The sequence below is a fragment of the Lygodium microphyllum genome, chromosome 29 (genome assembly GCF_053477565.2).
Source record: "Lygodium microphyllum isolate KBCC chromosome 29, Lygodium_microphyllum_v1.1.10, whole genome shotgun sequence".
Classification (NCBI taxonomy): domain Eukaryota; kingdom Viridiplantae; phylum Streptophyta; class Polypodiopsida; order Schizaeales; family Lygodiaceae; genus Lygodium; species Lygodium microphyllum.
The window spans coordinates 107,885,473-107,957,561 of NC_141163.1; the positions used below are offsets into that span (position 1 = coordinate 107,885,473).

At 39.4% G+C, this 72,089-nt stretch overlaps 1 protein-coding gene across 1 annotated transcript; it reads left to right on the plus strand.

Moving 5' to 3' along the window:
• Positions 1–8,734: 8,734 nt before the first annotated feature.
• DCAF1 (DDB1-CUL4 associated factor 1) lies at positions 8,735–43,230 on the plus strand. Its single transcript, XM_087672176.1, has 15 exons — positions 8,735–9,260; positions 10,279–10,360; positions 12,181–12,297; positions 12,381–12,574; positions 12,693–13,560; positions 36,437–36,534; positions 36,615–37,050; positions 37,141–37,731; positions 37,833–38,012; positions 38,113–38,667; positions 38,774–38,905; positions 38,985–39,103; positions 39,194–40,883; positions 41,339–42,078; positions 42,944–43,230. Exons 1-14 carry the CDS (start codon positions 8,950–8,952, stop codon positions 42,053–42,055), a joined length of 6,090 nt encoding a protein of 2,029 aa, XP_087528302.1. The 5' UTR covers positions 8,735–8,949; the 3' UTR covers positions 42,056–42,078; positions 42,944–43,230.
• The last annotated feature ends 28,859 nt before the right edge of the window (positions 43,231–72,089 follow it).

Here is a 72,089-nt window from a genome sequence, read left to right on the forward strand (position 1 = left end):
TATGATATTTCAGTAACCTAAAAAAAATCATAAAACACATTGAAAAAGCACAAATGTTTTTAATGATAGTGCCGAAAAGAAATCAACGAAGCGTACGTACAAAGTACATAAACAACTCGGTCACACTCGCATCGCTCCACCCGTATTTTGCTTGCACTCTTAGAAGTGCAAGTAGTGTCTTCAGGCGAGATACTCGGCACCCATCATATAATGGTATGGATGCTTCCTCTCTAAGCGGATCAAAAGTCTCGACATCCATGGAAATCAATACATCGATCATTGCCTCCATCTCAGGCTCCAAGATTGTAAGTAGGTCTGGAAGGCTTTCTGTCTCCTCTGGTATTGACGGTATAGATTGGGTAGTACCTTCCAAGTGGTGGATTGGCTCAGGCACTCCATCCATCGCATACCCACAAACTCTTCTAATTGGCCGCAAAGGGTGCACTCCTCCTTGGGACAAGACGTTACCTCCCTGGATAGAAAATTTGCCAGCCACACCCAATCTTCTTGTATATGGTATTCAATTAGGTTGCAAGTACAATGCATGATTGATATTAACTTTTCTTACCATTTACTGAAAATCCAAGATCGTCTGATCAATGATCTCAGATTGAAACTCGCCAAAGCGTCGTATGTGTTCTATAGACAATCGACGTTTTCGTCTAATTGCCAGCTTGTATTGAGAGCAAGGACATGAGACACGCTGATTAAGATACGCCTCACGATCTTGAACAACAATACCTTCATCATTTTCCATTTTGTCTACGTTATGACAAACAATTTGTTTTTGTTATCATTCTTTTTTTCTTTCTTAAATTGTTTGAGAAAGAATTTCTTCTCTTGTAACTCAACAAAAATTAACGTATGTAAAGCCTCCACGCACCCACCCACAGATTAACATATATATGTCGGAGTGTTTTCCATCTCGTGGTGTTGCACCAGACCTCGCCACCACTCTCTTTGTTTTTTATCCATTCATTATCTCCTCTCCTTCCATCTCTCTCTCTTTTTTTCTTTCTTTATTATGTTGTATGTTTATTCCCTCTCTCTCATTCCTTCTTCTTTTTTCTCTTCCTCCCCCTCTCTCATTTTCTTTAACGATCATGGCTACGACTACGATGAAGACCGTGACCACGACCACGACTACGTACCACTACCACGACTACGACCACTACATCTACCACTACCACTACCACGACTACGACCACTATAATAAACAAGAAAATAATGAAAAAAAAAAACAATAACTACTACTACTACTACAATAAACAAGAAAAGAAGAAAAAACTACTACAAAAAAAAAAACTAAACAACAATAAACAATAAAGGAAAAAAAACTACTACTACTACTACAACAACAACAAACAACAACAATTAATTTCCTTTTCTCTCTTCCTCTCCCTCTCTCATTTCCTCTCCCTCCCTTACCCTCTCCCTCTCTTTCTCTCTTTCTCTATCAGGTTTAATGTTTTTTCTCTCTTTTTCTCTCTCCTCTTCCTCTCTCATTTATTTTTCTCTCTTTCTCTCCCTCTCTCATTTCCTCTCTCTCCCTCACCCTCTCCCTCTCTTTCCCTATTATGTTTAGTGTTTTTTCTCTCTCCTCTCCCTCTCTCATTTCCTTTTCTCTCTTCCTCTCCTTGCCTCACCCTCTCCCTCTTTCTCTCTTTTCCTATTAGGTTTAATGTTTTTTATCTCTTTTTCTCTCTCCTCTCCCTCTCTCATTTTTCTCTCTCTCCTCCCCCTCTCTCATTTCCTTTTCTCTTTCTCTCCCTCTCTCGTTTCCTCTCCCTCCCTCACCCTCACCCTCTCTTTCTCTCTTTCCCTATTAGGTATGTGGGTTTTTTCTCTTTTTCTCTCTCCTCTCCCTCTCTCATTTCCTTTTCTCTCTTTCTCTCCCTCTCTCGTATATGCTCCCTCCCTCACCCTCTCCCTCTCTTTCTCTTCCATATCAGGTTTAATGTTTTGTCTCTCTTTTTCTCTCTCCTCTCTCATTTTTTTGTCTTTCTCTCATTTTTTATCACTCTCTCATTTTTTTCTCTATTTCTCTCATTTTTTTCTCTTTCTCTCCCTCTCTCATTTCCTCTCCCCCCCTCACCCTCTCCCTCTCTTTTCTCTTTCACTATTATATTTAATGTTTTTTCTCTCTCCTCTCCCTCTCTCTTCCTCTCCCTCTCTCATTTCCTCTCCCTGCCTCACCCTCACCCTCTCTTTCTCTCTTTCCTTATTAGGTTTAATGTTTTTTCTCTCTTTTTCTCTCTCCTCTCCCTCTCATTTTTTCTCTCTCCTCCCCCTCTCTCATTTCCTTTTCTCTCTTTCTCTCCCCCTCTTATTTCCTCTCTCTCCCTCACCCTCTCCCTCTCTTTCTCTCTTTCCGTATTAGGTATATGGGTTTTTTCTCTCTTTTTCTCTCTCCTCTCTCACACACACATTTTTTCCTCTCTCCCCTCCCTCTCTCATTTTCTTTTCTCTCTTTCTCTCCCTCTCTCGTATACGCTCCCTTCCTCACCCTCTCCCTCTCTTTCTCTCTTTCCCTATTAGGTTTAATGTTTTTTCTCTATTTTTCTCTCTCCTCTCCCTCTCTCATTTTTTTTTCTCTCTCTCTCTCTCATTTTTTATCCCTCTTTCTCTCCCTCTCTCATTTCCTCTCCCTCCCTCACCCTCTCCCTCTCTTTCTCTCTTTTGCTATTATGTTTAATGTTTTTTCTCTCTCCTCTCCCTCTCTCATTTCGTTTTGTCTCTTGCTCTCCCTCTCCCATTTCCTCTCCCTCCCTCACCCTCACCCTCTTTTTCTCTCTTTCCCTATTGTGTTTAATGTTTTTTTCTCTCTCTCCCTCTCCCTTTTCCTCCCCCTCTTTTTCTTTCTTTCAATGTTTTCCTCTCTCTCCCTCTCCCTCTCCCTATCTCATTTCCCTATTATGTTTAATGTCTCCCTCCCTCTCCCTCTCCCTCCCTCTCCCATTTCCTCCCTCTCATTTCCTCTCCCTCTCTCAATACACACGAGTTATACCAAAAACAAGTAAAAGAGAGAGAGAAAACTCCCTCTCCCTCTCTAATTTTCTCTCCCTCCCCCTCCCCCTCTCTCTCCCTCCCTCTCCCTCTCCCTCCCTCTCCCTCTCTTTCTCTCTCATTCCTCTCTTTCTCTCTCATTTCCTCTCCCTCTCTCAATACACACGAATTATACCAAAAACAAATAAAAGAGAGAGAGAAAACACAAAAGCAAAGCAAGAATGGACAATGCACTCACCATAAAGGCTCGAAAAAGGGTTTGTTGGCTCCTATTCGCCCTCCGTACACCTCCTCCTCTTCTTCGCGAACGGCGGCGGCGGCGGCGATGAGAAGCCTTCTTTCTCCTTATTTCTCTCTTTCTCTCCCTCTCAGCAAGATGCTTGATCTCCCTTTCACTCTCTCTTTCGTGAATGCGCGAAAAATGATGCGCTCGGGTCTCGACCCGCGTTTTTTCCTCTAGGTACCGTTGCTATTTCTCGTTGCTAATGAGCACCGCTATACCCTCATATCCTTGTAGTGCCATTCCAACAATAGCATTGCGGACAGAACCCTACTGACGATGATGATGAGTAAGAAGTACATGAGACACCTTCATTAGCAAGTCAATGCCTTTATTGATGGCGGAGAGAGGTGACAACGCCAGCATCAATGTTCATTGCTTGCGTCAGTTGCGAAGGGGGAGAGAGAGACGTTCGCGCTGGCCATGCTATGCTCAATAGGTTAATGGAAGAGGGTGGGTGTCGTACAGCCTTACCGATGGAGTGAGATAGGTTAGCGTGTTGGCGACGCCATGTTTAGCAGGTTGACACGAGAGGGAGGGATGCCACGAAGCCTTGTCGATAGGAGTGGAAGGTCAACGTTGTGCTTAGCGGGAGGTCAGCATTGTGCTTAATGGGAGGTCAGCACTAGCTCACGAGAGCGTCGTGTTGCGGACATGACCACTAAATGTCAGTGCTAGTGATAGGTCAATGATGTGCTCAGTAGGAGGCAGTGTTGGCTAATGTCAAAGTCGTGCTAATATGTTGACGGGACATGGAGAGACATTGCTGTACTTTTGACAGCTAGTAGAGTTGCACACAAAATTGCTACCATTCGGTGTTGAAATAGGAGTCGACCTGGGAAGTTGTCATTGCTGTAATGAGAGAGGGAGAGAGAGAGAGGCGGGTACATCACAGGAGTCTCGGGCCATGACCAATAATGATGCAACATTCACGACTGAGAGAGTGTGTCTGTATATATGACTCAAATATGGCAGCTGTACAGTTGTTTAAAATTTAGATTGCTTAAGACTTATTCTTCTCAAATCTCAGTGCAACCTTATTCTTCTCAAATCTCCATGCAACCTTATTATCTCTCCATTTGAGTTTGGAAGCCATGTAAAGGTTCGCATCAAGACTGAAGATACAATGAAAATAAAGAAGTATAGGTTGAATTACAAAATTCTAAGAACTCATGAACTGCATAAATTGTCCAGTAATAGTAGAGAACTCTTTTGACAAGGGAAGCTATATATTTTCAAATGTGTATTGCATCTTTTTTATTCTCTTAAATCGATAGGTGAACATGGTTCAAAAGAATTGAATTTCAAAATGCAATGCTCACTCTTTTTTTGTGTAAACACATGTGCGCACACACATGCTCGTCTCTTTTCCCCCATGAGCTAAAATAAAAAAAACTAACATTCCATGCACAACGCTAGGCCGTTGCCACAAAGTAGTAAGCAAAGTGACAACTTCGCTCAACAATCTATTTTTCCTCATTCTCTCTCCTTTTCTCCCCCTCTATTTCCACTTTTTTTATTCTCTTTCTCTTTCTCTCTCTCTCTCTCTCTCTCTCTCTCTCAAAGTATGTAAAAAACTATCACAATAATTATTTAATTAAAAGAGGATTGAAAAAAGAAGAAAGTTTAAATTAAAAAGCTTAATCTAACTAAAAGAGAGTGAGATTAAAAAGCTTAATCTAACTAAAAGAGAGTGAGATTAAAAAGCTTAATCTAACTAAAAGAGAGTGAGAAGAGAGAAAAACTTTTGATTTAAAAAGGGAAAGAAAGAGATGTTTGTGAAAAGTTTGATTTAATTAAAAGAGAGAGAGAGAGAGAGAGAGAGAGAGAGAGAGAGAGAGAGAGAGAGAGAGAGAGAGAGAGATTAAATGTGAGAGAGATGGGGTTTTTATTAAAGAAGGGAGGTTTGGGAAAGGGGTAGGTTCGGGAAGCCCTCTGGAGGTTCTGGGCTTTCCAAACCTACAACCAAAATAATATAGTTGTAAGATTGTTTGGAACAATTGAGTTTCAAAGTGCAATGCTCGCTCTCTTTGTGTGTGCGTGTGTGTGTATGCGCGTGCGCACGCGCGTGTGTGCAAGGCCACACATGCTCACTCTTCTTAAGTGTGTGTGCACGAGCCCACACATGCTTGCTCTCATTGTGTGTGTGCACCACACATGCTTACTCTTGTGTGTGTGTGCTCACAACCCCACACATGCTCATCCTCTCCCCCTCGAGCTACAATAAAGAAAAAGGCCACAATCATGTTCAATGAATCCAACTTACAGATGTATCAAATGCTGCAATCTTAACAAAATATGGTTACCCTTTGTCTGTGGAGCTACATGATGGTTATGTTGTATGACTAGAATTGTGTCAATAGAGCAAATGCATGTCCATGGAAAGTCTCACTTTCATCATCGCTATATTGTTTTTGTGTCTATTTCTTCTATTTTTGCATGTTAAATGGCATTAGCATATGGATACATAGAGCTACAAAGTGTTTAATAGAAACATTTTCCTTGAGCGTGCTACTTTACATGCACTCTACAAGCCCAACACATAGAGATAATCCTAGTAGGCTACTTTTGACATCACACCAAGACTAATATCGTCAAATTTCCATCAAAATATAAATTTCACCACAACATCTAAAAGCTTCTCAAAAGCTTGATGTTAACACCTAGCCATATGAGTAAATGGTAGGTTTAATCTAGATAGGCATCCTCATGTATCTTCCAAAGCAAAATGGCTCCAAAAATGTCATTGTACAAGCCAAACAAGTAGAGTGACTGTAGCATGCCATTTTGTGACATCAAAGCCTATGTTGAGATAAATTAACTTGCAAAAGCTCATCTAACACTGGGTGTTGATGTTTTGCCATGTGATGATATCAATCCAAGGCGATTGTAACGAAGACTCGAATCATCACATGTCTATTCAAAATTGTCACAATCATGGTGACATATAAAAGGCTTGGTGTTAATATTTGGCCACACTATCAATTTGTAAAAACAATCCTACATGGGAATCTTCATATGTCTTACTTGACACATATGTATTAGATCACTTGAACAAGATACACCAAACCAAATAAGCAAATAGGATTTCTACAAGCACATTTAATACTACATCCAATCACCAAAATTATCACACGTACTTCAATATACATCTTAATGAAGGCATGCTAACTTGTTAGAAGCCCAAAATAGCTGAGCAATTTGCATGAAAAACATCTTACCTTGACTTCCTTGGAATTGTCTTAGGGTATCGATTGTCCTTTCAACATGTCCATGATGTAAACATGAATATGCAAATCATGCAATATTATTTCGCACATAGTAGCCCAAATATAATCCAAGACTTTCTATGAACCTAACTCCTATCTTAAGTAAGGATTTTGTTGTTGACAAAGCTTATGATCGCATTAGTTGGAATTTCATCCTACCCACTCTTAGACTGGTGGGATTTGTAGGTAAGTCGTAGCCACTCATTCTCAAATGCCAATGCTTGAGTCTTTGTAAATGGCATCACCATTCTACCTTCCCACTTTGAAGATCGATGGATTGAGGTGCCCTTACCCACCATTGAGAAAGTTTGTGAGGATTGATTAGGGGCCTCACCTCCACAACATCAATAGATTTTATTCACCTTTTGTCATTGTTTATCTTGGATGGTGGGACCAACCCAAGTGGCCACTACATTAGGTTCTCTCCTTAATTAATGATGGCTACGTTTTTTTCTATCTTGGATGTCCATTAGGGCAACTATAGCCACAAGCATCACTTTGAATGGTTGAAATCTAAAATTGAATCCAAGTTGATAATCCACTCATCAAAGCTAGCATGTGACTTTCCTAACTAATTGACGGTAGTTAAGACAATTCTGATTCTAGTGTGGCTTTTGTTATTGTGATGCTTGAATTTAGTAGCAATTATTGGGATACATTTTGGAAAAGCTTATTATAAACTAGTGAAGGGATGGAAATAAAATATGGCATTGCATTACCTCGGATATTGTCACCTTTGAGCACAAAGATGGTGGCTTAAACTTGGAAAAGCAAAAAGAAAAGTGCTGAGAGGCCTGTATCCCGCACGATTAAGAGAATGGGTAATTGTCAACCTTGGGCTTGGATTTTGTGAAACACTACTAAGTTAGATTGAGGTATTTGGCTTGGGAAGACATTCTTCTAAAAAAGGATAGAAATATTGCAATCAAAGAATTGATAACTACCAATTCTCTAGTTGGTGTCTAGAAGAGTATCTTTGATGGTAGCCAATGGGTTGGACCCTTTGATAGGCAAGGGGACTCATCATTGTATTGGAGCATTTGGATCTTTAAGGAAGGTTCAAGCCAAAACGCACCATTACCCTACAAAATTCCAAGGTAATCATCGCTATTGCATGTGGCAAGTTGTTAAATATTGGGGCGCTATTGTAATTGACTAATGCATTGGTAAGCTTAATGAGGATGACTTGAACAATGTTGAATGCTAATGGCCAAATATGGCATTTAGAGCATGATAATATAGTGGCCTACCTTGACTAGAAACATAGAGATCATGTTACTAATTTAGGTGTTATATAGGCATAGGGGAAAGGCAATGGTATTTGTCACAATCAATGCAAGAGATCTTAGAAGAAATGAAATCTCCTTTTTCAATCTTAAAGAAAAGTGGAAGAGGAAATCCCCTCTCATAGGGATTGCATTTTTGGAAGAGAAGAAAAAGACTGTGGAAGGTTGTGACCAAGAGCTTCCCCATTGGAAACAAGTTTGGGAAAAGCACGGATGTCCCCTTGGTTTGTCTTGTACGTCTAAAATTTCAAGGATTTTGGAACAAAGTTAGAAATAAGGTTAAAAGGTAGGATTCATAGGTAGAGAGTGAATCAAAAGCTTATTCCTTTTGGGGAAACCTCAAAGATAGAATACGTGAAGCCATGAATATGATTAGAGCAGCGGCCTCAAACATGTAGATTGTTTAGGAAGTACAAGGTCTTTATGAACATGCATGCCCGAAGGGAGATTGGTGAAACTTTTGATTTGTGTAGGAAGAATACCATAGCTATGTTTAAAGGCCCTAAATAGTATGCAAGGTGTATGTTTTTGTCAAATCCCTAGGGAAAACTTGTCTCTAAAGATGGTATAGCCCATCTTTGCATGTAAATATGTATTTACTAATTAATGTGCCTCTACATAATTAACAACAATCCAAGACTTTAGTGCAATACTTTGCCTAAGAAATAATACAATTTCTATACCAAAATACTCTACTAGGAATTACTATAAATATAATCTCCAACTTAGTGTGATCATCTCCCTAGGGAGTGCTATAATCTCCGACTTAGTGTCATAAACTCTCTAGAAAATGCTATTATCTTGTGTAAAACACTTGATTAGCTCCTAAAGGCCCTCGTTTAAATTTTGGCACTCTTTTCTTTGTTTCTCCATTTGTTTTCTTCTTTCAAATGCATTACCTGTGCCTCCATTCCTGTTTGCATTCCTTTTTTCCTTTCTATTGCTCGCATACGCTTGTTACCTCAATTTCTGCTCACCGAGGTCGCGGAGGCGGAGCCATTACCCGCGGCAATACGAGGAGGTGATCGAAGAACACAGACGCAGAAGCATCAGCAGGAGATTTAACAAAGAAATAGCACAAGCGGAGGTTACAATCGGCCCTTTTGCTATGGCGGATCCTGAGTCTGCACCGCCTCAAGGAAGCTCCTCCACCTTCTCTGCGGCTGCAGCCGCTGCCACTGCCATTGATGACGGTGCTGCCATTGCCACAGGTTCCGCTTCCCCTAGCACTCCTCCAGACGACAATGATGAGGAGAATAAGAGCCGTGACCGAGGCCAACCCTCGGGCACTAGCCCTGACAGCGAGGACCTGCTTCACAAGGTGCGCAACCTCATGCGGCGCATCACCGCTGCTCGGCCCTCCCCTCACCCTCGCTTTCTTCACAACCTTGCGTCCATCCTTGAGCAAGAGGAATCTAGGTATAGTATCAGCGCTCTCATTCTTTCTTCTGTGCTTCAGTGTTATGCATCTGTACTATCATATATTACTTCCTTGTGTTCTGAATTCGAGCGTCAAAGGAATGATATTTATATTACGAGAAATTGGAAAGACTTAGGGTTTCTCTGTCCTGGAAGCAGTATTCAAAAATAAATTATTAGACCTATTGGTCTGACTTTCCGCTCAACTGCGCTTCTAAAAAATCTAACATTCTTTCACCATATAAAAGTAATATTCAGGAGATAATTGCATTGAGTTTTATCTAGTTCAGATTGCATATCAGTAAGTTACAGATGAATTTGTTGCAACCAGTAGAATATTTCATGTTTAGCTCGTCACCTATTCAGTATCAAATTGCTAGGCCTTGCTATTCGGCAACCTTTCTCAACTCTTTCTCCACAGATACATCTAATCGCTTTTTTATCCGTTTAGTCTTGCCAGTTTTAGAATGTGAAAATGACCGGTGTAAAGCTAGGATGGGTTCTTAAGCTGCATCATGAACCTTAGTGGCACAAAAAGTCATTGTACTCTGTAAAATACAGTGGAGATTGTGTGGGAAGCCTTTTACCGGCAAAGGTTGGATAGCTTGGTTGTTGGTTAGGCTTGGAAAGAGGCTGTCAATAGCGAATTAGAGCATTAGGTCTTTTTGTGAAAAAAGGTGTGGCTAATTAAATTACTCAGAAGAAAATACAATGAAGTAGTACAAATGCTCAACAATCTAGCTGGAGCTGAAAACAAAGCAAATCACATATATACAAGGCCTCTCAGGGCAGTCCAACTGTAGTATTAATTCCTACTTCTACATGCTGTGTCATATGTATTTTTAAATGTCTTAAGTTTTGAAGGATGGCCGGAATTTGGAATTTGGATGAATTGGCAGTGAGTTGCTTTTTTTAAAGTCTTTTAACTCTAAAATATGAAGTTAACTTGGACTTATAAATGGATGTCTTGAAGGGATGCTTTTATCATGTGATTAACAATCAACTTTTCTTTGTACAGGTTTGAAAAGGAAGTGGGGCATCCGGCATCTAACAGTGCTCGGTCAGCTCACACAATTGGAAGGTTAATTACTCTGATCAGGGTAAGGTTAAGAAATTTCAAGTATTTTCTAATTTACTTGTGTCATATTGCTATTGTTGCTGTTGTTCCTTGTGATTATTATTACAATTCATCACGAGCTTCAGTTCTCAACATGTATTTACATGTCTTGTGGTGAGGTAGTCCAAAGAGATACTAGACTATGTTCCAAATAGGAGTTCATTTTGCTTTGCACGGATCTTGCTATACCAACAGTGTCTTATCAAATCCCATATAGCCTCAGACATTCCATCATGTGGCATACCTTGAAAGCTGTTTTATACTCCAAACAATCTTGGACGAGCCATCAATATGGCTGTTTGGATACATTTGAGTGTAGGGTACATGGATCAAGACTATCAACAGTTAGTCAATCATGGGTAGCATAGCTTGGGAGGAGCTCAAAGAAGTTGGAAGAGGAACACAATTAAGGGAGATTTAAAGGGACACAATGAAAAAGATTGATTGCATTATTATTCCTTGTGCATGTGAAGTACAATAGGCAAATGATGACTTTTCTGAGTGGCATTTGTGGGGTCACCCGTTTGAGGTGCTGTTTCTACAATAGGCAAATGATGACTTTTCTGTGTGGCATTTGTGGGGTCACCCATGTGAAGGTGCCTTTTCTACATCTATTCATCCAGGGTCATTCCTCCACTTTCTATCAGGTCATATAAAGACGTGACCATATGGAGGACTTGCTGAAGGCCTGAGTTTCAGCACTCTTCTTTCACAACAAGTATTGAATGATAAGAGTGATTGCATAGGTGGTTAAATAGGAAACATTACATAAATTCTTCCCATCTACATGGCAAAGATTCTTGATTGGACCCCAGTCCAACCTTGCACAAGCTTAGCTGAGCCTCACTGAATATTTTAGATCCTTAACATGCACCCAAAAATCAGATATCCATGTTATCTCAGCACACATAGGGCCATTACTGAGGAGCTGCTTGGAGGATATGAAGAGTTTGGAAGCACAAGAGCAACCATACATGAAAATTGAAATAGGAGGTTATATGATCAATGACGCCAGATATTTTTTCACTACAAATGGCCAACACTTCATATACTGTCATCGGCAGTGGTATCAAGTGGGGCTACTAGCATGGATCCGAGTGGCTCTAGGATAATGCTGTCTTGAGTATTGAGACACACAGCATGTCTGAAGCACATCCCACTGTGTATCCTGAAGAAAAATGCTTACAAATATCAGTTTAGAAAATAAAATGTTATTGGTATTCCTTGAAAGCAAGATGGGGAAGGAACTGTTAGATGCTTGCCTATAAGGAGGTGATGAGCAGTTTGAAAGTATGAGTGGGGGCAGGTTTGAGCAGCTTTTTTTGCCACTGGATTACCTTTAATTCTAGTATTGAGATGCTCGTTTTGAAATATAATATATTCTTTGGAAGAGCTCAACATTGCATATTGAGGCCTATAAGTAATGTGCCTTATATGTGATCAGAGGAGCTACATAGTAGATGAGCTGGATACATCCAATACACAGGGGAGGAGCTTGAACTTTATGAAAATGCATACAGCTCATTCTTGGCTGTGAATGGTCCCTTAGAATGGAATTGGAAATAGCTTGGATGATCACCATGCAATCTAGGCAGTAGTGCATTGGGTAGACCGGTTTGTCATTGAACAGAAACCGGAACTGCTAGAAAAATGATAAGAAACTAATACAAACATAGATGCTTGAAAGTACCTTGCTGCCTCAGATGCTCATTTTAGTTGACAAGGTTTCCTTTTCCTTGATTTTTATGGAGTTAGTTTTTGAGATCTGAAAGTTTATCAGATGTTTTTAAAAACGTTTTGCAGGAAAATGATGATTTTTTTGAGCTCCTGTCTTCAAAACTGTTGGTAGAATCCAGACACTCAACAGCTGTCCAAGCAGGCGCTGCAAGGCTGCTGCTTGCATGTTTATCTTGTGGAATGGTACTTGCATTTTTTAGATTTGTAGCATTCTTACACCTATTACACTTTTGATATCCGTTGCAGTCATAAACTGTTTTTTGCAGCATCCAGATGTGTTTGAAGAGGCCGTACTTGCCAACATAAAAAGGTGGGCGATTGAGGACCCTCCGAAGTCTGCTGCTGAAGTCTTAAGTCCCAAAAAGCCGGGGAGCTCTAGATTGAGAAAGGTCACTTCTTTTGAGTGGGAAATGCTGAGAACCTTTAATTTGGGACTTCTTGCTGTTGCTTTGACTACTGGGTATGTGATGTTGAGAATATATTTAACGATTCTTTTAGCTTTGACTACTGGGTACATGACATCGAGAATATATATTTGTTAATATGCTGTCTTTTAACAATTTGTGCTCTGCCTTCAGGGGAGGAATTGTGGAAGAGGTGCTAGCAAGTGGCGTGGCTGCAAAGCTTATGCATTACCTTCGGCTGCGTGTTTTGAAAGAAAGCAGCAACCAGAAAGATGCACAGTTTTGTGACAGTCGGCCTAGTGGTTCTAGTGTTTTGAAAACTCGAGAAGACACAAGGAATCGAGCAAGACTGTCCTTAGAAGCCCGGGATGGAGAAGAATGCAGGGAGAGGATCTTACCTGGTGGATCTATTCTAGAAGAGGGTTCCTTTGAAGAAAGAATCAGTTCGGAATCTTATATGGAAAGGAGCAATCGTGCTTATGATGCAGATGATGATACAGACTGGATTGGTGATGAAAAATGGAAAAGGAAAGATAAAAGAGATTCAAAAACTAAGTTGTCTGATTCTCACGGAGCTAGTCGTTCAGGGCGGGATGATGATATTGATGAGGCTGGTAGAGGAGAGGCTTCTAAACGGAAAGGTGATAATCGAGAAAGGGCTATCATGAAGGCCAGAGGGAAGGGAAGGGGAGGTGATGGATTTCTGGACGGTGAGAAGCTTCTTACTTCACCCAATGCAGGTGTTCGGATTAGGAACACAAAGGAAAAAGAAGTCCACAAGACTGAAATAGGAAGTGATTCTTCAAAACTCATGGATGGGAGCACTATGGTGGAAGATGTGGACTTTGGTACTGTGGAAGCTGAGAAAGAATTTGATGAACAAGATGGGAGCGCTATAGTTGGTGATGTTGACATTTCTGTTCATGTGAGGAGAGCAGCCAGGGCTGCAGAAGCTGAGGCAAAAGCTGCGAAAGCTTCCCATGAAGCTGTCAAAGCTGCAGGAGAGGCAGCTATGGAACTGGTTAAAGCAGCTGCAATGGAGGTATTTTGATCTCGTAGTACATATTTGCCTTTTACCTTGAGCTAGATTCCAGCTTGGAACATGATGGAGTGATGATTGGTGTTCTGTATGTTTTAACCATTCAATAGCAGTTTTAGAATCTGCATTTTATGTATGTATTTTCCAGTAAATGCACTTTTCTCTGTTCTTAATGTAGTATTGGTTAGTTTTAGCTTGACACTTATGTCTGTTAATGACAGGAAAAATAGAAGAGCATGAGAACAGCTCTGTGAGATTCTGCAAGTCTCATAAGCCCATTGGCATATATAGATGTAACATGTTTTTCTCTCTTCATGTGCCCCTTCTGCACAGCTGCATAATTAAGTGCAACAATACTTGGTGCTCAGTACTTGTGATAGTGAGGGTATTATTGGTGAGGGTATTATATGCTTGGCAGTCAGTGCTAGTGATATTGAGGGTATCATTAGAGGTACTATCCGTGATTTAAAGCTGCAACACAATTCTAGGTGCTAATGCAAGAACTGTCCATATTTCTGGTGCCCTGTTCAAGGTGATAGGAGTGGTGACATTTTTAGGTACTGATGCACTGTTGAAAGAACATTTGTAAGCACCTGATTTCGCTTACCTATTCCTGGTCTAAAGATTCCAACAGTAACTTGTTTAAGCTTTTTGTGGACTTAGGGACAGCAAGCTGCAAATCCAAGTTGGCTGCTTGTAATCTGGATAATTATGGGTTTGGGAAGCATTTAAATGCAAGTAGGCTGCAATGATCTGAATAAACTATGAGCAGTTTAGTCAGCTGATGAGTGAGTTTGGGCATGTACAGTTGTGGGCTGGGCATTGTAGACTATTTTACATATTTTTTATTGTCACCATTCTGGTGATTTGGGCCATTTATTGCTGGCCAACCTGTTGTTTTGTTGGTATTATTTTATGCCTATACATCAGCTCCCTTCTCCTCAGTTTGTATCATCATACACTTGCAAATTCCCAATGCAGGTCTTGTTGGAGAGATGGAGCTAGTGTCAGTGCCCACACAACTAGCGACTCACTATTGTATGCGACTGTCGTGTTTGGTATATGGATTCCATTTCCCAAGCATCTCTTTGAGGGTTCTCTTTTCTGTTGTGTTGTGCTTCCATCACTGCATCCACTTTTGACATGGTATTCGTCTGTGTTTGGGCTGTGGGTGCTGATTTCTGCTGTGGACAGTCTGCCCTCACCCTATTTTTCTGCTAATTAGCCTCTTGCTATTTGTTGCAGCCCAGGCGACCTGTCCTTGTTGCAACTCGGCCTGATTTTCTACCCTTGAAGCTTGTGTTTTATCTCAGCTGCCCACATTTTTGATCCTTAGCATTAATTTAATACTGGAAAATGTATTTAATGCCTTATTTGTTTGCGTTTTGATCTGCAGCTGCTGCGTTTTCCGCATTTAATACTTGTTTAGGTTGGAAGACAGGTTTTCTAGCCTTCGGATAGTGTTTTCTCTCTGTTTTCACCTTGATTCTCTCAGATCTTGCAGTTGTTTTTTGATCAGCTCCTCTTGCCACTACATATGACCTCGCCATCCATGTAGTTTGTGTTGTGTTTGTTTGTACTCGCTCTCTAGTCTTTATCTCCTCCTCCTATCCTCTCCAAATGGCTCCTTGTTCTTACAATGGGAGGTATGAAATGAGTTTCATAGGTTTCATACGAGTTTCGTAAAACGCTAGAGACGAGTTTCATTCGAGATGAAAAAAGTGTGAAAGTTTTATATACATATACTACATGACTCATGTGACAGAAAACAGAGATTGTCATTATTCAATATTTTATACAATGTAAATGAACATTCAACATAACATCAATATTTGCATGTATCATGGTCCGCTATTCATACTCAATATCAACTTTAGCTGTAAAAGGAGCCATTAATATATACAATCATCATAAATAACAATTTAAAAAAAAAAACTCCAATGTCAATGTGTTAAATGAATCCATGATAAACTATGATTACAAAAGTCCCAAGACATTTAGATTATGACATTTGTCAAAGTTTAAAATAGGTGTTTCATACGTTTATGAAATGCCTAGGTATGAAACGAGTTTCTTAACCTTATGAAATAGGTTTCTTGGTAACTATGCAAATTTCATGGCTTTGATTACTTAACATGGAGTGCTGTTATGAAAGTATGGTTTGTGCAAAAGTGATTATGGTACATGATTGCCAGAGCTATCGAGCAATCTCAACCTTCCACTTTTCTTCTAGATGATTGGGACCAGGACAAGCATGAGGAAGGAGTGCTTACATGGGATTTTGATTATGCTCGTGCATATTTTGCTATTCTTTGATGTATCTCTAAGGAGGTACTATCGATGGTCACCTCTTGCATGATAGCTTTTATAGTATGGGAGAAACTTTCGATGTTGTATAAGACGCCCTCGGGCCTTGACTATATATATAGTGACCCTCTATGGCTAGCTCCAGCAAATGAAGCTTGAGCCTAATGATACTATTCAGTCATTTTTACTTTGTGTTACACAGTTATAAGAACTGCTTTAGCATATGCGGTCCGTGCTTCTAGAGGCTCATCTTATTGGGGTTGTGCTTTACAAGCTCTCATCGAAGTTTGACGGAGTAGCCAATGCTTTGTGGGCCTAGACATCATTGATGCCGGTGAGCTTTACACATATGTCCTTGATGCTGATTGAGCATGACACGCCATTGTCACGAGGGCGTGAAATTTTATTACTTTGCTTAGCATTTGATTAAAAGTTAATTAGATGTGCTAACGTCAGTTGCATATGTGAGGTGTATGATAACTATTTCATAGTGTGGGATCCATGACCTCAAGGTGTTAGTAGGTGTCAAAGGCAAAAGTTATAATAAGTTATGCTTGACAGGTACTATGTAATACTCGATATCAGATTTGGGCTTAGACCAATTTATTGGCCACTAATGTCTACGGTGACATTAGAGGTTAGATATTAATTAATTAATTAATGCCATTTTAAGGGTCAATAACTGCTCAAGGATACTTGGAAGACAAATTGGCTTGGCCAATTTAATTATTGACTGGTGAAATGAATTTTTTGAGCATTGGAATAATTATTAAATTAATTTTTATAATTATTTTTTAAAAATTCATTTAATAAGTTGGATAATGCTGAAAAATGGGATAAGAAGGTTGCCACTTGGCAAAACTTGTCCATGCAAGTGGAAAAAACGTTTTTAGGGACTGGTGGATGTTTATTCTAGTCATTGTGAGAGAGGAGGAGGTTGTTAGAGAGTAAGGAGAGGCTGTTGATGTGAGTTGCAACAACTAGGGATTAGTCCTACAGCATGAGACAGCATTTTGAAGCCCTCCAAGAGCAGGTGACATTAGCCCAAGTTCTTTCTAGTGCAGATGATAGCATATAGGAGGGAACAACTATCTTTTTGGTGATCCTAAGATATAGATGACAGCTTTCATGGCTGTTTGAGTAAGGCAAAAGTAGCTTTTTAGCATTTTTGAAATTTCTCTGTAGCATTGTCTCTCATTCCCTAGCCATCTCTCAAGTTATCTTAGTATTTTCTAGCAGTTTGAGCCATCAGATGAAGAGATTTTAGTCAATCTTTGCTGTAAACCCTGATTTGTTGTAGAAGTTAGGATTTGACAACCACCTCAAGATGCATGCTCAGATTTGAGGGTCTAGGATTTGAATTACAATAGTTGAAATTAAGGTATTTCAAAGAGATTCAAGAGGCCAGCCAGCCAATATCAGATTCGGGATTGAATTTGTCTTTTAAGGAGTAGGGTGAAGGCCAATCCCCAAGCAAACCAAGGGGCAAATTGGTTTGGAGATTTGCTGGTCAGTTTTGACAGCAAGTGGCACTTAGATTAGCGGAGGAGGGCAGAGGATCTTAGTTGTACTCCATCCGTTTGCAATAAAAGTTAAAGAAATATTGCAAGGGGCATCAGTTTTAGGGCCAACAGACTATTCAATGTTCAAGATTAAGTGATAACATTTGCATTTTTAATTTATGTGAATTTTATGCTTGCTGCAATTAGTGTTAAATCGGGTTATTTACTATCCTTTCCAAGGAGGAAGGCTGGTTATATGTCATTGCGTTTACATGGGAGACTTCATGATGGCCAAAATGAGGCCTTTGCAGCTTCAGAGAGGTGTGATCCTAAGAAGAGGTTGAAGGCCCAGTCTTATCAGTGTGGTAAAAAGGGGCATTTGTGCAAGGACTGTAAGATGTTAGTGGCTTTGAGAAAAAAGAAGGAGAAGAAGACGTCATAGGGATATGTACTTCTCCGTTGAGTCATCCTTCACCTTTTACTTTGACTTTGATTTTTCGGCCAAGGCATGGAAGGGGTCATTTTCTTTAGATCAAGGGAAGGGCCTAGCTGCCCCGTCTTTTGTTGCTTTTTAGTACAGGTGATGTGGTCATCTCTCGATTCACGACTCTTTAGTGTAAGAGGGGGATTGTGAGAGGGTGGTTAGGTGGGGTAGGTGAGCAACATCTATATAGATATATAGGTGTACAAGTTTTAGAGAGGGGCGACTGAAGTTTGCTAGGTTTTGAAATCTTGGAGTTGGGATGGACTTCCAAGCTTACAATGGGTTGTTACTTCACAGAGAATGGGATTGGCTTGTAGTTCGAGCTCAGACGAGGAAACACTTAGGTAGTTTGGCCAAAGATGGAGAATCCATGGTCACATATGCTCAGAGGCATTGTTGATAGGATGGTCATGTATGCTACCGTGAGGCATTGTTTGACAAATTTTCTTCTCTATTATTAGGTTGTGGTATGATTGACATTGACTTTAGGTTATCTCCAAGGCACCTTGGTGGTTGCTTGACCATCCATTGCTTAGGTATCCATGGTTCTATTCTAGGTGGCCTTTGTTGTGTGGGCTATGATGAGTCATTATCATTATATTGTACATGATTGGAGAGTGTGTTAGCAGTTTAGTTTGCTCATGAGTGAGTTTGGGCATGTGCACCTATGGGCTAGGCTTTGTAGACTATTTGAGGGATTTTTTATTGTTATCTTTCTAGTTATTTGGGCCATTTATTGTTGGTTGATTGCATAATTATGTTGATTGACTTGTTATTTTGTTGGCATTATTTTATACTTATATACTCGATTCCTTCTTCTCAGTCTATATCATCATCCATTTTCAGATTTTTAATGGAGGTCTTGTTGAAGAGAGGAAGCTAGTGCCAGTATCCACATAGCCAATGACTCACTATTATATGTATGTCTTGCATTTGGTATATGGGTTCCATTTCCCAAGAATATCTTTGAGTTTCCCGTTTGTAGTATTCTTTTGTTTTCTCTTTTCTCTTATGTTGTGCAATCTATTACAATGGTCTTTTACACTAGGGTTGGGCATATACAATCCTTTGCACATTAGAGAGGACATGACTTGTTGGTTACTTGCTAAACATGTGAATTTCTCGCCCACTTTTGGACGGGGAGTCTCCCTCCCCTAGTTTGTAAAGTGACGGACAAGGGTGTGCTTTTTACATTTGCAACCAATTAAAAAAATTATAAACATATTATTTTTTATTTTTTTGCAAAATGTGTCCTTTTGGTGTGTAAAGGCTTTGTGCCTATGTTTGTGTCCAATTTCAAAAATTACATGCCCACACTTAGGGGAGGGGTTAGGTGTACATTTTTTCTGTAACCAGTTTGAGTTTGGGAAGCATTGAACGAAACACAAGCTGAATAGTGTGTGAAAACTTGCCAGGTTCGACTTATTTATGTCTAGGTTTGTTGGACATTTGCTCAAAGTTCTCTCTCATTTGTTGAACCTGTGAAGTATATAGTGTTTCATTTTTAAGGTTAAATTTAGGAGAAAGTAGGAAAAAACTAGATAATCCTCAAATTGCAAAAATTGCTAAAATACCCCTCAGATTTGGTAAAATTCTCATTGTACTCTTTTATTTTGTTCAAAATTTATTAAATGTGCCTTGAATTTTGATGGGTTCTCATTATGACCAACATAATCTTACAGAGATTGTCAATATTGAGGAAACACAAAATGTATGACCACGATTAAAACATAGAGACCTAGACAGTGATGTGCAAAGTTCAAATTCTAAATGCAAAACCCATAAGCTTAAAATGCAAAATGCAAAAGATAAAAACACAAACACAAAGAAAGAAGAGAACTTGAAGTGAATGAATCAATGCAGTAAATGAATGTAAGAGTGTACAGAATGCTTAAGGGTAGAGCAATGAGTGTCAAAGTGTGATGTCTATTGAAGATGGATCTCGAGTGTTGTAACCACCAGTTGGAGGAATTGTCAAAGTGTGGAAGATAAAAATGTTGATCACTAGAGGTTATGGAGCACCAAGCGATATGCAAAGGTGATGGAAGATGATGTAGGCGGTTGTTATGATGATATGGAAGTTTAGTGCATTGCTTAGCATTTGATTAAAAGTTAATCAAATGTGCTAATGTGGCTTTGCACATGTGAGGTGCAAGTTAATTATTTCACAATGTGAGATTGAGAACCTTGATATATTAGTTGGTGGTAAAAGTCATAATAAGTTATGCTTGATAGGTGCTAGGTAGTACTCAGTATTAGATTTGGGCCTAGACCAATTTATTAGCTACTAATGTTAGTGATGACATTAGAGATTAGGCATTAATTAGTTAATTAATTCTAGTCCGAGGGTCAATAACCAATCAAGGATACTTGGAAGACAAATTGGCCTAGCCAGTTTAATTATTGGTTGATGGAATGAATATTTTGAGCATTAAAATAATTATTAAATTAATTTTCAGAATTAATATTTTAAAAATTAATTTTATAAGTTGGATAATGCTGAAAAATGAGATTAGAAGGTTATCACTTGGTAAAACTTGCCCATGCAAGTGGTAAAATAATTTTAGGGGTTGATGGAAGTCTATTTCAACCATTGTGAGAGAGTAGGAGGTTCTTAGAGAGCAAGAAGATGTTGGTGATGTGAGTTGCAGTCACCAAGGACTATTCCTACACCATGTGACAGAAGTTTGGAACCCTCCAAGAGCAGGTGATAACAGCCTAAGATTCTTTTGGTATAGATGATAGCATATAGGAGGACGCAACAATCTTTCTGGTGGTCCTAAGCCGTAGGTGATAGCTTCCATGACTGTTTGAGTAGGGCAATAGTAACTTTTCAACATTCTCATGATGAAACTTTGAAATTTATCTCTCATCTCGTGGCCATCTCCCAAGTTATCTCAATATTTTCTAGCAGTTTCAGCCATCAGAGGAAGAGATTTCAGTCAATCTCTGTTGTAAATCCTAATTTACAGCAGAAATTAGTGTTTTGACGGCTACCTTGGGATGGATGCTTAGAATTGAGGCCCTAAGATTTGAATTCCAATAGTTGAAGTTGAGGAATTTTAGGGAGATTCAAGAGACCAGCAAGCCAATATCAGATTTGGGGTTGAATTTCTCTCTCAAGGAGCAAGGTGAAGGCTAATCCTTGAGAAAACCAAGGGGCAAATTGGTTTGGAGGCTTGTTAGTTGGTTTTGACAGCAAGAGACACTTGCATTAGTGGAGGAGATTAGAGAATCTTAGTTGTACTCCATCTATTTGCAATAAAAGTTAAGAAAATATTACAAGGGAAAATAGTTTTGTGCCAACCTAGTGTCCCTTGTCCAAGATTAAAGTGGTAAAGTGTGCATTTTTAGTTTGTGTGAATCTTATGTTGCTTGTAATTAGTGTTAAATCAGCTTAGTACCACCCTTTTCGAAAGAAGGCTAGTTTCAGGTAGCAGCCTAGATTGCAAAACACAATTGTGGAGGGAGTCATCGAAGAGAGAAACTTGATGCCAAGCGTTGGGCAGCAAATGCAAGCAGAAACAGGTGTTGGAGGAGTTGGCAATGGTAGGAGGATACCAAATGCAGCAGAGGGAAGTTGCTAGGCAGTAGGGTGGCAGATGGAGGGCAGTTGCCATCTATTGGGAAGGCTAATAGAGAGGTGGCAGCCGGAAGTTGCGAAGGTTGGACAGGTATTGGGTGGAAGGCTGATTGAAGTTTGCATGTGGAAGTGAGAAACCTGCACATAAGGCTAGGGCTGAATGGTGGGCAGCTTGTCTATTTATGGACATGGAAGGATCCTCCCAAATTAGGGTGTTGCATGTGGGACACATAAACTCTCTCTCTCTAGAACCCCTCTAGATTTAATGAAACTTTTGGTAATTTACTATTTTGGAGCTGGTTTAAAGAGCTAATCTGAGGATGATGAACTTATAACTCAACAAATACATGCTAGTTTGGAAGTTTTTACGAGGATTTTTTTCCTCAAATGTGGATGATAGAATGAGGATTTTTGATGCTATTATACAATTGATGAAATAAAAAAGCTCATGATTCATGGAGACAAGTGCCACTATTCTTGAGCTCATACGTGTAGTAACCAGTTTGATCTAAAATGATATTAGTGTTTTTCAGGTTCTTTCAAATGTGAGGTGTATTTTAGGAATTTCAACAAAATGCAGTGGCATTTTGATGGTTTTTCCATACTTTATGAAATGTAATTGGGATTTTAGCTGTATTATGTCCTAAAAAGCATATTTCAATGCAGGATCTGTAATCCAAGACATTGTGTTACACCTGATTCTGCAAAATTTTTTGTTATTTGCCCCTTAGATTTAGGGTAGGTAAATAAAGGATATGTGCTATTTATAGATCTATGTGGGTTCTCACACCAACTTTAAAGCCAAACTCTTCTCATGTGAATTCCCAGAGTCATGCTGTAATAGTATCACTTGATACACTCCTTGTGTATGCATTTTGAGGCTTCATTTTCCTCTACAGCAGCCCCTACACCCTGAGTTTTGCAGCCAGCCTCTCTAACTGCTGTGTTTTATCAGTCTGCCACTTTCAGCAGGCCGTTCTCACCAGCAGCAGCTTCATTTTGACACACTGCCCTTGAATCCTGCCCTTCTCCATTGTTGCATAGTGGATATTACTGAACAGCAGACAGATGGTCCCTGAACAGGTGGCAGCAATCATCTGACAGGTGGTTCTCATCAATAGCACCAGGATTTTCTTGTTTTTTTGCAGGTTTCTTAAAGGATGCAGATAGCAGACCAGTATGTGTGGGCGGATCGTGTGGATTGGGACCGTGAGGATTGTCGAAGTGATGACCGTAATCGAGAAGACTAGTGTATGCAAAGCCGTGACCATGAGGATCGTTGTTTAGACTGTCGAGATTGACACAATGATCATGACTTGGATGGTTGGACCAACGATGGCTTGGGTTTTGAAACCAGCCTTTCTTTTTTAATAGGGTGGTACATAACCCGATTAAGCACTGATTACAACAAGTATAAAATTCACATAAACTGAAAGTGCAAATGTTACCACTTAATCTTGGACATTGGACACCTAATTAGCTCCAAAATTGGCGCCTCTTGTGGTATTTCTTTAACTTGTATTGGTAGTGGTTGAAGTACATTGAGATGTAGCCTGATCACCTTCAATCTTCAATACATCTTGCTGTTCATAGCAACCAACAAGACTTCAAACCAATTTGCCCCCCTAGTTTGCTTGGGGGTTGGCCTTCAATTGTGCTCCTTGGATGAAAATTTCGCCCCGAACTTAATGTTGACAGGTTAGCATCTTCAAATTCTCTGAAATCCCCAAAATTCAGTTGCTGAATTGCAAGTATTAGGCTTTGAATTTTGAGTAGTCTTCCCAAGGTGGTTAGTAAATCCTAATTTTGGAATTGTACCTTGTTGGGAGTGAATTTGGTTGAGATCTCTTGAGGGAAATTGGGAATTGGTTGAGAATAGAGAGGAATTTGGAGAGAGAAATTTTAGAGTTTTGTCACAAAATTGACTTAAATTGTTATAAAAGGCTGATTGATTCCATATCACCATTAACAAGAACCCCACATGTAGTCACCCGTCCTTGTGGGCCCCAAAACTGTCCAGACATGATTGAGCAACCAGAGAGACAGTATAGTTTGCAAGAAGAAACATAGAGTGCGTATGGCAAACACTGAGAATAGAAATTCAAACAAACAAGATGATGGAGGATCGAAATAATGAAGTGAATTTGATGCAAGGTGGTTGTAGCATGAAAGATGCCTTGGAGCATGGAGATTGCCAAAGAAGCCTTTGAGTTTGCAAATGCAGGGATGATGAGGTGTTGCTTGAAGCAAGGAGATCGTCGTTGAAGGGTGAGAAGCCTTTAAATCTGCAGCACAAGGAAGAAGATTGATGGTTGGTGAAGGTGACTTGCTAGACAACCCAAATGTAGATGTTAGAAGTGTGACGCTTGATGAAGGGGAGCAACCAAGATGCAAAATGTAAATGGGTGATGCTGCCTAGAAGAGGTGAGCTGTCAAACGGAGGAAGAGCAGTCAAGAGGCTGATGCCAAGAAAAGGATGATGATGTTGGATGATCAAGAGTGTCCACTGGTTGTAGTAAGTGCCAGGTGTGGGGTGGGTGACACCAAGATGAAGGAAGTTGTCGCCAAGCTGGGGATGTTGGTGCTAGAAGAAGATGAGCTGTCGCCAAGGTGAAGGAGTTGACGCCAACAGGATGGGCTCCAAATGCAAACATAATGTAGAGGAGATAGGGCGCTTGAAGAAGATGATGGAAGGAGAGGAGAGAGAGAGGTGATGTGTGAAGTAGTGAAGAATGAATGGGTGGTGCCAAATATATAGGTATGAATAGTCTCAAGTCTCGCTCATTGAAGCCTCTTGAGTGGTACTCTGACACTCTCGAAAGGCCCTACAAAGCCTTTTTGGGATTGGAAACAGAAACAAAAAATGGGAATGAAGAAGGAAACCGTATGGAATGATGTGGCTTCTCGACAACCCCTCTCGAGCCCATAAAGGAGCACAAAAGAGAAGTGAGGTAAAGAGAAAAAGATCCATCTTGTAATTTGAGAATGCCACTTGAAAGAAGACATGTGAAGATAGTTAGGAGATGGGACTAGCAGTAGAACTTGAAACACAACCTTGGGTGAGAAGCCACTAGCCTCATTCACCATGTTGGAAGGAATATAAAGGCCTAGTTATACAGTTGCCTTTGAAAATCTAAGGGCCCCGATCGAAGATAGATTCTCTAGATGTTGGGTTTCAGTAGAGTTAAAAATTGCTTGAAAGAGAGCCAAACCTTGAAAGTAAAAGATAATGTGTGAAGGACTTTAAGAGTAGTAGGGTCCTCCTCTAAAACTAGAGGAGTTGGAGTCCCCTTTGAAGTTGAAGAAGTAATGAAAGTCCTTTTTGAATCCCCATTTGAAGGAGATAGGAAATTCAAATGCTCATGGTTCACAAACTTCAAGGTGTTTGATGACGAAGGAAGTATCGCTCGTCATATCGAAGAAGGTATTTGGAGCTCAAAAGCGGAAGCTAATGAACACCTTGAGGTGGCCTCTCTAACCTAAGTAGAAGTGGGTGGGGTAGAAGGCGGCTTAAGGGGAGCCAAGGGTGGGGAACAATAGTTTGCAATTGTAGGGATGATGAGGTGTCACCTGGAGTAGGGAGATTGTTGTTGAAGGGTGAGGAGCCTTTGAATCTCCAGCACAGGGAAGAAGACTGATGGATGATGAAGGTGACCTCCTAGATAGCCCAAATTTAGAGATTGGATGTTGCTTAGGATTGATGCACAACTGCTTGAAGGAAGAGATACCAGAAATTGCCAAACGCAAGGATGAACAACCTTTGATAATGGAAGCCTTTTCTGGAAGTGTAACATTGATGAAGGGGAGTAGCCAAGATGCAAAACACAAATAGGTGATCTCGCCTAGAAGAGGTGAGCTGTCAAATGCAAGCAGAGGAGCCTATATGCTGATGCCAAGAAGAGGATGATGATGCCAGATGATCAAGAGTCAGGTTGTAAGTGGATGACACCAAGCGAGTGGTGGGTGACACCAAGATGGAGGAACCTGTTTCCAAGGTGGAGATGCTGACGTTAGAAGGAGATGAGCTATTGCCATGGTGGAGGAGCTGATGCCAATAGGATGGACTCCAAACGTAGATCTGATGTTGAGGAGATATAGCCCTTGAAGAAGATGATGGAAAGAGAGGAGAGAGGGAGATGCGAACAGTCTCGACTCTTGCCCACTAAAGTCTCTTGAGTGGCGCTCAGACTCTCTCAAAAGGCCCTAGAAACCCTTTTTGGGATTGGAAATAGAAACAAAAAATGGGGATGAAAAAGTGAAATTGTATGAAATGATGTGGTTTCTCAACAAAAAATATTGCTATCTACTTGTATACAATCTAAAGGGGTTGTCGCCTACCTCTATAGACCTCTTGATCAAGTAGGCCAGCTCCTTGATAGTGTCTAATGGTTGGGCCGATCACCAATGGTTGCAGAATTATAGTAGCATCTCTCTGTCATTTTCTGCTAACCTTCACAATGCTAGAATGAGGCTCCACTAGCCTCAAATAGCCTTTTCCTCACTTGTATGGGCAGGTTTTTCCAAGTAATAGCCTTCTAAATGCATTTTGCAGCATTTTTTAAATATTGAATTTGAAAATAATTTAATTACTATTTTTTGCTTAGAAAATTAACTATATCATCCAACAATTAGACCAACTCCTTAATAGTCTCTAATGGTTGGGCTGATCACCAATGGCTGTAGAATTGCAACAACATCTCTCTATCATTATCTACTAACCTTTACAATGCTGGAATGAGGCTCCACAAGCCTCTAGTAGCCTTTTTCTCACTTGTATGGGTAGGTTTTGCTTAGTGATAGCCTTCTAAATGCATTTTCTAGTAATTTTTAGAATATTAATTTTGAAAGAAAGTTAACTATATCATCCAACAATTAGACCAACTCCTTAATAGTCTCTAATGGTTGGGCTGATCACCAATGGCTGTAGAATTGCAGCAACATCTCTCTATCATTATCTACTAACCTTTACAATGTTGGAATGAAGCTCCACAAGCCTCTAATAGCCTTTTTCTCACTTGTATGGGTAGGTTTTGCTTAGTGATAGCCTTCTAAATGCATTTTCTAGTAATTTTTAGAATATTAATTTTGAAAAATAATATAATTACTATTTTTAATTTAGAAAATTAACTATACTATCCAACAATTAAACCTTCTCCTTGATAGTCTCTAATGGTTCGGCTGATCACTAATGACTGGAGAATTGCAACAACATCTCTCTATCATTCTCTACTAACCTTAACAATGCTGGAATGAGGCTCCACGAGCCTTTAATAGCCTTTTTCTTACTTGCATAGGTAGGTTTTGCTTAGTGATAGTCTTCTAAATGCATTTTGTAGTAATTTTTAGAATATTAAATTTGAAAAATAATTTTTAGAATGTTAATTTTTTAAAAATAATTTAATTACTATTTTTTGCTTAGAAAATAAACTATACCATTCAACAATTAAATTGGGTAGATCCATTTGCAATCTAAGCAATCTTAAGTATTTATTAGTCCTTGAGTTGATATTAATTCATTAATTAATGCCTAGTTTGTAATGTTACCACCAATGGCGTTAATGGCTAATAAAATATTCTAGGTCAAAATCAGTCACTATGCACTATCTAGTACTTGACTTGTATTGCTTACTACAACTTTTTATCTTTGGCACCCATTGACATCTCGGGTTCCTTAGCTTGTCATTGTGAAATAACTAACTTGCACATCACATTCATCTTAGATTTGTACTTTTGATTAACACTTAATCAAATGCTAAGCAAAGCATTGAAATATCACGTCTTTGTGACAAGTTCATTCTCAAGTGCCATTCTATTTTTTTTCCATCTTTTGTGGCCATCAATCCACGATCGGCTATTATAATACTCCTTACACAGGTGCTTGTCCTACGATATCTACTTGTCTAAAAAATGTTGGATGAGATGAACTACTCTCTTTGGTCTGGCAAAGTCGAGTGGATCCTTGACTTTTGACCTATAGGATTTTGTGACGATCCCTATGTTTTGTAATAAACCTTTTGTATATCAATTATTACCAAGACATATTGGCTCTATGATTCCAAATCAATTTGATGCTCATCTTTGTATTATTTAAGTATTTTAAGATATGATTAAATATTCATCTTTCTATTTAAGGGTAGCCAATGGTCAGAATGCTCTATAATTATATTTGGGTTGTCATTGATGAGATGCCCAAGAGAGATTAAAAGTTTTAGTTGGGTGGTTAGATTGACCAAAAAGCTCAGATAACTAAGACTTTTACACTCAGATAGTCACTTTGACTAAAAGCCTATATAATGAGTGGTTTTAGAAAGTGAAACCAGATGCTCATGATCGAAGAAATAAACCATGAACTGGTGAACCTATATAATGAAGCTCTCCAAAAGCTAAATTTTGGTAACTCTTAAAATTTAGGAGGTTATTATTTTTGAAAGTTGCTTAAATGGAAATTCTGTTCGTGCCAAAGGCTTTAGAATTTCGCAAGGATTAATTTTGTCTTTAGCAGCTATCTCAAATTCTTAATCATTTGAGAGATTTTTAGAATAGAAAGTTTGAAAGTTTCTTTCTCTCGAAAAGTGACATGTGGCATTTAGAAGCGAATATGTGTCATTTTAAAGAGACAATGTCACTATGCTTGTCATTTTCAGCAAACACTTGTTATTTATAGCCTCTACTTTCCAATTTTGAGTATCCAAGTTCCACACCTATATATTGGAGGTCTCTCTCTTCATTTGAAACAAGCTCTCGTGCTGAAATCAGCCGCATGCTTTGTGCTCTCTTATCTATCTCTCATCCAAGAAATACTTTTTACTTAGCTTGATCTAATTCAAGCACTAAAGAAGAGAATTAACTTTTTGCTCAAAATTTTCAGAAATTAGGGTTTTAAAATCCTAGTTTTCAGAATTGCAACAAATCAACCCTTTTGTATATGATTTAGGTAGTTGGTGCTCGTGGTTTTATTTCAATAAATTCTTGAGAAGGGGGGGAGGGGTTGGTTCCTCTCTCAATGTGGTGTTGAGTCCTCTCTCTCTCTCTCTCTCTCTCTCTCTCTCTATCTTTTAATTTTTCATGGTGATAATTGATCAAGTTGGTTAAGTTCGAAGTATTGTCATTCTCACGTTCTTCCTCCTTAGTTACATGTTTTGACCTACAATGGATTCCCATGTTAAAGCATTCGTAGACTTGTTATATTTATGGAAGACTCAATGTTAGAACCCACACTTTTCTCTTTTTGAGTTGTGTAGATTTTGTGCTTGTGTGTGTAAGATGTATTTGCACCGTCGCAGATGTTCGGAAGAGATTAACATCCCTTAGTAAGATGGTGTCTTTGGAGGACCTTGCTATGACATTTCTCTCACATCTCTCGTCACCAAAGTATGACATGCTCTATACCAATATTTGCATCTCTTGTACGAGGGATACTCTTACTTGGGGAAAGCTAGCCTTGATGGTGCTTGAGCAGGATGTGTCACAAGGGAAGAGATTCTAGCAAAGCCAGAGCATAAGACTCGTGCCTTTGCAATATCATCTTTAGGTAAAGGATATGCCAAATAGAAGAAATGAAAGAAATTGGAGTCATCTTTAGACTATGAATTAGATATAGAGTGAAAGTGCAAAGGATATTAGAAGTATTGCAATTGGAAAAGAAATGTTGGAAGAAATACCCTCCCCTTTCCTTGATTGTTCCTTCACATCCATTAGTTGGAGGAGACTTTTGTCACTATCTCGTCTTTTGAGAGGCCTTGGCTCATTGATAGCGGTGCATCCAGTCTTATGGCTCTTTGGGGAGATTGGCTCTAGGATCTGTTTACATATGAGGATACAACTATTGGTGACATCATATTGGTGCCTCTTTGTGGTATTGGCACCTTGCCTCTCTTGCATGACCATCCATCTTCGAGCTCTATCTCGAAAGTCCTTTATGTTTTGGACTTGGGCTTCCATCTTTTCTCAATTCATGGCCTTATGAAACTTGGTACTTGGGTTGTCTTCATTAAGTAGGTTATCTTTGTTGAGGATTCTACTATGGAAGCTATTTTTACAATATGTTAGTCGGAGAGGAGGCTATATAGGCCCCATTTTTCTTTTAGCGTAAAGGGCAATTTGAGGTAGTTTTTTATTGCCACACCTATTCTCATTTGTGCACCACCCATCCCACAGGCTCTACACCATCCTCCAACATCTCCTCTAGTGGTTCCTTGTACCTCCTATGTCTTTGAGGGGAAACATTATTGGGGATGCGATTGTGGATTTCTTTGCCCTTTGTGTTTCAAGGGGAATACCCAGGATTATGAAGAGATTCTTAGAGATTTCAGTTTTCTTTTATGTGGGGTCCTCTTTCCTTTGTCATTGAGCCACCATTCCTTGTCACTTGCATGTCCATCTCATGGCCCATGGTCCTTGTTCTTCTTCTTTCGTAGGTTATGATGCCATGAACAACTCTTCGTTATCGTCTCTTAATTGGGTTAGAGGGTTGGTTTGTCCATTTTCAATTGGATGTTTTTGCAGTGATCTACATGAGACCTCTCTACACCCACTGGCTTGTGGTGGTCTCCCATTGGATTGGGCTCTCATTTGGAGAGGGGGTCTCACTCCTTGACTAATATTGACAGACTTCATTGACATTGGTACTCCTTTGATCACCCTCCGATCTTTTTTACCTTCATTGGTCTTTAGCCACATCTAGGATATGAGAGGAAGTATTGGTAGTTGTGTATCACGTCTAATGATCTCTTGCTTGTGAGGCTCAATTTGAGTTAGATGAGGACATTTGAAGCTATAACTTTGTGTTTCTTCGTCATTTTATGTGTCCTAGACAATCACCCCACCTCTTTCGAGACCTTGTGCACTCCTATGCTTGACAAGGGGAAGTGCATTGTGAAGCAAGCTGCACAAATTAGAGAAGGGTGTAAGAATGACTTCACACCAGCTCGTAGTGGTTGGAGTGACCCAAGGAAGAGATCAACCCATGGGTTGTGGCATACTTGTAAGGTGAGATGTATTTAATATCCTTGCATGATGCTTGATAGATTGGAAAGTTTGTAGATTAGTTTTTTGCAAAGTGGATTATTGTCATTGAGGCTACTGGGCCATAGCTTGTGGTGGGTTTTATAGCATATGGTGAGCTCGAACACAAGGTAGCAAGTGCCATTGGTGAGGGAGTCTACTTTCTACTGCATGGTGCATTGCTTGAACAATTTGCGCAAGGATATTGGCAACTTATTATGGGTTGCGCAAGGATATTGGTAACTTATTATGGGTTGATCCATTGATTGAGGATGCACATTATACACTTGCATTTATTTGAAATCACCCATTCCTTTGCCATGAGCATAATTATTAAGGGTTTTTGAATGGCAAGTATGAAATGGGTTTTGTAAATTGTAGGCTTTATAGGGGTTTCATAAAACATTAGAAACGGATTTCGTCTGAGATGGAAATTCTATGTAAATTCATAAATTTATAGAGTATGAGTCACGTGACATAGCAAATAAGAAGTGGTGATTATTCATGTTTATATACACTAGAAATGCACATTGATCATAACCTCAATATTTACATGCATCATGGCCTATTATCCATGACCAACACTACCTTTAAATATAGAAGTATAGATAGACAACAACTCAAACAACATTTTTGCAATAAATACCAATAATTGATAATAATCCATGATAGAGTCTCAATGAATCCATGATAAATGCTAATTACAAAAGTTCAAAAACATTTTTAGTGTAGAGCTTTTTTTGGTCAATGTTTAAAATAGGTGCTCCATAAATTTAAGAAACACGCATGCATGAAACAGGATTCCTAACCTTATGAAATGACTTTTTTGGCAAGTTGCCCATGGATGCTTTCAAAAATCGAAGATGTTATCGAAGTATTTAGCTACTCATTTTGTATATGATTTCTTGATGTTGGGTTGTCTTGGGGGGTGTGATGGTACATTGAACTAGCTTTTTGTTGGTAACTCTACCATATTTGTATTGACAGATCACTCCCATTGCTTTAGTATGCAAGAAAAAGGTAGAGAGAACTGATTTTTGGGAGGATGTGAAGAGGATTAATGCAATGTTGTGGCCACTCGTATACTTGTTGAGGCTTGTTGATCTTATGCAACCATGTATTGGCAAAGTGTGTGTGGCCATGGGTAGGATGATTGAAAAGTTGGAATTGTTAATGCTTGATTGTGAGAAATATGAGATCTTTGATGTTTGTATTGAGAGATGGAATGCATACAACTCACCTTTACCATTTGATGGTAATGGTGAAGAAAATGATGTTGAGGTGAGCCATATTACAGGATGGTTATAAGTGCATGGTGCTTGATGTAGATACTAGGTGTAATATTAGAGATCAACTTTTTGAGTACATGTAGGTTCTAGGCTCTTATGGCTGCATATATGATAGGATGATTGCTTAAGGGTTAGGGCAACCGTGTGGTAGGAGGATTTTGGGGCAAATGGGCTAGGCTTGCAACTTTTGGCTATTTGTATCTCGAGTTAGGCCATGAGCTCCTTGTTTGGAGAATTATGGATCTCCTACAACCATATTGCCTCAAAGAAGAGGAATTGGCTTGGAGTGGAAAAGGTGAATGACTTGGTCTTTGTTAGTGTTAACTTGAGGATGCTATCAAAAAGTGTCACATCAAATGTTGATCCTATTACACAATAGGGGATGGAGCAAGAGGAGTATGCTTGTTTGATGGAGACTATGTCAGAAGTGAGTGCAATGATGGAGGCGTAGAAGACTATTGCAATAGATTGCACAACATGAGAGAAAAGAGAAAATAGAAGAAAATAAAAGAAAATTGCAAAGGGGGAACCTAGATATATGGTTAGGAAATGGAATACCAAACACAAGACAATTGCATTCAACATTGAGTCATTGGTTGTGTGGGCATTGGCACTGGCTTCCTCTCTGCAACAGGGCTTACATTGGAATCTGCAAGTGATGAATGATGATGAATAAATGACTTTGGAGGAGGGAGCTTGAATATATAGCACAAAAATATGCCATCAATATGATGAAGTTGGCCAGGATTAAATGTTGGTTGGCCAGTAATAAATGCCAAAATCACCATAAGGATGACATAAAAACACCTGAAATAGCTATAATGTGTGGCCCACTAGACCACGTGTCTAGACTCACTCATGAGTTGACTATACTACTAACACCCTCTCTTAGATCATCGATGATCTAAAGATGATACAATACAATGATACAATGATAATGGCTTATCGTAGTCCATCCAACAAAGATTACTAGAATAGAACCATGGACATTTAAGAAGTGGGTGATCAAGCCACCACCAAGGTTCTTCGGAGAGAACCTGATATTGATGTCGATGATATCAGAACTTGAAAATAGAGAAGAATCATAGTAGCTCTTCATGTCTGTCAAACAATGTCTCACAATAGCATACATGACTATCATGTCAAAAATGCATTTGAGCATACATGAAGATGGATTTTCTGCCTTTAGCTAGATTGTCAAAGTGTCCTCTTGTGTGAGCTCAACCAGAAACCAATCTTGCTTACTGTCAAGTAAGAACCCATCATGAACTTGGAAGTCAATTCCAATTCCAAGATTTGAAAACTTGCCGGATTTCAGTTGGTGTGTGCCCGAAGTCTCTCTTTGGAACCTATGCACCTATATACCAATATAGATGAGGCTCACTTGTCCCACCGCACCACCCTCTCACACTCCTTGCTTCGCACTAGAGAGTCGTGAGGGATGATTGCATCACTTGCACTAGAAAGTAGCAGGAGGAGGGGTGGCCAAGCCCTTCCCTTGATTTGAAGAAGAAGACCCCTTTTGCACCTTGGCCAGATGATCCAAGTTGAAGTTAGAGAAGGATGACTCGGTAGAGCAATCTGTGCTTCATCTTTTCTCCTTCTTCTTCCTTGAAGCTGCTAACTCCTTACAATCCTTGCATAAATGTCCCTTTTTACCTCAATGATAGCACATGGCCTTCGATTTATTTTTCATGTCACCTCTCTTTGAAGTTGCAAATGTCTCATTGGAGCCACTATATTGAGATGGAAGCCTCCCTTGTAACCTCAAGGATGCCTTATGCCCAAGTAACATCGAGGACATATGGGTAAAGCTCATTGGTGTTAATGATGTTTGGGCCCGCAAAGCATTGGCTACTCCATTTAACTTTGGAAGAAGCTTACAAAGTACAACCCCGATGAGATGAGTCTTTGTAGGTGCCAAAGCTAATCTTGTACTTGCGCAACACAGAATAAGAATGATTGAATGGTATCCTTAGGCTCAAATTTCATTTGTTGGACTTGGCCATAGAGGGCCACTATACACATAGTCGAGGGTGTCTTATACAACATCTAAAGCTTCTCCCATACTACAAAAGCTGCCATGTAGAAGGTGACTATTGGTAGTACCTCATAAGAGATACATTAGAGAAGAGTATAATATGCACGAGAATCGTTAGAATCCCATGTAAGCATTGTATCCTCACGGTTGTCCTTGTCCCAATCATCTGAAAGAGGAGTGGGAGGTTGAGGCCACTCAATAGCTTTACAAACCACGTACCATAATTGCTTTTGCATAAACCATGCTTTCATAACAACACTCCATGTTAAGCAGTCAGGGTTGTGAAGTTTGTCATCAGCAGAACAATAGAGAGGAGCCATCTAGAGAGAGAGAGAGAGAGAGAGAGAGAGAGAGAGAGAGTGTGTGTGTGTAACCACAAACACAACACAGACTACACTGTTAGGAGTTCACATGTAGTGTCAAGAGGAGCTGACAAAACGTCTGCAAAATCTAGGGGAATCAGATTGATGACAGCCAACAAACACTGACAGAGGCTGAAAACGCTGTTGCCCAGCTTGCAAGAAGATGAAATGCTGAAAACACAAATACAGATGTCAAAAATGCGCGCAAAAGAGCTTTAAACACAGTTGTGCAGCATCAAAATATTGCAGAAAATTAAAATAGAGACTGCAGCATTAAATACACAGAGAATTGAAGATTGAAAACAGGCTGAAAGTTCCCAGAAACTGGTTGCCCAGGTTGCAGCAGACAGAATAAGGATGATCTGCACCAGAAAATTGCAAGGGCAGACTGTCCACAGCAGAAAACAGCACCTAGAGCTTGAACATGGACGTTTGATTCCATGTTAGAAGTGGGTGCAGCGATGGAAGCATAGAAGACTGTTGTAATAGGCTGCACAACATGAGAGAGAAGAGAAAATAGAAGCAAACAAAAGAACACTTCAAAGGGAAAACTCAGAGATATACTCGGGAAATGGAATCCATATACCAAACATGAGTCAATCGTGTATAATAGTGAGTCACTTGTTGCGTGGGCATTGGCATGGGCTTCCTCTCACTAATAGGGCCTGCACTAGAATTTGCAAGTGATGAATGATGCTGAATAAATGACTATGGAGGAGGGAGCTTGAATATGTAGCATAAAAATATGCCATCAATATAATGCTTGACCCACTAAACCACATGCCTAGACTCACTCATGAGTTGACTATCTTGCTAATAGACTACTTCTAGAACTCATGATTATGAGGTCGGCACTTTGAGAGTTGCGGATGTTGATGCTCTTGCAAATGTTGATATGATTGCTGATTCTTGTTAGGAAAATCGCCTCCAAAACATACAAGTATTTATTCATAATTGATCTTCTACTATGGAGTGAAGAATTGTGAGAAGGACATTTTCAAGATACGAATTATGGCTTATTACTCGCGTGCTTTGTGCACATAGAAATCCTCTTTGAATATTGAGAAGCATGCTATAGGGTAGACTATGGTATTCCATTTTTGAGGATTTAAAAATTCTTCAACATGGTATCTATTGTCCATGATGCAATTAGATTCAGGGATGGCTTGAAATTGTGCAACCTTGTATAGATTGTCCATGATGCAATTGGATAACATGAGAATGAGTGATTACCAAAGCATAGTGGTATTGAAGGCTACTAGCACATTTCTATGGGTTTGTGAGGCTTGATGTAGAGGAGAATAATCATGCATGCTTATGGTTTAGAGAAAGGCCAACAATATAGGATATTGAAGGGGGCATCCTCAGATGTTTGAATTATTTATATGACTTATTTGCACTTGATCATTTCGCCATGCGATTTAATTTTGGGATATGCTATCTTTATGCAATATGCTTGCAATCATAAATAAAAGGTTCAAAATTGCATAGCTCATGTTGCTTTGAGTTGACATGGAATGATTGGGTCCATTCAAGGCATGGTAACCATGGAATATGTTTCATTAGGAGTGAAATGTGAAACATGTTTTTTTTGGTCAAACGTTTCAGTATGCAATCTTTTGCTTCCCCGTTTTGCTCCCAAGGGAAAGGGAGAATTCTATTGTAAAATTGCTAAACATGTGCGTTCCAAATGTATAATTGTTCTGTTTCATATAGCGTTTCACTTAGGATCCACTAGAGGTGAAACGTTTCATGCTGAGATGCAACACTTTGGGGATGAAATGTTTCAAGGGTGAAATGTCTTGCAGTTACCTTGAATGATGTTTATCCAGGATAAAATGATGGCTTGTATGGTTAATGGGCCCTTTTCAAAGGGGCACACTGTTGTGCAAAAAAGGTTTGCTGATGCTTCATGTTATACATGCTTGTGAGATGGAGCCTCATGTTTTGATTGTGCATCTTTTCCACTTCTAAATCATGCCAATACATTTTTTTGAAGTTTTGGATTTTGATAGTGTTACAACCCTTAGAAAAAGCACTGAATTTTTTTATCATTGATGTTTACAATCGTGGATTATGGTGACTATGAACACATAAATTCCATTTTATCTGGCACAATTAATTTTCCACTGGATTCTTAAAATTTGCAGAGTACTTGGATTATACAATAATCAATCTCCACATGTTCACACACACGCACACGCACACACGCACGCACGCACACATGTGGGGGGGTGGGGATACTTGCAGATCAAAAGGTTTTTCTACTTATTGCAATATGGATGATTCCCTGTTTCTCAATTTTTAGGCACTAGACCAATCCCTTGATAAAGAAACAGTTTTGGAAGCTGCAACATCTGCGGCTGCAACTGTTGTTGATGCTGCAGTTGCTACCAGAGCTATGAGGTATGTTAAGGTCATTTTGCAGAATCTATTGTGTGGTAATAGATCACACGTTCTAACAAGGATTTTGTTGTTCTTGGCAGAAAAACAATTGATTTGAGTAACAACCAATCTGTAGAAGAGAAGGATGAGGATAAAGAAGAAGCAGAAATAGAATTTGCAGAATTAGGAGATTGTGTGCCTGATGCAGAGCGTCTTGCAAGCCTCAAAGAAAGATTCTCTGTTCAATGTTTGGAACGATTAGGGGAATATCTGGAAGTGCTTGGCCCAGTGTTACATGAACGTGGTGTGGATGTTTGTTTAGCCCTTTTGCAGCGAGAATCGGCTGATGGGCTATGTACTAAAGATACAGCTATGTTGGCAGATGTTTTGAAACTTATCTGTGCACTTGCTGCTCATCGAAAGTTCTCTGCCTTATTTGTAGACAGAGGTGGTGTGCAGCAGATTTTGGCTGTTCCAAGGCTTCCACAGACATATACTGGAATTTCCCTTTGTTTATTTGCATTTGCTTCAGTGCCGGTAATCTTTTGAATTGGGATTATTTTCATTTCAATGCTGGATTTATACTGTTATATACTTATGGCAACTGTTATGTTACATCAATGTCAGGGTGTCATGGAGCGTGTTTGCACTGCCCCTGCAGAAGTGCTGAAAGATGTAGTCAGTTTAGGACTTCAGCTCTTAGAATGTGCCCAAGATCCTGCCCGAAGGAATGCAGCACTGTTTTTTGGTGCAGCCTTCGTGTTTCGAGCCATTCTTGATGTATTTGATGCACAGGATGGTCTCTATAAGATGCTCAATCTCTTAAGAAATGCTGCTGCAATCAGATCTGGGACTGGCGTACCTGGTCCATCATCAACTTCAAGAAGTGATCGAGCAGCATCTGCTGAGGTCTTGACATCTTCAGAAAAACAGATTGCTTATCATACTTGTGTTGCTTTGCGGCAATACTTCCGGGCTCATCTTCTTATATTGGTTGATTCACATCGGCCTTGCAAGGGTAAGGGTGGTTCTCGAAATTATACAGGTGGCCGTGCTGCATATAAACCACTTGACCTGAGCAATGAGGTCATGGATACACTTGTTTTACAAATACAAAGGGATAGAAAGCTTGGCCCAGTTTTTGTTCGTGCTCGCTGGCCAGCACTAGAAAAATTTATGAGTTACTCTGGTCATGTGATTCTTTTAGAGCTTACTCAGGTTCTTGTTTACCAGCCTCTTGTATTTCAACCTTTATCAGTTTTTAATTTAGATTCAACCATAAGTGTCACTAAACCATACTTTTGTTAATATTCACTTAGGTGCCCCCTGGGGAGAGGTACCTTCATGATATTGCACAACATGCTTTAGGTGTCCTACAAATTGTCACATTGATGCCTTACACAAGGAGATTAATTGTGACCTCTACTCTCAGCAATGATCGGTCAGGCATGGCAGTGATTCTTGATGCTGCCAGTGTAACGAGTTTTGCAGAGCCAGAGGTATGGGCTACACTTATTTCAATCTCAGGGCGCTTTGCTTTTCTTGAATTTGTGGCGTTCTTTGGTACATAAATAAAAAGTGCAAATCTTTTCACTCCAGGTTATCCAGTCAGCATTATTGGTGCTAGTTAATTTGGTTTGCCCACCTCCCTCACTTTCTAGTCGGCCAAATCTTCCACCCAACACACCCAGTGCACAACCACCATTTCAGAATACTGGTGGGGGTAACATGGCCTCTCTGGGGGAGAGCAAAGAGCGGCTGACAAAGGGGGAGGGCATTTCAGACAAGACTGCCCTGGATCGTTCTACTCAAGGTGATGACATGAAAGAGCGAGCCTCGAGAGGAGATGCCACTGTTGAGAAGACTGCTGGTGTACCAGGGACATCTGCAGCAGCAGCTGTGGTTGGTGATCGAAGGATTTCTCTAGGCTCAGTTGCTGGTGGCTCTGGCCTTGCGGCTTATATGGAGCAAGGTTATCGGCAAGCACGAGATAGCGTGCGTGCGAATAATGGCATCAAGGTTCTCCTTCACTTGCTGTATCCAAGAACAGTTTTCCCACCTATGTCATTGGATTGCATTCGTGCCCTTGCTTGCAGAGTACTTCTTGGACTTGCTAAGGATGATGCTATTGCACATATTTTAACGAAGCTCCAGGCAAGAAGATTATATTTTCTGAACGAGATATTGGTGTGCTTTTAAAATTCTACTTCTTATTCAAATTTAGTGATTGTGTGGTGCAAAATACTTCAATACATGGCAGGTAGGGAAGCTGCTGTCAGAGTTACTTCGAGAAGGTAATAGCCATTTAGGACGAGCTCCACCTTCTAATGGGGCAGGCGAGCAAGGTCGCTGGCAAGCAGAGCTTGGCCAAGTTTCTATGGAGCTCATGGCTGTACGTTGTGTTTCTAATACTTGTTTTCCTTCATCTAAGATTTTTCCAGAATGTATTTTAGTTGATTTTGGTTATTCAGATTGTCACGAATGCTGGGAGGGCAAGTACGCTAGCAGCAAGTGATGCAGCTGCACCAACTTTGCGTCGCATAGAAAGAGCTGCTATCGCAGCTGCTACACCGATCACCTATCCTGCTCGGTATCTTGAATATGGAAGCAGTTGTGTAGGACTTTTTTGTGTGTTGAATATTATTGTCTCTGGTGTGTCAACACTTGTCTTTATTTTCAGGGATCTTTTGCAGCTAATACATGAGCATTTGGTGTTGTCTGGGCTCTCAAAATCTGCATCAGCATTGTTGGATGAAGCACAGTTGGCACCGTTGCCTTCAGCTGTGTCTCAAACAATGGTCTTGAACCACAGCAGTGCCTTGGATACGTCTCAGGAGCCGTTGGAGTGGCCAGCAGGACGAGTTCCAAGCGGCTTTCTTGTAGATGTTTCAAAAGCTTCTGTAAAGGAAGATGCAACAGTCAAGAGTGATCAAGTTCTTGGTAGTGCTCGGAAAAAGGGTCCAAGTTTTTCTTCTTCTCTAATGACTGGGCAGCGTCCTTCCCAATCGACTCCACTGTCCATAAAGGAATTTGCTGGACAATCATTAGAAAGCAAGCAAACTGCTGGCAGGACTGAAAAAATTCAGGAATTTCACATATCTGGGTCCAGGCTGGGTGATTCTGAATATGCAGACACTCCACGAACTGCTGCCACATCTTCCAGTGGTGTTTCTGCAAAGAGGAAGCTTACAGACAGAGATCCATGCCCACTTCCTACTCCCAAACGGTTTGCCATGAGTGATGCCGAAGGTTCACCATTTGCTTCCATCACCTCTAAATGTAGCCAAGCACATGATGGGAGATCATTGGCCTCTACCTCTCAATGCCAAAATCACCTAGATGTGTTGCCTCGCTTGGAAAAACCTGAAACAAGTCATTTGCAAATCGATCTGATGGCGGTAGAAAACAATCAGGTGCAGGTCCCCTCATCTTTTAGCACTCCTGTTCAGCCCCAAGCGTCACCATTTCCTCATCCTAACTTATTTTCTGAGCCACAAACATGTCAAAATGAACGTGCGACTCTTGACTCACTGGTGGTGCAATATTTAAAACACCAGCACAGACAATGCCCAGCACCAATAACTACCCTTCCTCCTCTCTCTTTATTCCATCCACACGTCTGTCCTGAGCCAAGGAGGGCTTGTTATGCACCTTTCAATACTACAAGAAGGCTTGCTGCAAGGGAGATGGTTCCTCCTTATGGTGGAACTCAAGGTCGGCGACGGAACATACATTTTGTTTACAGCCGGTTCAGGCCATTGCGACCATGCCGTGATGAGAGTGTTCTACTCACTACCACTTCATTCTTGGGGACTACTTTTCGTCTTGCTGCTGGCAGTCATGCTGGTGAAATACGGCTGTTTGATTGTCATTCTGGGAATCTTCTTGAAACACATGTATGCCATCAATCCCCCATAACGCTACTGCAATGTGCCTCTGGGGAGCTTGGAGGATCTCTTGAGTTTACAGGATCACAACCGGGGCACTTGTTACTTTCGTCTGGAAGCTACGATGTCAAACTTTGGAACTCTTCTGCACTGGGTGATGTTCCACTCTATAGCTTCGAAGGATGCAGATCAGCTCGTTTCAACCATAGTGGAAGTATGTTTGCTGCAATTTCTGCAGAATCTCATAGAGAAGTTCTGCTTTATGATGTTCAAACAGGCACATTGGAACAAAGGCTGTCTGACAGCAGCTCCTCATCTGCAGTACTTCGTGGTAGTGGCCAATGCATCGCTCACTTCAATTCTTCAGACACCGTACTGCTGTGGAATGGAGTGTTGTGGGATCATCGTGTTCCACGTGCTGTTCATAAGTTTGATCAGTTCACTGACTATGGGGGTGGTGGCTTTCATCCAACAGGAAATGAGGTGTGTAAAGCCTTCAAGTAAAGCTCACAGTTAGTTAAGATACTTTGGATGGTCTTGTAGCTGTGTCTTGTCAAGGCTGTATTGCTGTCTTTTGTGATCTTGGTCCATGTGTAAAGTTAGCCATTTGAGTGGTTGTACATTGGAAAGGTTTGTATTTCTGTTTTGTGTATCCTTGTTTCTGTTCAATGTAAGGTGAGCAGTATTTAATAGGTCATCAATCTATGAGCTAATTGGTAAAAAGCTAATTGTCAGGGATATGAATGAGAGGAAATTCAGTTTTCAACCACAGCCATTGATTAGACTTATTGTAAAAGATGGAGCGATCCCTTTTTGCTTTTATCAACTCTTGCCGAGTGGACACGTGTGCTGGCCTATTTTTGAAAACTGTGACTTGACAGTTTGAGATCCTTGCTTATGCAGAAATCATCTGAAGAATTGAATGCATCTTACTGCAGGTTATTATCAATTCTGAAGTGTGGGATTTGAGAGCTTTCAAACTCCTGCGCAGTGTACCTTCTCTAGATCAGACTGTGATTACATTCAACGCTACTGGCGATGTCATTTATGCAACTTTGAGGAGGAACTCGGAGGACATCACATCTGCCCTTAATCCTCGGCGTGGCAAGAATCTTCTTTTCTCAGCCTTTAAGACACTAGATGCCATGGATTATACAGATATTGCTACTACATCAGTTGATCGCTGTGTTCTGGATCTTGCAACAGAACCTAGTGATACTTTGATATCTGTAGTAGCATTGGATGGGCATGATGAGATGGATTCTTTTGCAAAACTCTATGAAGTTGGGAGGCGAAAGCCCACAGATGATGATTCTGATCCCGATGATGGGGTGGAGACAGAAGATGATGAAGACAGTTTAGCAGAGGAAGAAGCTGCAGAAGAAGAAGGCTTGCATGGAGATGATGATACTGATTTTGATGTCACGGGGGATGAGGATGGCACTGGGGATGAGGATGAAGCAGAAGAGGATGTTGATGCAGATTTTGATACCAATGATGAGGACGATGATGATATGGTCGAGGTTGATGGGAGCATTGTTGAACTATTTTCTGATGGTGATGATGATGACACACGAATCTCTTACAGTAGTGATGATGGCTCTGCTGGGGATTTCGATGAAGATTTCAATGAAATGCTACAGGGTTTCTTTTGATGTCTTCAATGCAGGCTTGAAAGGTGGGTGACACTCATTTGAAAGTGATAAAAAAAGCGTGCTCTTGTATGATAATTATAATCCAGGTCCAAAGGACAGGATTTGTATCTTGAGGTAAAAGGAAGGTCACAAATGGGAAGCTCTATTGTGCTGTAGGCTCAAATAAAACTTTATGAGCCTGAGCTATTTTTCATTATCATTTCCATGCTCTTGTTTCTTTAAGAGGGGATTCTAGAGATTGATGTTGAGTACCACATTTTGTAGATGTCTCCTTCGGAGTTTTGTAGAGCTAAGGACAGCTTCATGGCTTGTATATTTAGAAGCTCAGAGGAAGAGAGGCGTGAATGTTGAGTGGGGAGGGTTGTCTCTAGGGGTAATTGATGACAGTGACAGGTGGCTCACTTATCTGCAAGGTTGAAAGTCACAGTAGTCCCTTGGAGCCCTTGGAATTTTGGTCTCAAACTGGACCTTGTAATTATCATCACAAAGATTGAAGGCAAAGGATAGGGGACTGCTGGAAATGGATAAAAAATTATCCTCCATACTGGGTTGCTAATGTCTTCTAATATCTTGTGCTTATTAAAGGAAATTCATGTTGCCATTCAGGTGATTTTGCCAATTAGTTTTGCCTGCTACCTGTATTAGATTATTCAGGTTTGGGGTCTAAAGCAGTGCAGTGCAAAAAGTACAAAAGCTGGGTTTGTGTTAGCAAATTAATGCATCGGGATAGAGACCAGATGATGTCTGATCTTTCAAGCACAACCTTTTAGGTATTCGGAAGCATGTGCTAATCTTCAGTGAACTCTACTGTTGCCTCATTATAACGAAAATGTAGCAGGAAGATAGTGCATTTTATTAGCCTAATTTTTGTGCTTGTTTTTGAAACAGGAGCTTCTACAGCACTCTTTTCATACTTGCTACTTCAAATAAATTAGTGGAAAATAGAGAATGGCTCCGCAACATACGTCTTGCTTTATAGTTGCTAAGTCAGTTGTATACTGGCGATGAAAATGTTGGTAGACTTTTGGAAGTCACCTTACAGGCTTGCACTCTTAGGAAGAAGTGTATCAAGTGTTCTTGGTAAACCCTACTCTAACCGCACGGTTCTGCATATTTTCATTGCCTTGGGCACATGGGTATAAAGTTCTAACTAACAACAAACTTAGTATTCTTTTTGTCCGTGGTTTTATGAGGTGAAGTCTATAATGGTGAATCTGTTGGGGTTTTGCTGAGCTCTAGTTGTGCATTGCATATTGTTGTTCCCAAAATATTGACGAGGGTTTTTGGCAGACATGTTTCTAAGCTGTCCTATCAGCTTTGGATCTAGAATGGCGGTTGGTTCTAGTAGATCCTAAACAAATTTCTAAATTTTTAGTATGTTTTAAGTGGTTAGTATCATTTGTAAAAGGAGAATAGGTTGAAGTACACACTGTGTTACTAAAGCTATACTGCAAGGCAGCACATGCAAGAGTGAACCTCGTGAAGATTCTGACACGAGGACTTACAAAGAAATGAGGTAGAACCCTTTTATGCAAGTAATTTTTTGAGATGATTTGTTTTTGCTTGACAATTGATTTGGGAAGTGAATGCTTATATGTCTTCATGGTTGGACATTGATAGCAGAATACATGAGCTTGCAGAATGCACAACCAGGCAAGATGTAACCACCATTGGCTCCATCTTGCCTCGTTACATGTTGCCAACAGTCTTCAAACAAAGCTCACATAGCATGTGCAAAGGTCCTTTTGTGATGGCTGCATCTCGCCAGTGCACAATTTCTTACAGGATATGCATCTTGTCAGTGCACAAGCTCTTTACAGAATATGCAAACCATCATTCCATCTCAAGGTGTGTAAGAGAGCAAGCTTGTTGCCAATGAACTCAAGTGAGCTTCTGTGGCGATGTGTAGTGAATAATCAGCTCCAAGGTCATCTAAGCACTTCCTTTCCAATTCTACTACCATGTAAACAATATCTTAGCATTCTAAGTATGTGCGAAAGGGAACAGGTGTTATGGAAGTACCCACTATATTACTGCAACAATACAAGGCAACTAGCCAAGGTAAACCTTGCCTGGTGTTCAGAGAGTAATGAGTAATTGTTGGACCACGACTTAGTAATGAGTAACACGACTCCCACTCTACAACTGCAAGATTAGCAATCGGATATTTATCCACAAACACATAAACAAACCTTCATGTAAGCAGTAGATGCCTTAACTTCTAAATCACAACATGCAACTGAAGTTGCTTGGGTGAAGATTTGCATATAGCATGTGCAACAAACTAATGCACATGAATTGCTATTACCTTTGTAGATGTCTCTCAACTAATGTTTTGGCTGATTCCACAATTGATGCAACAAAGATGACTGCTAGCTAATTGATCATTGTAAGTGCAGGTGATGGAGTTCAGTTATATGTAAAGGGTCGCCATAATCAAGGTGATGCATAAAGTACCAGTGTTAGTGGTTGTGTTGCTTATGTATTTACTTGGATAGATGTTTGGTTGGAGATGGTATTTACAAGGGGGTACCATTATGTGAGTCCGTAAGGGTTTCATGATAGGTTTAGATTTTCTCTTGAATGCATAGTTTTAGAGTCTGGAGGTGTTATAGAAAGCATAGGGTGCCACTGAATTAGATGCTGGTATTAGGTAAACTTTTTTAAAAGTCAACCCTGTTATAGGGTTTGCTTACTCTAGTTTAATTGAAGGCCTTATATGTGACCTATTTCTTTGAGTATAATAAAACTTGTGTACTTATTGATAGTGGTATGTCCTTTGATGATTGTAAAATATATGCATTGAAAACTATGCTTATGATTTTATAAATATATGGTACCATGAGGACCTTTTATGTTATTATCAAATTATGGTGCTCCTTATACGAGTACTTTTAAGGAGTTGCTCGACCAAGATACCAGAGGTTGCTATCAAAGCATGTGATGAATTCATATGTTATGTTAAGGTAAATCGACATTGGCCCAAAAACTTTGCTACTTGATGTTAATTATTTTGATAATCTTTGGACGTGAAAATGTATTGCATTAGTAATGTAAAAAATAAAATAAAATCAGGGTCACAAAAGTGAGCTAGCAGTTAAGCCACTTGGCAAACTTACCACGCTCAGAATAACATTAGGTGACTTTCCTTGTAGAGCATTCCTAAGTACCACCTTTTGCCCAGTGGCATCAACCCAATCAGTGGCAATCATCACATTTAAAATATTATCTAGTATTGACCTCCCCTCTACAAACCCTAACTGGTGTGGGCTGATCACTTCATTAAAATGGGAGCTAGCCTGCTTGCTGCTTGCTATGGATTTGGCAATTATCTTACATGGCACGCCCGGAAGGGAGATGGGTCTCCAATAATACAGACTCGTGCACTGCCTCCGTTTCAGCATCAAATATATAATGATATTGTTCCATTCACTAGGCATTCTTCTCTTCCCAAATCCTATTTGCCAGAATGGTGAAACAGCCTTCAATGTGAGGTCAAATATGGAGCACAAATTCAGCAATTAAACCATCAAAATCCGGAGATTGGTCTCTTCCTAGCCCTTTCACTGTGAGCTCTTTGATGAGAAGTGCATTCTTAGCTTTTGTTACTGCAGGATGGAGATTTTCTATTAGCTCTCCCCGTGATCTTTTTTGGTTTTCACCCTCACGACTGTAAATGGAGTGAAAGAACCCTTTGCACTCTATGATTTTAGGCTCTGTCAATGTTGAATCCTCCTTTTGTAGAGAAGTAAGGCTTTCTCTAGCCCTTTTCCTGGAGAGGCTTTTATGCTTCTGATCCTTCTGCTTCATCACCTTCGTATCCTTCCCTGCGCTCGCGCCTGTGAGCCCATTTTTATCCAGCCGTGTTGATGCTGTACTGTCGCTTTTCGCTGATACTCTCAGACAGAGTTGTATCTTCATCCTCTGATTCCCTTGCTCTCTGCAAGGCTATGCAGGCAAGCTCCGAGATGTTATTCATAGTGACGACGTCGGAGTTCATTTGGTCACCACTCGACGTGGTCAGTGATTGCACTTAAATGCGACACGTTGAGTTAATTCTAATTAAGCTTCTTAACTTTCTTTTTGTTAACCTTTGCTTTGGTACGTAAATAGTACTAGTTGCCCTGGCAGCCGGGCCCACTAAGTGCGCTTTTAGCTGTTGGCATCATTGCGTAGCTTGTGAGGTTACGTCTCTCACTTGGTGTTTTGGTGAGCAAAGACTCGACCAAAAGAAAAGAGAAAAAGGAAACACGCTTCGTGTGCAACTAACAGTGCACTCCATGTGCGATGACACATCTTTAAAAGCTACTTCATATGACATGAATTCTTAGATATTGAACGTTAGTTTCGTGCAAGTCAAGCAACAGAAAGTAAAACAATTAATCCTTTCCATATATTCAATTTTGTAAAACCTTACAAGCAATGCATCCTTTAGTGTCATATTCTTAGATATATTCACATAATCTATAACACCTTGTTGAGCACCCCCAACACACACACACACACACACACACACACACACACACACACACTCTCTCTCTCTCTCTCTCTCTCTCTCTCTCTCTCTCTCTCTTTCTCTCTCATGGGTAAACCTCATGGAGCATATATGTACATGCACGTGTATAACAATCCCTTATGTGCATTTGCATGCACATACACATGATAATAACTGTCTAATTAAGATGTCCATCTTGTGTTGTCATCCTTACTATTAGTTAGTTATACTAAACAAAAACATGGTCATCCTATATCCTCAAAGTTTAAACAATTGTAAGTACACACATGGTGTGTTTACATATCTTTATTTGTTAAATGCGCATGTAAGATGGCCATCTCGTGGTGATGCCAACCTTATTAATAGTTTCTCGTCCTTGCTAGATTTAATAATATTACTTAGGCTTATACAATAGAGATTTGTAATTATGAGCAATTTGTGAATAAAACTAACTATAGTAGTGAAATTAAATAATAAAATGTGATTGAACAAAGGGAAAGATCATAGTTGGTCATACAAATTTACAAACAACAAACATATATCTAGATCTTCATTCAATCTTAAAAAATTTCTTTCATAAGCATCATTCTTAAGAAAAATGTGCGTTACTAACGCTGTGTGTATAGATGACATAATCATAGATAATTTAGCAATATCACACACACACACACACACACCCACACACCCACGCACATGCTCACGCACACGCACACAATGAAGTTATACTATTGTGTGCATTAAAATAACAAACTAAAAATTTGTTTTGATAGGTTGTAAAAGCTAGAGTGCCATAGAGGTATTGGTGTGAAGATGCTTCCAAATTTAGGGTTCTCTATCCCTTAAAGGGGATAGGGTTTTCCCTTCATCTCTTTCCCTCACCCCTCATTATGGTGAGGTCCATTGTTGCCAATGCCTCCCTTGAAGAACACATAGACCTTGTCGTTTTGTATACCACAACTCACATGTGCTTCTTGGATGGCCAAGTTGAATGGGCCAATCATATCCTACCGTTCCTACCATGGAAACTTCATCAATGAGTATTATAGGTAACTTATCCATTTTTCTAATAATCTAAGTAGATAAACAAGGGAGTGTTTAGCTTTATAAGCACTGATTGACCATGGTACATGGTAGCTCCAAAACACGCTGCCATGGTTACACACCACATATGATACATACATGAATCAACCACCAAATACATGTAAATGTATGCACATCTTCTTTCTTATCTAACAATGATTTATTTAAGATCCTTATGGGGTTTTCTGTCTCACTTAACATGAAAACTCTTAGCATGAACAATAAGCACACTCATCACGTCTTTGGTAGATGAGATTTCATAAAATAGATTCAAGATTATGTAAAAAATTCCTAAAACATCCATTACACATAGGCTTCTATGGATCATCCTTATACATGTAATGACCATTGAATAATGGCAAGACTATGTCAAGTTTTTTCCCCCCCTATATAGTGGACACTTCTCTTAGCAACCTATCTATTCTCTACTTCTTAGCTCTAGCTTGTTGCTGCTAAGCTACCTACACATCTAAAGGAAATAGATATGCCTTCTTCTTCTTCCTTACCTAGCTTTATGAGCTAAATTTGATGTGACATGATAATAATTGTTGAACTAATGACTCCTGCATCCCATAGTGACAAATTTGTTCTCACTAAACCATTTTTATGGATGGTTTTGTAGGTAGTACGTTCAACCTTTTTATCATATTTGGCTTGTTATAACTTGCTTGTAGAATTGTGAAGAAGTCACTAATCTTATGGTTCAAGGTTCTCTCTATCTAGTTATATTCCAACTATTCTAATTTCTCTACAGCAAGGGTTATCATTATTGATTTCTGAGGTAGCTCAAAGAGCTCATGTATACCTTCATAGTACATTGTTACATACTTTCATGTGATGGAGATTAATGAGATGTGTTGTTGCATTTCTTTATGAGATACTAGTAAATTTATCTCTTTCCATATTTCGATAATAAATGTTTGATTTGATAAGCTATCTATCTTGTTTAAATAACACATGCATTTATGACTATAATGTCTTTGAATAGCTATGGCCAAAGATTGTTTTGCTATTATAATATCAAAACTAATAGCAAATCACTTATAAAATCTTAGGGTTCAATGAGGTAACCATGCTCGATTATAATGATCCCTTGCTCGGACCCTCATTTATGCAAGACCTATTGATGTGAATCAAGGACGCTGATTGCCATAGTGTAATCATTGATATTGATAAAAATACCCTCAAGGAGGATGATGAATCCAAACCATTACTACTATTGTGATTGGATATATATTGTTGGCTCAAATTATATCAAGCTCATCTTACCAACCCACAAGCTACAGTTGCAAAACTCACCACTCTAGTGCAAAATCTCTTGAAATTTAGCGAGGAAGACAATCAGGTGCACAATGAATGGCTTGAGTCTTCAAAGAAGATTTTGAAGCATGTATTTTAGATTAATAAAGTCCATTTTTCATTTGAGAACCCAAGGCCTCACCAAGCTTTGGAGATCCTTTCCCCTTTGCCCATGTACAATAAAATGTACTTCACTAATTCCCCCATTATTAACAGAAGAAGAAGGCAATATTTTAGCCACGGCTTGGGAAACTCCTGAGTGGGATACAAAAGAGGATGAGCTATTATATGTGGATGCTTTCATTCCTTTGAGATACCTTGACACATTACTCCCATCAAAGAAAAACAAAGCATGTAATTTTGGTATCTATACTTTATTAGCACCCATCCCTATTGAAATGTGGCTTCCTTTTTTAGGAGAAAGGATCAGCAAGTTACTGCCTAGGAATACTCGAGGCTCACACAAGATGGTGTTTTGTCTCTCTTTTGGCACAACTTGATTGCCGGGTTCATTCTCTATGCAAACTTTTGAAAGTGGAAGATGCCCATCCCCATATGGATTGTGTGTTACTATTAAATCACATAAAGAATTTGATGGTAAATAAGATGCTAAATTTTTTATGGATGCATGAATTACTTCAAACCATTCATAAAATGTGCATGTGATGCCATTGGACATAAAGCTAAATGCAAGAACAACTCCATATTCAAAATGTGGACAAAAGCTTTCTTGGAAGATCTCTTCGGGGAACTATGGTCCTTTTTTTCAAATGGATCAATGATGCACATGACTTCATCAGGGCCTCCTTGGTGTTTTCCTACTATACAGAACTAGTTCTCATGACCATGAAAAATTCTCTTACACAATGTAGTGGAAGTTTACTTGGTCATCTCGAGGGTGATGGTATAAAACTCATCTTCAAACGTATTCTCCCATCTCTAAGAAACAACAATCTAGATACTAGACCACAACCAACAAGGAATAATCCACAATGTACATTCTCCCTCACATGGGAGTAGATGAGGATACTATGGCACTAAGCCAAAAAATATTGGTAATGGAACGGAGTTACATGAAGCAGTTGTTAGGAGTGCAACCTCAAACAATCTCAAAAGAAAGGGAGTTGCTTTAGATAACTATGGTAGTGCAATTAAGAAATGTTATTCGTTTGATGCAGGTTCAATTTTGGAGTTACTACATGGAAGAAGAACTTTAGAAAAGAATAAGAACCCCAGTTTATTCCTATCTTGTATTCGAACCACCTCATGAGTAGGTTTCACTTTGACTCTTTATTATATGAGTTTTTAAAACTCCCAAGACATATTGTTGCCTAGTAACATTTGTCTTTTAGTCTCATTTGGATGGTCTTTTGTCTCCTCCCTAAAGGATACATAGTATCAACATAGAGCAAGTTTTTTGAGCAAGAATGAACAACAATGTTGTTGCAATCTATATGACTCCTAATTCTATTCCTTCACTATCAAAAAACATGCTATAACCTATGATTTGGGTATCATCCCTAGCTCATGGGAAAAGTCTCTTTGTAAAAAAGGACAATCATATTCCTGCACGAACTCATAATCCCCATCTTGTGGAAAAAGCCTTGAGTGAGGCATTCACTAAATTTTGTGCCTTATGCAATTCCAATAAAATGCATTTGGTCTCTCTATTTTCAAGATATTAATTAATAACAAACTATCATATATATCTCCCCAAGATCTAGGTGACCATGAACAATTGGATTATGTTTTCAAGGACCTAACTAATAATTTTTTCATGTTAAGTCTTGATAAAGCCCCCAATAATGCTACTTTTCTATGCAAACAATTTATTCAAAAAAAGGGATTCAATAGGATCAAGGGGCTAGATTTTGAATATATTGCTATAAACAATGAGAATATACCTGACTTACTTGTTGTTCTTACTTATGAGTTAAAGATAATATCAATTCCTATTCACTCCTACTAATGGACATATACAAAGCACATACGATGGACTTTAGATGGCTAACCAATGCCTCTAAGTGTATATACTCAGAATTGTCCATCTTAATTGCTTCACTATTACTCTCATGCAAATAAAAAATTCAAGAAAAATGCAAGGTGTTTAATAATCATGTGTTCCTCACATTAGGAATAAAAATCCAATCATTTTGGACTATTGAAATCTCATTGGAATTCATTCTCAATGTACCATAAAGAATCTTTAGTACTTGCTCTATTGACGTCAAGAGGGTTATTAGTGTATCCCTCACAATGGAGTTAATGGCTTGAAAACTATCATAACCACTATTAGTGTAGGCCACTTTGCGGCAGCTTTGCTGCCCCAAAAGCAACAAGTGAAGCTCAACAATCTATTTCTCATCTTTCTCTCTCCTCTTTTCCCTCTCTGTTTCTAATTTTTTATTTATTCTCTCTCTCTCTCTCTCTCCCAAATTCCCTATGTATATTTCTCTCTCACTCTGTCTCTCTCTCTCTCTTTGCCTTCTATTTTAGTATATTTTTAATCCTCTCCTGGTTCTCTCTTTCTCTCTCTCTCTCTCTCTCCTTTTTTCTCTCCCCGCTTTTCTTCTATCTCTCTCTCTCTCTCTCCCCTTTTATTCTCCCCCCTCTCTCCTCTCTTTTCCTTCTCTCTCCCTCTCCTCCTTTTTCCTTTTTCTTCTTCTTCTTTCTCTCTCTCTCTCTCTCTCTCTTCATTCTCTTTTTAAATTTTTTTATTTTCTCTCTCCTTTTCCTCTCTCTCTCTCTCTCTCTCTCCCCTCTCTTTTCCTTCTCTCTTTCTCTATTTTTTATTCTCTTTAAATTTTATATTTCCTCTCTCTATAATTCTCTCTATATGTTCTCTCTCTCTCTCTCTCTCTCTCTCTCTCTCTCTCTCTCTCTCTCTCTCTCTCTCTCTCTCTCTCTCTCTCTCTCCACCCCCTTTTCTCCTTCTCCCCTTTCTCCTAGTTTTCATTTTTTTATTCTCCCCCCTCTCTCTCTCTCTTTTAAATTTTATATTCTCTCTCTCTCTCCCCCTTCCTCTCTCACTCAAAAAATATCAAATTTAAAAAATACTTTTCTCTTTTCTCCTTTTTCCTATATTTCTTCCTCTTTTCCTCTTTCTTCTTCTTCTCCTCTCTCTCTCTCTCTCTCTCTTCCTTCTCTCTCCTTTTTTTCCCTTTTTTTCTTCTCTTTAAATTTTTTCATTCTCTCTTTCTTTTAAATTTTATCTTTCTTTTTTGCTCTTTGTATATATCTCTTGATTTCTCTCTCTCTCTCTCTCTCTCTCTCTCTCTCTCTCCTTATTTTTCTTTTCCTCTCTCTTTCTCTTTCAAGTTTTTTTCTCTCACTCTCTTTTATCTTTATATTTTTTCTTCTCTCTCTATTTTTCTCTTTTCTCTCTTTCTCTTTCTCTCCCTCTATTTTCTCTCTCTTTCAAATTATATATTTCCTCTCTGTCTCTCTGTCTCTCTAAGTCAAAAACTATATTAAAAAAGATTTAATTTAAAAAGACAGTTTTCTTCTCTTTTTCCTCTCTTAGTCTTTTTCTCTTTCTTCTTCTTCCTTTTTTAATCCTTCTCCTTGTTTTTCTTTTTCTATCTCTCTCTCAAAGTGTGTCAAAAAAACTTTAAATAAAAAGTTTAATCTGAGAGAGAGAGAGAGAGAGAGAGAGAGAGAGAGAGAGAGAGAGAGAGAGAGAGAGAGAGAGAGAGAGAGAGAGAGAGAGAGAGAGAGAGAGAGAGAGAGAGAGAGAGAGTACAAATGAGAGAGATAGAGAGGGAGGAGGGGGGAGGAATTTAATTAAAAAGGGGAGGGGGAAAGGAAAGAGAGAGATTATAAGTGAGAGAGGGGGGGGGGGGGGGGACTTCAATGAAAAAAAGGGGGAGGGGGAAGAGAAAATGAGATACTACATGTGAGAAAGAGGGGAGGGGAGGGGCTTTTGATTGAAAAAGGTAATAGGCTCAGGAATCCCTCTGGAGATTTGAACCTACAACGAAAATAATATAGTAGTAAGATTATAAAGTGGGCATTTAATCAAACAAAGAAAAATTACATCTCATTTAATGGACTTTCTATCCATTACCATAATGGAACTTAGTCCAACGTAAAACGATCACTCTCTTTTAACATGGAAGAAACCATCCACATCAACCATTGGCCCATGGATCATACATTAATCCAACTTGGTCAAAAAGTTTTTAGACAATCTTGTGGTATCCCTATGGGATTCTCATGCTCACCTTTATGGTACAACCTTTATCTATTCTACTTTGAATTCCAATTTTGCAAAAAAATTAGTTACAAACCAAATACTGAATCTACTAAAATGGTTTTCACATTGTTACAAATATTATGATGACATTCTTCTCCTAAATATCCCCATCCCTACTATGTTCCTCAACATTATCTCCGCACATAATAATTATTGCTTCCATATGTACCCCAAACAATTTATTCAATTTGACTTCACTAAAAACCAATTTCTTGTCTTCGCAATGGGACACTTCATCTCCATATGAACAACTTTTCTCAATATGGAGATAACTATTAGAGAATCAAACCATCTCATAAAACCCTTTATTAAAAGAAATCTTCTCTCTTTTTCTTGTATAAAACTCATTCATCATAATACCAACAGGACCTCATGTTGGTCTCACTAAATCATCCTATCACAAATACATGCTTATATATACTCAAGTAATTCACATTGGGGATTTGCATTGAGCATTCACAAAACCATAAAGAAGGTTTGTAATAATGGCTTTGATAAAATAAGAATATGGATGCTAGTAACTTCATACCTTGCAAAAGACTTCCTTGGGATCCCCTTTTATTGTTAGAAAACTTAGTGGGCTTCTTCAAAAGGGTGTGCAAATGAGGGACTTCATATCATATGGGTGGTCATTCTATGTGACACCTACCCATGGATATCCCTTACTATGTAGGTATAGGTGGGTAAACTCCACACACTATCAACTTATACTATTGTGTGGCTCAAAAAAACAAACTTAGAATTTGTTTTGATAGGTTATAGAGTGCCATAGAGGTATTGATGTTAAGATGCCACTAAATCTAAGGTTCTCTATCCCTAAAAGAGGATAGGGTTTTTCCTTCATCTGCCTTTTCCTCACCACTCATCATGGTGAGATCCGTTATTGCCAATGCCTCCCTTTTTGAGAACACACAAACCGTGGCCATTTCATATGCCATCCAATGGGAGCTTTGGCAGTTGCTACAACTATAACTTGCACGTTGTGGTGCTTGGATCGCTAATATGAATGGGCTAATCATACCCTACCATGGCCACTTCATGAAAACATGCCACCAAGATAGACCATCATTCTTGGTCACATCATGCTGCTGCATAATCTCGATGAGTATTATAGGTAAATTATTATTTTGTTCATAATCTAAGCAGATAAGTGAGGAAGTGTTTTGCTTCATAAGCAATGAGATGCAGACAGTGGTTGAGTAGTAGAAACAAAACTTCGGAAGCTATGACAAGGTGACTGCCCTACCTCTGCTTATGCATATGAATTTAAGTGATTAATGTGTGACCTCACTTAGCATGAGGAGTATTTTATCAGCAAATTCAGATGGGGTCTTTGAGATGACATCAAGGACCTCATGCTCACTATACTTGGTTGCTGAGGCAAAAACACTCGGTGATTATATCATGCAAGCCATCCAATGTGATAATAGATTGTTTGAGAGGAAGCAAGAAAAGCGAGAAGAATTAAGGCCTCGCCAATGGAACCTAGCCCCAATTAGAGATGCAACCAAGCCGAACCAATGCAAATGGACAATACCGAATTCTAACCCTTGACCTCACAAGAAAAGCAAAGATGAAGAGAGAACAATCTATGCTTATATTGTGGAAACTCTAGAGACATTGCCCTAAATTTCCTAAATAAGAGGGTAAGAACTGTGAAGAAATCAGAGTGCAAGGCAACATTGAAGTGTGTGCACAAGAGGGAGAGGAGATACAAAGTACAAGAACATGTCTTGCCTATAAAGTTGCTTATGAGTACAACTAGGGTCACCTCACTCAATTAGTTGATGTAGACCCATGGGTTGTTTATATAGCCCTAACTGGCTAGGGTTAGGGTTTTCCCTTCCCCTGAGGGACCATTCACACCTGCCTACCCTTATCCACTCCTGCATATAAGGAGAGTTCATATGCCTATACTCTCAACACCCCCCCTCAATGCTAGGTGGCATTGGAATACAAAGCATAAGAGAATGCCCCCCCTTAACCTGAAATAGGGTGCCTTTAATAGATTAGGCTACAAGGATGGTTATAGGCAGAAAGGATATAGGACTCAAAAGAGTCGATCATCAGTGGATTGGGAGACAAAATTGGCTTCCAATTCCTTAGGTTCTTCAGGATGGTTAGGACATTTACTGGTAATCTGTTCCCTGTTTTTACATTTATTACATTTCATATTTTCAGGGTATTTTTTCCAATAGTTTTTTACAATATGCCTTGCTTTCTTCTCGAGAAGTGTCCAGCACCTCAAGGTGTAGCTGCACGTTACATCAGACCCCAAAATTGGTGTGCGCTGGGCTCGTCGACATTATTCATTTTGTAGATCAGGCACAGTCTATGGCAGCAAGAGGATTCGTAAAACAGTATGCACTGTAGGGGGCGTAATCCTGACGGCTATCATAGGGATTTTGTAGTCCCTATAGTAGGCCATCTCCCCCTAAGAGGGTTTGGCTTAACTCTCTTCCTACTGCCTACTGCCTACAAGCAAAACCCTAAATGTGGGTCATAGTCTACCATAGCCAAAAGCTTGCAAGCTTGGACATTTGACTTATTTTTTAATTTGGGCATTATCAACAGTGATTCTAATAACTAAAAAACCTTTGTTAGGATCAGCTACTGCCTTGTGGAGCTTAAACGCAGAGGTTTTTCTCATCTCATGGGCAGTACTAAGCTCACGAAGTTCGACCTTTATTATGAGTAGAAGAATGGAAGTTGGTACAAGTGCTTCTTAGCACTATTAATGTATTTAGATGGTGTTTCTTTATTGTTTTTCTACTGGTAAATCAAATAAATGAGTATTATTGTACTCTCCTTTGATTCATCCCATAGCATAAAGTTGACTGATTAGCCTTGTTCCACCAAGAACTCCTCTAATAAGCCACATAATCAAGAGGAGCCAGAAGTGCAATCTAAGTTCACTTCACTAAAGCCAAGGAAAACAACAAAACATAAGAAAAGGGTTGTTCAAAGGCAATGACCACCTAAGTCCTATTTTGAAATACTCCATATGTATGATTTTCAGCCATTCTCATCCTTGCAGTTTTAATTGCAAAATCTACATTGTTTTTGTTCTTGCACTAGTGGCCCTTTGTAAAAGATTAGACACCGCTAATTGCACTAAGCAAGTGGTAAGACCTTCTTATGGCCTCAGGTCATGCCGACCTTCATCCTCAAATTCGTAAATTTGATGGCAAAGACTTTCACCCGGGGCAAGTACTCATTAAGTACAAAATGATGGAGAGAGGTTTTTGGCCTCTCATTCAAGAGACTAGAGCTTTTGATTCTACAAATCCTTGTGATGTGGAGGATGATCAACATGCTCAAGCAATAATGATGTTACACTTAGATGAATCCTTGATTCATCATGTTGATCAGCTCTCCACTGCCAAGGAGAAATGGGATGAGCTTGAAAATCTCTATGGTGCTATAGGTAAAAACACTAAGATTTTCCTTAAGATTGAATTCTTCAGCTTGGAATATAAAGAAGGAGAAGACTTGGAAAAATTTATTTCTCATATGAAGGGCCTCATGGCACAACTTTCTTCAGTGAAAGCACCAATCCATGATGAGGATGCTATTTCCATTCTTTTAAAAAATGTCAAAAAAGGTCTTTTCCACACTTGTAATAACTCTTACTAATATTCCCAATCCTACCTTGGAAAGTACCATCCAATCTTGTTTGGAAGAAGAAAAAAGGAATCACAATGAAGGAAGCACCAGTCAGGCATCTACTTCAACATCCCGTGACCAATTCTTGGTGCATACAGTTGTCAACAAGTGTACTTTTTGTAAGAACATGGTTTGTCCTCCCCAAGCCCTCCAAGGTCAGGCAACTATGGCAAAAGAAGAGGACAAGATGACATGAACAACTCAAGTGCACTTAGTGGAGTAATGAGGCTGAGGGAAGCTAAGGATTAGAGGTGGCTTTGATACCATGTGAAGAAATCAGAGTACAAGCCAACATTGAAGTGTGTGTACAAGAGGGAGAGGAGGCACAAAGTACAAGAACATGTCTTGCTTATAAATTTGCTTATGAGTACAACTAGGGCCACCTCACTCAATCAGTTTGATGTAGACCAATGGACTGTTAATATAGCCCCAACTGGCTAGGGTTAGGGTTTCCCCTTCCCCTTAGCAACATTCACACTTGCCTGCCCTTATCCACTCCTACATAAGGAGAGTTCATATGCCTATATTCTCAACAAGAACCCCAAAAGTTGTTGCAACCATCCTCGAGTAGGAAAATGAGGATGTTTGGTTAAATGAGACCATACAACTAGACTTTGATATAAGAAAGGGTCTGGTTGTACAAGGTCTCTCTCTCTCTCTCTCTCTCTCTCTCTCTCTCTCTCTCTCTCTCTCTCTCTCTCGGGGTAATAATGAAAACGTAATCTCTTAAATTTTAATGGGAACTATGTGATTATAACCAAATCCACCATCTTGGATTCATTGATGTGTTAAACGAGTTTTGGAATTGGGTCATATGAGTTATTGTGTTCATTTGTGTTAACATTTACACAAACTTTGGTAGACTGATGACATATATGCCTATGCATACATGTATGTCTGTGTGCGTATGCACATATAGATAAGATAGGAACATGTATGATTACTTCAATGCATGTATTTGTACAAGGTAAGGGGGAAGACAAGGATACTTCAACAATAATATATATACAAAATAATTTATTTATGAAGGCAAAAGTAGCAAATATGTAGAACTTGAAACACTCAATAGTGTGATTTGAGTGTTTTTTATGCTAAGTAGACTATCCATTCTACCTAATTTTAAAGACATCAACCAACTGTTTGGTCATCTTCTTGTTAAGTAAATATGATCTTCTTCAAGTATATCTTCAATTTAGAGGTTGTGTGTGGACATTAGTAGTCCCTAACTTGATGCCTAAGTAGTGCTCACTTAATTTGAATTGCGACCTTAAGATTAAATTGTGTGCAAAGTAATGAGTGTTCAATTCTATTAAGCAATGCAACACTCTATTTAGTTTGTTATGGTCGTTCTGCTCTCAGTTTTGGGGACACAAAAGCACCATCTTTTTATTCAATTTACTTCATGACTTTAAAAGAAGGATCCTTTGTTTTCACACATCAAGTGAGGGATTTGGACATCTCATCATGTGGCAGTTATACTCCTTGGCTAGTTTGTATTCTCAATGCTTCTAAGGTTGAGAAAATGTTTGATATAATAGGAAGTTAGTCCACTTGATTCATCTATTGGTAAGAGAGACAAGATGATCTACACCCAACCTATATTGGAAGAAAATGAATATGAACTTGGAGGACCATGATCAACATGGATACTTATGCAAGGATTGCCTTAGGATTAGCTAGGGTAATTGGTTTATATTTAGTCCATAAAACTGGTGCAAATTTGATAGTTTGCAATAGTTTAACTATTACGAGGAGGTACCCAAGGTTACATTTAAATGATTCCATCTATGTTAACCCTTAAATCGCGAAGAAGGATGCAAAAGTCAAGTTAAACTCAAGAAAATTTATTTTGGAATTTCAACATGCTATCTAATGCATATCCATTCGTAGTATGTAATTGAAAATTACTCCATCAATTTATTATGATGCGTGAATATTATTATCTTTTGTAACATTATGTGACAAGTGGGTTCACTCTTGTGCAAATTGTAATATCTCTCTTTGATAGACTAGGTATTTCCATCCACTAATAGTTAGATTAGGTAAAACTACCCTAAGTATTATGCATACACTATTAGAAAGGGCTCGTCAAAAGCCTTGAAAGTGAGTAGGATGTCCAAATTTTGGTAGAAACCCTAAGCTCAAAGTATAAAAACTAAAAAGTGAATGGAAGAGCTCATTATTGTGTGCACCAATTTGTGAGATCTAGCTTTCTCCACTCTTTGCTTCTCCATGAGAGAGAGAGAGAGAGAGAGAGAGAGAGAGAGAGAGAGAGAGAGAGAGAGAGAGAGAGAGAGAGAGAGAGAGAGAGAGAGAGAGAGAGAGAGAGAGAGAGAGAGAGAGAGAGAGAGAGAGAGAGAGAGAGAGAGAGAGAGAGAGAGAGAGAGAGAGAGAGAGAGAGAGAGAGAGAGAGAGAGAGAGAGAGAGAGAGAGAGAGAGAGAGAGAGAGAGAGAGAGAGAGAGAGAGAGAGAGAGAGAGAGATGCTTCTGTCCTTCCCTTCTTCTTTTTCTTCTTCTTCTTCTTGTAATATGCATTGTTTAAGCTTGGAGGGAGGCATCAAGGTGGTGGAAGAATGAAGGCTTGGATTACGAGGGACCCTCGAGGATCATGAGACCACCTTCTTTTTTCAGGTAAGCATTGGAGAGCTGCATCTACTACAATCTCTTGAATTGTTGAACTTTCTTTATTGCATGGTTGTTATGAGAGGAGAGTGTAGCGATTTATAGTTGGAAGGTGAGAGATAGTTAGCTGAAGCTAGTTGAATTTTTGAACAAATAAAAGTTCCATCCATGTCCCATTGTTGAGTGCTCATAGAGCCAAATATGCTAGTTTTGTTTGTAAGGGCTGATAAGATTGACTAGTTGAGGTGCTTGCATTCTTGCCATGTATAGGAATAGGAGGTTTTTTTAATGTGGTTGATTGGATTAGTGGGAAACTGATCTCTTGCTTGTGTGCCATTTTAACTTTGAAAACATGCGTGGTTATGACATGGAACAATATTTACAATGAACTTTTGATCAAACAACATTGCATCGAGTTGATAGAGCTTGGAAAAGAAGCATTGGACTCACGAATGAAAGAAAGAAAACAATAAAAAAATGAAAAACAACAAAAACACATTAAAAGTTTTCTTGATATCAATCATTGTGATAGGTTTTTATCGCATATTTATTGAATGTTGCTTTGGTCAAGTTGAAATATAAGGATCGGGTTATAATACACGTCTATGGAGATAGTAATCGTAAATGAACAGATCATGATAGAGAATTGAGAGTAATCATAAGTGAAGAGGCTTAGTGTGAGTCTTTGTTCTTTTTGATAATTGAAATTGTGGAATCTATAATGCACCAACCAATAGGAAACTCTAGTGAAGCCATAGCCCTCAAGTGCATGCTTGAAGCACCCAAAAGCACTTGAGTATTGGAAACAAACAACTTGCATGCACAAGCTGATTATCTTAGTGCTAATGCTTATCTCACCCCCATAAGCACTTGAGTTGAACAAAGCTCACAAGTACTACCCATAGGCACTTGAGTAAAAGAGCAACTAGATTCCACATGCATGTGGGGTGCATTAAACACATCCCACATCACTACTAGAAAATAATCATGTGAAGCCCTAAGAGCAAGCACCACCTCATCATGACATAAGGAATAAAGGTCACCCCAAAAAAAGGGCATGTGATGCACTAGGGTAGTGTGCTCAAGTGAATACACTTTCAGTGGAGAAGGATTAGGCAACCACAAGGACCTTTGTATCACACATACAAGAATAACATCATCCAAAAAGAAATGCATACTATTTAATTTGATCCATTGCACAACTATGATTGGACTTGCCAAAAAAAATGATGGCCCTCAACTCGATCACTAACCTAGCAATTAGAGTTCAAGGATGCTAATATAGGGCAAAGGAAGAATAAAGAAAAGTAGATTCTACTTGATTACCCTCATCCCTCAAAAGCATTGTTAAGTTCTTTGCAATGTGTGGATTAATAGTAGCATAGGAAGCCATCATTATGCAAGCATCAAGGGAGAGAGTTGAAACAATTTGCACTAAGGTTCCTAAGAGGAAAGAAGGAGAAGCAAACTTGCTAGGCAAGAGTGAGGAGAAGGTATGGAAAAATTTTGAGTGAGGTAAAGGTGTGGAAAATTTTTGAGTGAGGCACCCAACATTATCCATACTAGAACATGTACATGTAGGTACAGTCAACACCATCTCCTCTTCATGTTGTTGTGCTTTTTCAGCCAAAATGGTTTTTATAGAATATATGATCACCTTAAAACTTTAACCCTTAGACATGTAACTATCCTACTTGAACTTGCCACCTTCTTGTTCTCACTATGCTCAAGCTATACCACTTTATCATGCTACTTCATTGAATAACTCAATCCACACCATCCTTGCGCTCAAGTGACCCTCACTCTAGGCCTATCAACCAATAATTTATTCATGTCACACTCCACTATCAACTTACCATTTTATTGAACCCTCTCTATTGCCATGCTTGAGGCCTTGGTGTTTGCATGGTAGTTTTTAACAAGAGCTCAACATATCATGAAGTGAACATTGGTTCTCATGGCTCAGATGAAGTTAGCTAAGCCACATTTGACAATAAGCTCTCTAGTGGTCTAGTACATAGTTACTAGACCTCTTGGTTGGTTAGGACATGGAATCATAGTAGTCCTACTTTCCATATGCTTACTTGCAAATCAAAATTCACCCTCTATTGTGTGGTGAATACTAACTTATCCTCATTAAGAGGGACTCTACAACCAATGTTGTGCAAGGGATGGGTAACATTGTTGAGACTTACTAAGTTGCCATTTGCAAAAAGAGTAACAATTATTAGAATTATATATAAAAAACAATGAAATAAAATTCACTACTTGATTAACCTTTTTATCACAAAAAGTGACTATGGATAGATTAAGATCTCCTTGATGGTGGTCAATTCTTCTTGCAAGGAGGAGCTAGAAGATTCAAAGAATAGCTTGAAACTCTCCCCCTCTATGTGTGAGAAATTTTTGAGTTTTCAAATATGTGGGAGATTTCGCTCGACTGCCAAGACCCACGGACCGCTTATTGTTTCAAGCGTTCCAAGCCGAGCACTAATGGCTACCTCTCATATAGCCGATGCGCCATCCATATCTACGGGTGTAGTGAGCTTACCTCCATGTTGTTTGAGTTACCTCCTCTCCTGTGCACTCCGACAACTCCACGATCCAAGTGCAAGCTTCAAGCAAGCTCCATCCTCAAGCTCCACACTCCAAGCTCCATCATCGTGAGCAAGAAAAGAGAAGAGAAGAGAAGAGAAGAAGAGATGAGAAGATGGAGAGTTTCTCCACCCCACGGTCCCTCACCCTCATACACTCACTCCCTCACATTCTCACACTCCCTCTCTCAAGCACAAGCTCAAGAAAGCAAGAAGAAGAAGAAGAAGAGGAGAGCCACTTTTTGCCACACACAAGAATGAGCTTCTCATTCACTTTTCAACTTTATATACAAAACCCTAAATCCCTTTTGGGTGGTCATCCCCTTTTCCCTTTTTTACATGGCCGGCCGTAGCCTAGGCCCTTTTTCCCATTGTCCTTCTATCTTCCTAGCTTCCTTTCCACCGCCCATCTATATTTACAAATTGCATAGGTGAGAGCCCGACGCTCCTTGAATTAAACTGCGGTGCGCTTGTGCTCTTTTACACAAGTTTGTCTTGCGCTTTTCCTGGTGCGCCTTTGCCTTCCATTTCTCTTGCCTTGGCCTTTGTCTTTGTCTTTGTCTTTGTCTTTGTCTTTTATTTAAGCTTTTCGTATTTTCCACCGCCTGGCACTCTTTTACAAGATTTCACGGTGCGCCTTTGCATTTTAAAATGCACCTTTTCCCTTTTGCAGCTGCCTTGGAGTTTTAAGGTTGCCCTTGCGTTTTTGGCCTTTTCTCCTCTTCTTTCTTCAATCGAGCTACCTTTTTTTCACCTTTGCCCTGTGTCTTTTTTATTTCCTTTTGCTTTCTTCGTGTTGGGGTTAACATTACCCCCTCCTAGACGAGTGCTAGTCCCATGGCACTCACTGTTGTAGGTAGCATGCGGAGCTTGCACCGAAGGCGTGGGTGGAATGACTGTTATGGTTTGCCTTGGGGGAGTTCTGATGTGGGTGCGGATGAAGGTCATTGGGGGCACTGGCTGTTCTGATTGGCTTGGTGATATGATTGTTGTAGGTGGCGATAGGGTGACTCTTTGTTGGGAATGGCCACTCATAGTTGGCATGGGGGTTGGTGTGCGTGGGATGCTCCTGGTGGTGTTTGCGCGTGATGATTCTCTGGTGATTGTAATGATGGAGTGAAGGACCAGAGTTTAGAGTTGAGCGTTGATGTAGAGCTGACGGCATTGTCGTTGGAGTCTTGAATACATGTAATTGGAAAACCTCTCAGGTGGTCTCTTGTGATAGATAGAGTAGTCCTTGAGACCTGTCATGCGTAATGCACATATCAAGTATATTAGAGGCTTGTCCCAGATCTTTCATCTCAAAGCTCTTCTTGAGCTAAGCCTTAAGAGCATCTAGCTCATCATGAGCTTTTCCTGCTAAAAGCATCTCATTCACACAGAGTACCAAAATCAGCAATGAACCATCATGGACTTTCTTCGTGTATAAGTACAAATCCATGGCACTACACGATTGTAGCCCTGTGAGTGCATGAATGCATTAAATTTGTGGTACCATTCCCTAGGTACTTGCTTCGAGCTATAAAGACTCTTCCTCAATTTGCACACTAGGTGTTGCCTCTGCCAGGCTCTGCAAAGCCCTTAGGCTGCTCCATGTATATCTCATCATGCAAGTCCCCATGTAAGAAAGCTGTCTTGACATCCAACTAATACAAGTCCAAGTCAAGTTGTGCAACCAAATCCAAGACTAAGCATAGGTTGGTCATCTTAACCACATGAGAGAGATGACCTCATCAAAGTCAACAACATGCTCTTGCTTAAAACCCTTTGTTACCAATTTGGCCTTGTATACCGGCCTGGGCTATCCAAGGGTACTTTTCAACTCGTACACCCACTTACAAGGCAAAGCCTGCTTGCCACTAGGCAAAGAAACCAAATCCCATGTACGATTCTTGTGCAACAAGTCAATCTCAAGCTACATAGCCCTCTCCCAAGAGTGACTATTACCCCTGTGCATAGCCTTATCATAGGTGAGAGGCTCTCTTGCATATGTAACCAAGATATAATTTATGGAGGGCTCATAATGATTAGGAGGTCATCTATCTCTAGTAGAACGCCTCAATGCAGGCTATGCTACCTATCCAACATCTTATCTAATATCCTGGCCATGAAGATCGACTGCTAGTGTAGGCTGTCTAGCTGATTGTGTGCGGGAGCAGGGGGTTCCTCCTAAAAGATAACCCCACGTATCTCAATAACTTTCTTAGGCTGCATATGCATTTTGTCCTCATGGAACACAACATCATGGCTGTGGATCATTTTTCGCACGCTGCAAATCTGAAAGATGATATCCCATCTCACCTGCATCTCCATAGCCAAAGAAAATGCATTTCACAATTTTAGGATCTAGCTTATTGTGTTTGTCCTTGGGCACATGGCAGAAGGCCTCATATCCAAAGACACGCAAATGAGCATATGAGGGAGGCTTGCCTACCCATACCACCTCTACAATCTGGAAGTCAATACCACTGTGGTGATGTGTTTATGAGATGTATGACAACAGAGACTGCCTCAGCCCAGAAATGCTGTGGTAAGCTTGCTTGGATAAGCATACTACACAGACCCTCTCCTGGATAGTCCTATTTATACACTCAGCCATACCATTCTGGGAAGGGGTGTAATGGGCGGTCAATGGATGCTAAATACCCCACTTGTCACAAAACTACTCAAAGACACGTAAGACATACTCATCTCCGTTTATTGGTCCTTAGGCATTTCAACCTATGCCTAGACTAATTCTCGGTGAGAGTAAGCCAATGTTGAAATATGTCCAAGACATCAAATTTCTACTTTATGGGATGATCCCAAACCTTATGCGAATAATCACCAATAAATGTAACAAAGTACTTTGGACCCCTAATGACTGACATGGCATGGATCCACATACATCTAAATGCACAAGAGCCAAAGGATCACCTATGTGTGGAATACGAAACTTTTTATGCGAATTCCTAATATGTCTACCATATAAACAATGATCACACGACTCAAAATGCAAGTAGTCAAAAAGTGAAAGATACTGCAAAGCACTAAGCATTTTCATTCCCTTAAGAGACATGTGCCCAAGAGGAGCATGCCAAAGAGATATATGTGGGATAGAACCCACTGACAAAACATGGTCAATAGTACCAGATACAACCAAGGGTTTTCGGTTGCCAGACTTGGAACCTCTTGCAAGAACAAGCCTGCCATGAGTTATCTTCCATGCACAACCACCAAAGCATATGCGATAACTTGCATCATCAAGCTACCTAGCAGGCATAAGGCTTTTAGTCAATGCGGGTATATGACGTACATTATGGAGAACAAAAGTGCTATGGGAGGGAAATTGTAGAGTGACATCACCAATGCCAACAATAGCAAGAGACCAATTATCACCTAAGCGCATAGTACCAGATACACCGTGATATGTATGAAACCACTCACGGTAGGGCGTCACATAAAAAGACACACATGAATCCAAGTGCCAACACTATGCATGCATAGATTGAGCTCTGTTGAGAGGGCATCACATGAAGAGACTGCTAAGATGTAGCCACCATTGGACTCCTCAGGTTGCATGACATTTATCTCCTCAATCTTTACGCTGGACTTTGCAGGTATAATGCTATGATCATTGGATTTCTCCTGCACTTTTTCTTTTTCCTTTTCTTGCACTTGTCATCATGCATCTTATACACGTAAGATCAGACTTACATCCATGGGACTTACTGTATCCACGTGACTTAGATCAGGAATTCTAAGAGTTCTTCCCATGATGATCATTATCTTTCTTGCCACTTCTACCACCTCTAATGGATAAAGCATGTGAATTGTGGGAAGCATCATTGTTTTTCTTGTTAATTTCTTTAGTCAAAAGAGCACTCTCTACATCTTTCAATTTCAGCCCATCAAGTTTGTTGGTATAGATCGTAGTGTGAAATACATCCCAAGACTCATGTAAAGTGCCAAGCAGAAACAAAGGATGCAGATTATCCTGAAACTCAATACCTTGTTGAAGCAGATTCTTCATGATAGAATGAAACTGGCTAAAGTGAGTAGACAATGGGGTCCCCTCCTTCATGTGGAGATCCATCAAATTTTAAAGCCAATACATTTGTGAAGTAGGGCTCTGCTTTGCATAAAGTTCTTGAATCTTTTTCCATAGATTCCATGCACTCTGATCTTCATCTCCAACAACATTATTATGGACCTCTTCTAGAGAGTGATAAAATGATAGTGGACTTGCATAGTGCATCTACATCAGCCCAATCATTGTCATCCATATTCTAGGGTTTAATACCTTTGTTTCTTAGTGGCTTAATCTGCATTTTTTACACCAAAACCTACCATATTTGAGACTTCTAGTAGCCCTAGTTGGTGCCATTCAACTTGGCAATGTTAAACAAAGCCGTATCTTTGAGATGACTAGCCATAATGAGTTAAACAAAGGTAGAATATGCAAAAAACAACTTGCTATAATTAGCAGTAAACATGCCAAAACCATTGCCAAAACAAGTTGAAAATGACATAAACTGCTAAAGTGATTAGCTGTCCATCAAATAATACCAAAAGCACATCAAAATGACACGATTAAGCTCAGTAAATACATCATAGTCTGCATAAAATAGCTTGCTGTAATAAATCACATCAATGAGAAAAAGAGAGCAAACAATGAGCTAATAGTGATCTAAAGTCAAGTATGACTGCCAAGTCAGATTTTGCATGAAGTGAGTATGTAACAAACACAATAGTAGCCAAGAACGATGAGCCAAACACCCGAATACATGACAAAGGTCGGTGTATGCTCAAAGAGAAGACGTATCAAATCAGCCCAGAAGCATCCAATGTGTAGAAAAGTATCTATCAAGAGCATAGAAATGTAAGAGATCCCAGTCTCATTTACTTAAGAAGCTCAATTGCATAAACCACAAGCTCTGTAATATCTAGAGATAGCATGAAGCTCCCACAGGCAGAAAGATCGATGTCAATCGAGCAACCAAGCTCAAAGATAGCATGTGAATGCATAAGGCATTATGGAGCCAAGACCGTATATCAATGGAGCATTCAGAGCAAGGGATCGGCCAAGCATCACCCATAACATCCAGTACATCATGTAATAGCTAATATCAAATCTATGACAACCTAAATAAGTATCCAAGAGCTCCAAAGTATGCAAATGAACACCCAACTGAAGCTCCAAGTGGCAATCAAACACACACAATGTAAGGAGCATGCATTTCTAACATATGCATCAAAGTGTGTATTGAAGGGTCAAGCATAGACTATAGGCATAATTACTATAACAAAGCATGCCATTGTAGATCATTGTCAATCAAATGCCAATCGAGAGAGAGCTTGATTAAAGCTCAAAAGGCATTCTGGAGCAATAAAAGACATGTGCCAACAACCTCCATATATATCCATGTAGTTATATGAGTCACCCAGGAAGCACTCGTGACCAATAGGTAGAGCATACACTAACCAAAGAGGCTTCAACCCTAGTTATTACAGAGCAATAAATTCATTGTCAAAATTGAGTAAATCATCCCTCAAATGAAGCTAAAATCCACCTCAAATCATAATGTGTATATGATATACCAATGTACTAGCATAAATGATACACATCAGGAGTGCATATAGAACACCCAAATAATAGCTAGAAGCAATAGGCATATAAAATCCTGTTAAAAGAGGTGCAACCCTGTTGTATACAACAATGAATACACTGTCAAACCAAGCTATTTCAATATCAAAATTAGCTCCAAATCCAACCCATAACATGGGCATAGAATTCCTGTACATGTAGACATCACTTCAGCATAACCGAGCATCATAAGACCAACAAAGCTGACCATAGAAGCATCAAATGGAGCACTGCCCTATATTTCTAGCTAGCAAACCTCAACCAAAATAGAGTCAATGAAGTGGTTAAATCAGTCCAAAATTAACTCCAAGAAATGACATAGGATCCCCAAATATATAAGCATCAACCGGGCATAACCAAGCATCATCCAACCAATGGCAATGAGTGTAGACATGAATATAAGTGATGCTCTATTTTATGACAGCTGTTATAACAATCCAAAACTAAAGCTTAGTGCTCAAATGGAATGGCAAGAGTTGAAGGATCAATGCCAAGCATCAAAACCAAGTGTATAAGTGCTTGTATAGCTGCCCAATGAGAAGAAGATATGCTGTAGGAGATGAAAAACGTGAGTTGCTACTAAAAAGGGGCCTATTCTACACAATGTGATGTTGCACCAGCAAGGTGAGGGCTATGGGGGCTACTCCAACTTACTCAAGAATGCTCAAAGAGTGCCCAAGAAGAATGCAATCGAAAGGAATCTCGAATGGAGTGGCTATGGCTGCCAACAAAGAGATGACTGTTGTAGGTATTTGAATGGAAGTTGAGAGTGTGTCAGACCAAGCTTGAGCTCATGAAGAAGAAGGCTTTGATACCAGTTAAAGGGAGGTGAGCCCTGAAGTGAAACCATGAGTGGGATGAAGAGCTATGGTGGAAGGAGCAAGAGAAGAGAGAGAGAGACACAATGTGGGAACTCCAACAGTCACAATGTGTGACCGCCCTTCCCTTTATTCAAATATCACTAAAAGAATAAAGAATGAAGTGACAGTGATGGGCACCCACTGCCTACAGTGTGTAGGTGCAGGTATTATCAGTGTAGTAATACACGAGCAGCTAGGTAGAGGTGCCTTTACCCCCAACACTTAAGAGTATAAACCTAACCTTTCTTAGATTCAACCTTCAACAAGTAGTAAATTCAAACTTGGCTTAATTTCCTACAGAGATTATTTATAGTAAGGTTATGAACTAATTGTTCATGGAAAGAAAAAGAGCATTCACTATTCATTATCTCAGGTTTTCTTTCATTTCTTAATACTCTCTACCCTTTTCTACTCTTTCATTCAACGATATGATTTTTCCTTAATCTGATTACTTATGAGTCATTGTGTAACCATTAGGATCCAATCCATCTAGTGAAGTGTGCTTCTTACAAATACCCTTGTAGGATATCACACAAAATGGATCCGCCCACCACAACTATGGTGCAACAAAAGGTGTCTGAATTTGGAGAGTATATCACAATGATCTACTTTAATTTGACTCAATGATGATAGTTCTATTAAACTATCATTAATAATAATACTAGGAACTTGTGACTGATTTTGTGTGACATTGTCTGCACTTGTGGCCTCTTGGCCCCCTATCGTACTTCTTTGCTTTGGAGCCATCATTGTTTTGCAAACTCTAGCTATTGTAGCACTTCTAGCTCATGAAATTTACAAATTGTATCATGCTTCCTTTCCCATGATCTTTGATGGCCTCAAAAAAGAAACCATGAGTGTTCTTGGATTTGGGGAGAAAAGGAAGCAAAAGGAGTGGTGCTAGAGTAGGATATGAGGTATGTTGGATCCCAAGGTGGCAAGGGAAAATATCTCAGGCTAGGAAGAGGAAATTTATTTACAAATAAGGATGATGAAGAGGAGAATTTTATAGGCTATGATAGATTTTAATGAGGTAAAGGTTAGAAGTGCTAGCAAGTATATAATCTCAAGAGTGGATGATTAGAACTTGAAGGTCAAGGGGTGGGTCCTTGTTGATGGGGTATATGGTAACAATGAAATGAGATGGTGTATTTCGATCTTGAGAGCTCCTTGCTTCCAATATCCTCTTAGACTTATTGCTCTCTTTCCTCTCTTCACCTTTCTCTCTATTTAATACATCCCTCTCCCTCTATCATTCTTTCTTAATTCTCTCCCTCTCCCTCTCCCTCTATCTCTTTTAATCTCTCTCTCTCTCTCCCCCCTTTTTCTCTATATTCACAATTGAAAACTATATTAACCCCTAAATGTAATGCTAAAGGTCTATTATATAGTATTTTAGATTAAGGCTTATATTCATCCATCAACAATGATCTAAGCATCCCTCTTTTGTGATTGATGAGGCTTCAATCAGATTGATGAGTGGTGTATCTTGTAACAATAATTTAATTAGCATGACAATGCTGATCGAGAGTTGAATACTTTGAAGAAAGGGAAGATATTTGTAAATAAGTATGTTTTGAAAGTGTGAAGTATTGTGCATACCCTAGCAGCTATTGATGCAATGTGTGCCTGATGATGATGATTTGGTTTCATTAAGTTTGGGTGGCCTTAATAATGAAAAAACCTCGAAATCATTTGTCACTTCTATGTATGTACGAAAGCCATTTCATTTTTGATGAGTTGATCTCTCTCATGATCACCGAAGAGATCAATATGCAGGGGGAATCATTTGAAAGAAGTGGTGACTAGGTCCAAGTATTTGTCACTTCTGCGTATATATGAAAGCAATTTCCATTTTTTGATGAGTTGTTCTCTCTCACGATCACCTAGAAATCATTTGTAACTTCTGTGTATGTACGAAAGCCATTTCTATTTTTTGATGAGTTGGTCTCTCTTATGATTGTGGGAGAGATCAAAATGTAGGGTGAATCATTTGAAATAAGTGGTGAATAGGTCTAAGCATTTTACTTAAGTTCAAGAAGGGGACATGGTAGATCCTCTTCAAGAGGCCATGGTATGGAACGTGTTGGTGATAACCAGTAAAACAAGTTAAATCAACGGTTTAGTGAAATGGAGGTTTCAAGAGGCTGTGGAAACTTTAGAGGTAGGGAGAGATCTAGAGGAAGAGGTGGATGGCAGGACAAAGGTTTTGGAAAATCTGGTATTTTTTGTAATTATTGTGGAAAAACAAGTCATATTGTAGCTCATTGTTATGCTAAGAAGGATGATATCCACGGTGGTAGATTGCAGCAAGGAAACTATCCATCATCTTTATGATAGAACAAAGACAAAAATGAGGGCTTGTTTATTATGTAGCATATGATGAATGGTGTTATAAGAAAGGGGACACATGATGATGTATGGTATATTGATTCAGGCGCATCTAATCATATGAATAGTCATGTTGAATGGTTTGGAGGTATGCAAGATTTACAAAATCAAGATTATGTGCAAATGGGTGATGATTCATGCCATCCGATTTCACACATTAAAAATGTTCCCTTGTCCTTGCATGATGGCTAGACAAAGAGTTTTTCAGATGTATTACATGTGCCATCAATCACAAAGAATTTAATGTCTGTTGGCCAAATGGAAGAGTAAGGGTTGTAGGTTAGATTTAATGCAAAAGATTGTTTCATAGAAGACTTTAATGATAAGTGTAAGTTGGTTGCAAAAGGAAGTAGAGTTGGTCGCATATTCACTTTAGATGTTGAAATTTCTGCTATGAATATTGCTATGTATGCTTAAGGAAAAGGAGTGGTTGCATACATTGGAATATGACACAAACTATTGGACATACAAATGTGCAAAGACTGAAATTAATGTAGTCCAAAGAGTTGGTTACAGGGTTGCCTACTTTTAGAGTTGTAAAATTTTATAAAGTATATAAACCATGTCGGTTTGGTAATAAGTAGGTAAGACAACCTTTGTTGCATGATAGAGATGTGAAAAAAAATATACTTGATATTATGCAAACAGATGTTTGGGATCTACATAGAACATATCTCTTAATGACAACAAATATTTTGTCGTGTTTATTGATGATTGTTTAAGAAATTTATGGATATATTTCATGAAGAAAAAGAGTGATGTATTTGAGTACTTAAAAGCTTTCAAGGCTACTCTTGAAATAGAAGCATGCTTAAAAGTTAAGTGCTTGAGGTCAAATGAAGGGGGAGAGTACCTCTCTAATGAGTTCATTGACTTCTTAAGGCCTCATGAGATAAAGAGATAGTCTACTTGTGGGTATATCCCATAGCGAAATGGGGTTGTAGAAAGGAAAAATAGATATACTTTAGATGTTGCATGAGCACTGATGATGATTGAAAAGAATATGCCAAAATATTTTTGGTATGAAGCTCTTTATACTACTATCTATATTATGAGCGGAACTCCCACAACTGCAGTTCATGGGATGACTCCCAAAGAATGCTTTACAAGCAATAAGCCCGATGTGTCACACTTGAAAGTGTTTGG

Coding starts and splice junctions, on each gene's coding strand:
- DCAF1 (XM_087672176.1), top strand. CDS start 8,950: ATGGCGGATCCTGAGTCTGCACCGCCTCAAGGAAGCTCCTCCACCTTC. Junction 12,298..12,380: donor CATGTTTATCTTGTGGAATG/GTACTTGCATTT, acceptor TGTTTTTTGCAG/CATCCAGATGTGTTTGAAGA. Junction 39,104..39,193: donor CCGATCACCTATCCTGCTCG/GTATCTTGAATA, acceptor CTTTATTTTCAG/GGATCTTTTGCAGCTAATAC.